Raw genomic sequence first — 72,089 nt, 5'->3', positions numbered from 1 at the left:
AACACTCCCTAATACCATACACAAAAATAAACTCAAAATGGATTAAGTATATAAATATAAGACTAGACACTATAAAACTCTTAGAGGAAAACATAGGCAGAACACTCACTGGCATAAATCACAGCAAGATCCTTTTTGACCCACCTCCTACATTAATGAAAATAAAAACAAAAATAAACAAATGGGACCTAATTAAACTTAATAGCTTTTGCACAACAAAGGAAACCATAAACAAACAAAAAAGGCAACCCTAAGAATGGGAGAAAATATTTGCAAATGAAGCAACTGACAAAGGATTAATCTCCAAAATTTACAAGCAGCTCAATAACAAAAAAACACATAACCCAATCCAAAAATGGACAGAAGACCTAAATAGACGTTTCTCCAAAGAAGACATACAGATGGTCAAGAGGCACATGAAAAGATGCTCAACATCACTAATTATTAGAGGAATGCAAATCAAAACTACAATGAGGTATCACCTCACACCAGTCAGAATGGCCATCATCAAAAAATCTACAAACAATAAATTCTGGTGAGGGTGTGGAGAAGAGGAAACCCTCCTACACTGTTGGTGGGAATGTAAATTGGTACAGCCACTATGGAGAACAGTATGGAGGTTCCTTAAAAAACTAAAAATACAGCTACCATATGTTCCAGCAATCCCACTCCTGGGCATATATCCAGAGAAAAACATGGTTCAAAAGGATACATGTACCCCAATGTTCATTGCAGTGCTGTTTACAATAGCCAAGACATGGAAGCAACCTAAATATCCATTGACAGATGAATGGATAAAGAAGGTGTGGTCCATATATACAATGGAATATTACTCAGCCATAAAGAAGAATGAAATAATGCCTTTTGCAGCATCATGGATGCAACTAGAGATTATCATACTAAGTGAAGTAAGTCAGAAAGAGAAATACAAATTCCATATATCACTTACATGTGGAATCTAAAAAATATGATATAAATCAACTTATTTACAAAAGAGAAACAGAGTCACAGACTTAGAGAACAAACTTATGGTTACCAGGGGGAAAGAATGTGAGGGAGAGATAGATTGGGAGTTTGGGATTGACATGTACACACTGCTATATTTAAAATAGATAACCAGCAAGGACCTACTGTATAGCACAGGGAACTCTGCTCAGTATTCTATAATAACCTAAATGGGAAAAGAATTTGAAAAAGAATAGACACATGTATATGTATAACTGAATGAAATTGGTGTACACCTGAAGCTAACACAACATTGTTAATCAACTATACTCTAATATAAAATAAAAATTTAAGAAAGTCTACAAATAATAAATGCTGGAGAGGGTGTGGAGGCAAGGGAACCCTCCTACACTGTTGGTGGGAATGTAAATTGGTACAGCCACTACAGAGAACAGTATGGAGGTTCCTCAAGAAAGTAAAAACAGAGCTACCATATGATCCTGCAATCCCACTCCTGTCATATATCCAGAAAAACAATAACCTGAAAAGATACAGGCACCCTAATGTTCACTGCAGCACTATTTACAATAGCCGAGACATGTAAACAACCTAAAAATGTCCATCAACAGATGAATGGATAAAGAAGACATGGTATATATATACAATGGAATATTACTCAGCCATAAAAAGGAATGAAATAATGTCATTTGCAGCAACATGGATGGACCTAGAGATTATCATACTGAGTGAAGTCAGACAGAGAAAGACAAATATCATATGATATTGCTTATATGTGGAATGTAAAAAAATGATACAAATGAACTTATTTACAAAACAGAAATAGACCCACAGACATAGAAAAGAAACTTATGGTTACCAAAGCAGGGGAGGAGAGATAAATTAGGAGTTTGGGATTAAAATATACACACTACTATATATATAAAATAGATTACCAATAAGGGCCTACTATATAGCACAGGAAACTACAATCAATAACTTTTAATAACCTATAATGGAAGAGAATATCAAACAAGAATACATATACAAATATATATGTATAACTGAATCACTTTGCTGTACATCTGAAACTAACACAACATTGTATGTCAGCTATATGTCAATAAAATTTTTTTAAAAGGCTTTCAGTAGAAAGGGGAGCTTATCATATTCATCTTAGTATTCCCAACCTAGCGTAGTTCATAGAAATTAGTAGGTTCTCAATAAATATTTATTTTAAAAAAGATTTGGAAATAATCAAAGACTATGAATGCACTCTGCAGGTGTTAGAAAATAAAGAAATACAAAATGGAGTATTTGGAAATCTTTTGTGTGCAAAAAAAATGACTGTTTATCTTTCTGTCTACCTTTTTTGTCCATCTGTATGTCTATCTATTTGTCTTGTTTTGCATGAATTTATACTCACAAAAGCTCCTTTTTGTTAAGCCAACATATTACAGGTATGAAATCAGCATAATATATACCAAGAAAAAACACTGGGTTAGAGAATTTTAAGAAAGTGTCTCAGTTTAGGGTTGGTAATTAGGGTGATTAGGGCGATACTGATTGAGTGGGCTGCTCCTTCTTAATTATTTTTGATGCAATTCTTCTCAGTTGAATTTCAGCCACAATAGCTTGGTTTTATTCTGTTGCACTTACTGGGTCAATCAGTGTCTGGTCCTGACACCCTCACTAGTGCCATTCCTTGGCACTGTTCCTTTGCATGCAGTGCTCCATCCATTTTTGAAAAAAATTCAATACAGTTTTCAGAAAGTGCCCTGCTATTTTGATCTTTGAAAAACTTCACACAGGTCATTTGCTCTCTCTGCCTGGAGCTTCCTTCCCCACCCACATTTTTGCATGACCAACTCTACTCATTTGACAAATATCCCACCCATTAGGACATTTCTGATTAACCTGTAGCTCCCACTGCATTTTGCTTATCTAGATCTTTGTCTTTTAATTCATTTTTTTTTTGCTTTTTAAGTTGTTTGCTGATATCAAGGAATATATATTCAGTTCTGTATCCACACTGCCTAACACAGAGCCTAATATATAGTTAATGTTCAAAAATGGTATTTAATATTATTGTTTTTGTTAGAGACAGAACACACATCTGAATCTTAATTAATCAAGTTCCCACCATTTTAAAAGCACAGATATAAAACACCTTTACTGCTCCATATGGATGTATAACCATACCTATCACATCAAAATATTATTTTCCCACACTGTCTGATGTTGACAAATTGTTAACAATACAATGGAAATCAATGTAAGTTTACTGCATGGGGAAACTGCAAATTATCTTGCAGACCATGCAGGATTTCATAGAGTTGGTGAAAGTGATTTTGGAGAACTACTAGATTCCATTCCAAGTCATTGAAAAACATGGCTGTCCAAATGAAGAGTAAAGAAGATAAGTTTGCAAAGATGGCTCTATTGGTACTTCAAACAAGAATAATTAGTATGATAAAGGATTAAGAGAAACCCTTGAAAATGAGTATGTATGTTTATAAAAATTATAGTAATATTGTAAAAGTAAGGTATGACGTTATAAACATTTTATCAATATTTCATATCTCGAAACATTTTTTTTACCTCTTGAGAAAAACTAATTCTAGCTTATAGATACAATTCTCAGCTAAATTTTATTAGAGGTATAAGATAAATACACTTTTTTCTATACTTTTAAGTTTCATTTTCAAAGTGCTAGCCCAATCAAAACACTTTTTTCACTTTTCACCATGAGATTTTGGTTTCCACTTTAAATGGATTTCCTCTAAGTGGTCTTCTTTCTTGGCAACTGATTATCCTCATATATGGAGAACCTCTTGTAGTTTCAGGGACAAAACTAGAACTAAAATATAGCAATTGTAGGTAGATGACCAGGAGACTTTTGAGAATGAAAGGGTACACACTTAATAGTCGTATTGGGATGGTAGGTATAACCTAGAATTGCTCTGGGCAAACCAAGGCACACAGCCACTTTTAAGGAGTTATATGTGTTGAACTATTTATGGAAGACGTATTTTCTGGTAGTATGAGCAATCTCCTACTGTACTGACTTCCCTGCCATTGGAAGTACTCGATCAGATTATCTGTCAGCAATGATAGTGATGACATCTGAGGACCCCCTTCTAATCTCTGAGAGCACGGCTCTTTGAAACATACCCAAAGCCATTACAGGGTTTTGCTTGGCCGTAGAGAAACTTTTCATCTAAAAAAAGGCATTCCATCTTTGTCTCCTGCCTGCCCTGTGAACCTACCTGAGGGATGAGGTTTTTGGTGCTTGATAACCTTGTTGCTGGCTTTTTTCAAGTTTCATTACATTCCTCACCTGAGTTCCCCTTCTACGTTGGCTGAAGCTTGGATTGCCCTAGCTGTCTATCCCAGGCAGTACCCAGCCTTATGGAACTAGATTCACAAAGGTGAGAATGGAAGGGGGGGTACTTCATGTCCGAGATTAAAGCTAAAGTTTTAAGTATCATGTTCTTTATAGATGAGGAAGTGGAAGAGTTTACCAATTGGTTCGTGTTTTCAAAATCAGAGGGATGTTTCTTATTCTTTCTATACAGAGAAAAACTGGATAAAAATTCTACCATTCTCTTCAACCACTGGGGTAGATTCATATTTCCTAAAATAAATTTTATAACATATTCTACTAGATTTTGATTCAGAATAACAACCTGAAAACATGAGTGTATAATCTAGGACAGGGGTCCCCAACCCCTGGGCCGTGGACCTGTACTGGTCTGCAACCTGTTGACAACTGGGCCGCATAACAGGAGGTAAGTGGCCACGGGCCTGCGAGCGAACGAAGCTTCATCTCCTGTTCCCCATCGCTCACGTTACCCCCTGAACCATCACTCCATCTGTGGAAAAACTGTCTTTCACAAAACCGGTCCCTGGTGCCTAAAAGGTTAGGGACCACTGATCTAGGAGACAATCATTTAATATCTCGATATCTACAAAATCTGTAATGAAGCAAGATTTTTTTTCTTGAGCCCTGGTCTAAGATAGTGGCCCTAACTTCTGCCAATCATATTTTCAACTTACTTAGAAAAGACCTTATCTGTCAATAAAACCAAAAACCCCAGAAGACAACAAGGAAAGAGGTAGAATAATTGGACAATTCCAAATATAGAACTTGAAATAATCCTGTGTGTTCATTACCACTTCTCACCTGTCCTTTCCATTTCACTTGTTGTAGCTTATACCTCTCAGGGTTTTTGCTGCTGCTATCATCTTCCTTCTAATCAGCAAGCAGATCTCCTTGTGTATAGTCTAGGGCGAGCATCTCTGCTCTGCTTTGAGTTTTTCAATAGCCTTCTGTCCTTGAGGAAGTTTTTAATAATATTTTGTGTAATGATGACTCTCTGCCTGTACATTCTAAAGTGAATTAGAGGAGCCCCACCTACTTACATGGAACTTCTTATTGGCTTCCTGATACCCATACTTTAATGAATGGAAAATTAAGAATTACTAGACATTTAAGAAAGCCTGAAGCATGGAAGAGGAAAGACAAAAATAAATAAGTAGTTATAAAACAGAAAATTTATAGGTAACAGAATAGAACTTAAAAAAATATATGATTGAAGACCGATATCTCTTCTGAACTGAGATGCAAATATCCTCAACAACTTATTAGCAAGTTGAATCTAACTATATGTAAAAAGAATTATGCACCATGACCAAGTTGGATATATTCCAGGTGTGCAAGTCTGATTCAACATTCAAAAATTAATCAATGTAATCTACCATATCAACAAGCTAAATAAGAAAATGCATATGATCATCTCAATTAAGGCAGAAAAAAACATTTAACAAAATTCAAAACATGTTAATGATATAAAAAATTTCAGCAAGTTAGGAATAGAGGGAAATTACCTCAGCTTGATAAAGAACATCTACCAAAAAACCTACAATTAATATCATGACGAGAGACAGAATGCTTGCCTTCTAAGATAAAGAATAAGGCAAGGATGCTCTTTCTTACCACTCTTATTCAACATAGTACTGGAAGTTCTAGCTACTGAAATGAAGCAAGAAAATAAAGTAAAAGGCATTTAGGTTGGAAAGGAAGAGATAAAATTGTCTTTTTGTAGATGACATGATAGTCTGTATGTAAAATTTCAAAGAATCTATAAAAGAACACCTAGAACTAATAAGTTTAGCAAGGTCACAGTATACAAGATCAACACGCACCAAGATCAATCCTATTTCTATATACTACAATGAGCATATAGAAACCTAAATGAAAAGGACAATACCATTTACAATCACTGCAAAGAAATTAAAATATTTAGGTATACATGTAACAATACACATATAGGATCTGTATGCTGAAAATTACAAAATCCTGGTAAAAGAAATCAGGGAAGACCTAAATAAATGAAGAGACATGCAGTGTTCATGAACTGGAAGACTTGACATAGTAAAGATGTCAATTCTCCCCAAATTAATATGTCAGCTTAATGCAATTTATATAAAAATCCCAGCTAGGGTTTCTATATACATAGACAAGCTTGTTCTAAAATTTATATGGAAAGGCACAAGCCCCAGGATAGCTAAAATGACCTTGACAAAGAAGGAAAAAGTGGGCGGAGTCACCTATCACATATTAAGGCTTGCTATATATAGCTACATAACCAAGATAGCATGGTATTGACAAAGGGATAGACACATAGATCAATGGAACAGGAAAGAGCACCACACAAATATGCCCAATTGATTTTGGCAAAGAACCAAAAGCAATTCACTAAAGGAAGGATGGCCTTTTCAACAAATGGTACTGGAGCAATTGGACATTCATAGACAACAAATTAAACCTCGACTAAAACCTCATATCTTTTACAAAAATTAACTCAAAATTAATCATAGACTGACATGTAAAATGTAAGTCTATATAACTTTTAGAAAATGAAAACATAGGTAATAATCTTTGGGATCTAGGGATAGGCAGAAATTTCTTACACTTGACACCAAAAGCATGAAAAAAGGGAGGGAAAAGGAAAACCATAAATTTGACTTCATTAAAACTTAAAACTTTTGCTCCGCAAAAGCCCATGTAAAGAGGCTGGAAAGGCAAACTACACGCTGGGGGAAATTTTTGCAAACCACATATACAATAAAGAACTAATATCTAGAATATATAAAGAACTCCCACCCCCCAAAACCCAAAGAATCCAGTGAGAAAATGGGCAAAAGATATGTAGAGACACTTCACTGACATGAATATATGGATAGTAAATAAGTACATGAAAAGATATTCATCATTAGCCATGAAGGAAATGCCAATTAAAAGTACAATGAGATATCACTACACACCTATCAGAGTGGCTAAAATAAGAAAGTAGTGATAACCTAGAATGCTGGTGAAGATGTGGAGAAAACCAGATCACTTGTACATTATTGGTGGTAATGTTCAATGGCACAGCTCCTTTGCAATAGTGGCAATAGTTCCTTATAAAACTAAATATGCATCTCCCATATGACCCAGAAATTGCACTCCTGGGTATTTATACATGTTCACACAAAACCTGTACATGAACGTTCATAGCAGTTTTACTCATAATAGCCAAAAGCTGGAAACATCACAGATGTCCTTTAGCTGGTAAGTGGTTAAACTGTGTTACATGCACATCATGGAATACTACTCAAAAATAAAAAAGAACAAAATATCAATACACATAACAACTTGGATGAGTTTCCAGGTAATTCATGGCTGAGTGAAAAATGCAAATCCCCCAAAGTTACATAATATATTATTTAATTTATATAGCATTTTAAAATGACAAAATTATTGAAATAGAGAACAGATGAATGGTTGACAAGTAGAGATGAAGGGAGCTGCGAGGGAGGTGGGAGGTTATAAAAAGGCAACATGAAGGATCCTTGTGGTAATAGAACTGCTTAGTACCTTGACTGTGGTAAAGAATACACAAACCTTCACAAATGATAGAACTAAATACACATACACACACATATGGGTTCAGTCAAAACCGGGGAAATCTGAATAAGATGAGTGTATTGTCAATATCCTGATTGTAATATATAGCAGTTTTGCAAATTTGGGGGGGGGGAGTGGAAAATGGGTAAAGTACGCTTGGGATTTCTTTGTATTTTATAACTGCATATGAATCCCAGTTATCTCAATAAACATTTCAATTAAAAAAAAAAACTTCTTGAAAAAAATGTGATTGGGCTTCTCAGAGAGTCAAAATGGGATGTCACCTATAAAACATGAACAGGTTGCTAAGAAATGAACAATAAGAGAAGACACAATACTCTTGGAAATTGAAACATGATTGCTATAATAACACATTTAACAGAAAAATTGGAAGATTCCAGAATGTAGAGTAAAAAGACAAAGAGAAAGGAAATACTATGGGAATAATAAAAGATGTGGAGGATCAGTCCAGGAGTTCAAGCCTCTAACAGGATATCCAGAGAGAAAGCAGAGAGAATATAGAGGAAAGTATTAAAGAAATAGAGGACAAAAAGTCCCAAAGCTATGGAGTCCAGTAACCAATAAGCAGCATGAATAGAAAAACCCCAAAACACAAATGAGTAAAATACCCCAACCCACAATGAGTCACATTCTGAGCAAAACCAGAGCGTTCCAAACATGCAAGAACTCAGGAAGTTTACTTCGTATTCACCATATCTAAGAAAATTACTTGAGGATGTACTCTAGCACCCCAAGGAAGGAACTTGTTGAAATCATGAATCCAATAAAAAGAAATACTAAGAGAGTAGCTAAAGTAGTTGGTATACAAAGCAGCAAGTCCAAATTAGAACATGGGGTTAGTGGGAGCCAAGTAAACTATCTTCAAAAGATAGGGATGTATATCAAGTAAAAGAATGAGAGCCTGCAAAACATTTGGCACATAATGAAGGGATATATTTCTTTCAACTATTAAAAAAAAGAAAGGCAATAAGAAATGACAGGAAAAAAGTCCACTCATCGCCCAAATATAAAACAACCCAAAATATGGCATGGTTTTGATTTACTGTTAGAGGGAAAGAAAGGAGATATTTCACCAGTGACTTTGGTACTAGGATCATTGTGATTCAAATGATGGAGGGAGGTGTGATGTTATAGGAAGTGCAGACGATGACATTTAACTCTAGCATGCTCTTTGACTTCACGATGAGCAATATTTGTATATTTACAAGTGGTTGTAAACTATTGAAATCAACTTGTCAAAATAAGAGCTGCAGTTAAATGTTTAAAAAAGATTGGGAGGTGGAAGGATGGGGTGAGGGAGTGGGAAGGATACATGCACTAAAAATTCTTATTTTACAATTTTGGGGATTCAATCTACATTTTCAAAAATGCACGGAACATGAAATCAGGGGCTATGAATTTCATTTGCAGTTTCAAAAGTAACTATTAGCAGCACTAAAAAATAGTGAGATAACCATTAAAACTTGAGAGAAGGGAAAGAGGGTGTGGAAGATCATATTAAAGAGTACCCTTTTCAATCATATCAGGAAGTTAAATGGATGTAAAGTTTGTACATCAAAAATTAGCCCTAAAAACAAATTATTCAGACCCATGTCTAATGCTCAAAAAACCTAGAAACAGAAATAAACATTACTGCCCTTGGAGAGAGCAGTGGGAAGCTGTGAGGTGATAGAAGAGACTGGCTTATAAAATACAGCAAGAGTCTATTTGATTTCCTACTATGTGCATACATTACATTGATCAAGGGAAAACAATTTATAACAGATTCACTAGCTGTTGCCTCATGAGAGGCCCTGACCCAGTATCATTCTGCAAAGGGATGTAAAGCAATACAAGGGGTGCACACTCAGGAAACATCTGCCACTGTGGTGAAATGTTGAGAAGGGAACAATAAAAGTCACAAATGAGAATCACAACCCAAACACCACATGTAGGAACACCTGTGTTAATTCTGACAAATTCTGCCGGTCTTGGTTTGACCTCTTGCATCACTGAAAAACACCTAACTCAAACAGGGTAAAAAGAGCCTTGCATTTGAGAGATTAATTCCATCTTATCAATATAGGTCCATGCGCATATTGACTATATAATGGAGATTAGGTATCGCTGGGGTAATTTCAGTGTGATTGCAGTGTGATTGCACTCTACATTTATAATGGCTAGTTATTCTATTCATGTACTATATCAACTCTCATGAGAGACTAGCTTAAATGATTTCTGCTCTGACACATATACATGGTAAATTAGATTTCTAGACCATATTCATCTGTTATTCGTCATCCTTTTAAATACATGCATCTAGGTACATTTGCAGATTCTACCTCTGTAATGATTCCCTTCGTCTCTCACTTCCTGTGAGAAGCTGTGGGAGAATGCAGCCTGTGTGATCTTGGCAGCCTCTCTGATAGCTGTTTGGGGAGTAGGGTCCTCAGAGCTGACTGCAGGCACCTGGGAGCTGAGCGGGTCTCAGTTCTGGGCCAGCTGGGCTCTGGCGTTTAGAGCAACCTCAAGAAGCACAATAGGTGGAGCTCAGGTGCCACGTTATACACTGACAGCCTGCCTTTGGAGGGAGGGACTTGCTGTTGCTTTTAACCAAACAGCGCCTCCATTGACCCTTTCTTTCCGTGCAGGGAACTTGTCTCTGAGCTGAAAGGCACACAGATGTGAATAATTATGAGAGCAATTCTTGGGGGAAGACTTTTGGCCCATCCTGTCCGAAGAAGATCCGCAAAGGTCCCTTTGGAAGCTGCTATTGGGAGGATCTGGGGGTCAGTTGGGGTAAGCTACACAATTGAAAATGGGTTTCTGACAGCATTTACCATACCCTCCTCTTTCTTAGGAATAGAAGTTTATACTGTATTTTAATTAATCTGCCAAGTTATAGATCTGCAAGCTTTGGGTCGTTAGGAGTGCTTTTTGTTTTAAGTGCCTGAGTTCTGGAGTGAAATTGCCCAGGCTTAACCTCTGGCTCAACCACTTACGAGCTGTCTAGCCTTGTTCAGGTGAGTTAACTTCTCTGTTAAATGGGATAATGATAATAATAACCTCCTTAGGGGATTGTTGCAAGTGCATGAGGTAACCTGTGTGCTGGATACTAGTACATACTCAATAATTAATAACGATTATTATTTTTTCCACGAAACTGACACCAGGCACAGAAGGTGTGACAAGAATATCTTGAGATTGCAAGTTGCAACTGGGGACTTGGAAGTGGGAGAATGGTGAGAAAATAACCTTTCATATAAACCCTTGGGGTTTCTTTTCTGGACCTTTCTGTATATGACACTTTCAGTCATCAGCCATTTACGTTGCCTCAAGGAGAATTAGAGTGGCAGGAAACAAAGCAGTTAATGTTCTACCTTGGACTTCAAAATAAGCTTGTGAAGCCAGCCCCAGAAACCTACTTGCACAGCCAAACTTTTTGTTTGCAAGAGCTGATTTTGTGGAGATAAAAAGAGGCTTTTAAGAACCCAAGCACAATGCCCTGAAGGAGGCAAGGAATCAAGTTTGTGCTGTAACACCAGATTGCAGGAGAAGACTGGGGGACTCAGACAATGACCTCCCGAGCAAGACTGGACGAGACTAGGGTGACCACATAACTTAATGTCCAAATGGGTCACTGTTGAGAATGAAAAGGGGCATTATTATTCATTACGCTTGCACCAAATGAGCAAGTCAGGACATGACCCAGGCAAATCAGGGAACGTGGCCTCCTTAGCCAAGGTGCGCTGGACTGAGAAAGGGGAAGAGGAGCTGGATGAGGGAGGGAAGTGGCACCTCAGCATCATACGGAGGAAAGCAGGATCAGCATAAAGAGCCCAACATCATCTCTTGCCAGCACCACAGAGCGGTAAGGAACCAGCTAGGACCAGCAGCCCATTCATCAACATGACAGTAAACCCCACTTGTCACCTGCCTGATGAGCCACATGGCCCTCTAGGGAGGGCCTTCTGCCTGTATCTGCCAGTATATTACCTGTGCATCATCCCGCAGAAGTGATGCCCATGCCTCCCATAGACTTTGCTGAGCCACATTCAAACGTCCCTACATGGACCCTCTCTTTTTCAATAGCCCAGGATATTCAGAAGCCTCAAGGAGCAGAGAGAGGTGGATGAGGGAGTCCCCAGCATCCGTAGTTGGGTGGAATTAGATAGTGTTGTAACCCACCTCCTGTTACAACAGATTCTAGCTGAATTTCTTCAGCAATGGCAAACAGCATCTGGGCAGATGAGGGTGGGAGATGAGAAGATACCAGTGTGAAGACCAGGAGGATTGAGATCTACCAGAAAAATCTTAATGCTAATTTTCCCAGCCCAAAGGAGAAATACAGTCATTTCCCAGAGGTGAACATAAAACTTGCATGTTGGTTGTTTTATTCTGGTATCAACATTGTAGGAGTCTTAATTTGACCTTAAGGGCATTTCTTACTAGACCAGTAAGAATATTGATGTTCACAATCACCTACTCTTGTCACTACCAGGAACCTTTTGGAAAGCATTTCTTAGGGTGAATTATGTATTTATATGTAAAATACCAGCAAACATCCTTATGGCCATAACTTTTGGATGTTTTCAAACCAGATTATAGTAAGACAATGTATTTTATTCAGCAGATTTGTTTTAATCTAATTATGTAGGTGAATAAAAATTACTGCATGCTGGTGCATCTAATGTAAGTTATCTATTATTCACACCACATTTACTTTTAATATTCATGCAGATTCCCTTTGACATAACCTACTGTGTCACAGTTAATCCAATAAAGATAAAATATAGCTCAGCAAAACACTAGTCGATTCCAGCTTTCTGGTAATTATTAAAGACTATTTCACACCGGTTCCTTCAATCAGTATATTTCCCCTTGGACATGATGGCTCTCCTCTTTGAAGCTTTCAATCCTCCCAGTGGATTCAGAGGAATACTCAAGCCCCTTTTCAGTCTCCGGTCTCAGAGGTAGTTCAAAGAGCACAACAAGGCTTCACAGGTTTATCCTCAAAGGCTGACACTGTCTGTTTGATGTATGGTGACTTAAAAAGTCATCTCTGGCAAAGCATGTGTTTGCTACCAGTCTATCGAATCAGCCATTTATCAACTTATCTGTATTCACCCAGTGCACCTGCTAACAGCTCAAATGAGAACACACACTGTCTCCTGCTGGACTGACTATTGATTTGATTCCCTCCTCTAATTTTATGTTGTTTTGCTGCCCCGTGGATGAAGCAACTCCTTTACTGGATAAAATGAACATGGAACCTATGAACCAATGGCCTTTGGTTGTTGTGTTCAAGAGCCCTGAGGGCAACAGACTCTTCACAGGTTGAGGACAGCTGGCCTGGGAGAGTGGCTTTCCTGTCCCAGCATGCCTTGGTTTTCACTATTACCCACATCTCAGGTATCTCATTGTCTGGGCCCTGCTAGGAACTTCAGAGAGATGACTAGGAACTCCCAACCTCAACATCAGAAGCTGGACATGTCCAATGTCTAACCAGTGCATGCAAATAGAACCCTGGATTGAAGATAGGGATACACCAAATTCCTCTCATTTCAATCACCTCACCTTAACCATCTCCATGCTCCAAGGAAAATTTCCTTTATTCTTTGTAATCCTAAGCACTTGATTCCAGCTGAGACTTTTTCCCTTCCACTTCTCTGTCATTACTTGTTTTTAATTAAAATGAGGCTACCTCGCTGCATCATGAAAATTATTATTTATGAATGACTTCCTCAGTTTAATCTCTGATATAGTCATATAACTTGATTAACATTATAGTTAATGCTTCAACTATAGAAAACACTATTTTGATGGATTCTTACAGAAAAGGACAAAGATAAGATCAATATTTTTCTGTGCAGTATATATATATATATTTTTTGGAATTTCATTTATTTTTTATATAGCAGGTTCTTATTAGTTATCTATTTTATACACATTAGTGTATATATGTCAATCCCAATCTCCCAGCTTATCCCACCACCACCACCCCTACCCCCCGCTTTCTCCCCTTGGTGTCCATAGGTTTGTTCTCTACATCTGTGTCTTTATTATTTTGAGATGGAAATAATTCTGTGATTGAAGAGTTAGTTGTAACATGAGGTATAGCTAAGATTATTATTTGTTCCTGATTCCCTTCCTATTTTTACAACAAATCATTCCCCCCTTCACTTTTTTAGTATGCCTTATAGATGGTGCAATCACCACGATTCTATCCATAATACTGTTTTATTCTTGTTTTGTACACATTCTCTGGATGGTCTGATTCCATCATGGCTCCAATTACCATCTAAATACAGAAAACTCCCCCAAATCTATTTCCAGCTTTGATTTCTCTGCCAAGCACCAGCCCCTATTTCTCTCTGATAAATGTTTCCATTTAGATAGGTTGCAGGCAACTTAATCTCAACGTGCTCAATACTCAACCCATTATCCTTACACATAATTTCTCCAGAATTATTTGTCAGTAGCATTGCTAGGTATTATGTCCCTTATCAATGGAGTCAACACCCTAGATGTAATTGATCTCCAAGTAGCATCCATTATATCTTTCTCACATCTACCACTTTCTCTATACAACCATTGTCACGGGCCTATCTCAGGGCCCTGTCTTCTCTAGCTCTGACCACTTCAATAAACTCCAGATTCACCGCCCATCTTCTTTATGATTGTTATTATATTTGTTGGAAACAAGATTTAACCATGAAACTCATGGTCTCATCTAACTTCTTTATTAAAAAGCAATAAAAACTCTAATTGCTTGCTTAAGTTGTTTTACTGCCTCCTTTTGCCTTTAGGATAAAGTACAAAATTACCTAGCAATGCATAGCAAACCAACCATAGCCAAGTAATTCATACAGTGAATACTAGTTCTTTACAGTAAGCACTGGTAGTTTCAGTGGTTAGAGGCAGATGGAGGGCACCCTTACAAACTTCCTACCAGGTTGCACATGCCAATCAAAATCAGTCTCAGATCAAACTCAGTCAGACTCATGATCTTGAAGAACAACATGCAAAGACTTACACTATCATATCACTTGTAATAAAGCTATGGTCATTAGCAGTGTAAGGATAGAGAACCAAGATCAATGGAACGAGTAGTCCAAACATAAACTCACGTATACATGGCCACTGATTGATGACAATTTGACACCATGGAGCAGTGGAGAAAGGGCAGTACTATCACTAAATAGTGCTGGGTCATTGGATAGCCACATGGAAAAAAGAATGATTCTTCAGCACTCCCTTACACCATATCCTAAATCAGTTGAGGAAAACTGTACATTTACATGTGGAATGTAAAACAATGCAGCTTGCAGAAGAGATATTCCAAGTGTGAGAAGGATTTGATGTGTTGTTGCTGGCTCTGAGATTGAGGGGGCCATGTGCAAGGACTAAAGAGTGACCTGGAAGAACTAAAGGAAGCTTCCAGTTGACAGCCAGCCAGGAAACAGGGACCTCAGTCCTACAATTACAAGGGACAATCTTCTATCAACCACCAGAATGAGTAGGAAGCAATTTCTTTCCCAGAGCCTCTGGATAAGATCCCAGGCCAGCCAACACTTTGATTTCAGCCTTATAGGACCTGGAAGAAAGGAACTAGTTGAGCCCACCTGGACTTCTGGCCTACAGAACTGGGAAATAATAAATTTGTATTGTTTTAAGCTGCTAAATTTGTGATAATTTATTATAGCAGCAATAGAAAACTAGTATACTTGTTAAGAAGAAAATGGAGAGATAAATTGTAATAAATACTTACAATGGACTGCAATAGAGCAGGGGTCAGTAAACCATGACCCACAGGCCAAATCTGACCTATGCTTGCTTTTGAAAATAAAGCTTAATTGGAATAGAGCCAGGTCTATTCATCTGTGTATCATCTGGGGCTGCTTTCATGCTACAGCAGCAGAGTTGAGTAGTTTTACCAGAGCCCATATGGCAGCCAAAGCTGAAAATATTTACTGTCTGGCTCTTTAAAGAAAAAGTTTGTTGACTCTGGTAGAGAGGAATGAGAAACAACTAACTACATATAATAATGTAGATGAATATCACAAAAATAATGGTGAATAAAGTTAGAAACAAAAGAGTACTTACTGCACGATTTTGTTTATGTAAAGTTTAAAGCAGATAAAACTATCTCGGCTTGTAAGAGTAAGGTTGGTTTGAGAAGGAGGACGGGGAAAATAGTGATTTAGACACGGGTGTGGGGAGGCTTCTGGGATGCTGGTAATATTCTCTTTCTTGGTCTGGATGGTGGTTAAATGGCTTTGTGAAAAACCCATGAAGCATAATCTACTCACTTATTATGTATGCTCGTTATTGGATTGGCCAAAAAGTTCGTTCAGGTTTTTCTGTAACATCGTACGGAAAAACCTGAACGAACTTTTTGGCCAGTCCAATACTTCCACAAAAAGGAAATTTAAAATAGTATGACTTTATTCAGACATTTAAAAGAATATATACTTATGAGGTCCTTAGTACCACTGAAATAAAATTCAAATCTTGTATTTAGAATGTCCTCTGGAGTTCATATGAGGACTTCACTGTCTCTAACATCTTTTTTTTTTTTTTAATTTTGGCTGCATTGGGTCTTTGTTGCTGTGCACGGGCTTTCTCTAGTTGTGCCGAGCTGGGGCTACTCTTCATTTCGGTACGTGGGCTTCTCATGGCAGTGGCTTCTCTTGCTGCAGAGCATGGGCTCTACGCACGTGGGCTTCAGTAGTTGTGGCACATGGTCTCAGTAGTTGTGGCTCACGGGCTCTAGAGCGCGGGCTCGGTAGTTGTGGTGCATGGGCTTAGCTACTCCGCGGCCTGTGGGATCTTCCCAGACCAGGGCTCGAACCCGTGTCCCCTGCACTGGCAGGCGGATTCCTAACCACTGTGCCACCAGGGAAGTCCCTCTAACATCTTGCTACTTGAACCAGTAGCATTGACATTGCCAGAGAGCTGGTTAGAAAGAATCTCAGCCCCACCCTAGACATGCTGAGTCAGAAACTGTATCTTAGTAAGAGCTCAGGTAATTTCTTTCCACATTAAAGTTTGAGAAGTACTGCTTGTATGGATTTGCTATTTCACTGCTGCTTATCCTTCACAAAACATATATTTCTACATGGACAACAGTGCAGTTCTTGGCAGCCCACATGCCCCAAACTTCTCGAAGGCACCTGGACAGGACTGCTCTGGAAGCAAACATACCTGCCCGTTCTACCTAAGTTCAAGCTCTCTGATCTCCACATACTCAGGCATCAGAAGACACTAGGGCCCACATTTCCCTAATTCGCATTTGAATAGGCAAATAGAGCCCAGATTTATCTTTTCATAACAATAAAGGGGACAAACACTAGAAGTTTATCCGGAATAAATACGTCAGCCTCTTTCTCTATCACCTTACAATTCAGACCTCAGGGGGAATATAAACATATCCGTGGATTATGTTTATAATCTCAAAGGGTCAGTTTTGCATCTTCAGAGAGTTTCATCTTCAGAGAGTCAAATAGAAAAGTTGTCTCTGGGAGAGTAAGATCTCGTTCATGTAGGAAATAAAACAATATTTCCTTCTGTAGAAAACTAAAGAAAGGTTATATATCATAAAACTAGATGTGGGAAACATAATAATGTATGGTTCCATGAGAAGAGAAGAATGGAGAAATGACCCTTGCTGGCTAACAGTTCTTGTGTTAATGATTCACAGAATGAAAGTTTGAAAAGTTGCATTAGAAATTTCTAGCCAAAAGAAAAAGAAGGTCTTCCCTGGTGGCACAGTGGTTAAGAATCCACCTGCCAATGCAGGGGACACGGGTTCGAGCCCTGGTCCGGGAAGATCCCACGTGCCACAGAGCAACTAAGCCCGTGCACCACAGCTACTGAAGCCCACCTGCCTGGAGCCCGTGCTCTGCAATGAGAAGCCACCGCAATGAGAAGCCCGCGCACCACAACGAAGAGTGGCCCCCTCGCCGCAACTAGAGAAAGCCCACGAGCAGCGACAAAGACCCAATGCGGCCAAAAAAGTAATAAAAAAAATTTCTAGATAATTGTCCTATGATCTGAGTGCTCCTGATATTTCTTTCTTACACATAATACGGCTTTAAAATGGCCATTATGGTGACTATAATGCCGTTTGTTGCTCCTCCCAATTCTGAAATGTGTTACTGGAAAAATCAAATCACCCAGTGGTGCAAAATTTGAAAGCACGGGGGGGGGGGTGAGGGAAGAGAGACATTGAAGGAAAGTAACTAACCCTGCTCTACCAAATAATGTAACTACTATGTCATGAAACCAGTAACGCCACTGTGGCAGGGATGGGTAAGCAACCAGATGTGGGACCTCAGTCTCTGTGGAAGAATAGCCCAAATAAGTAGTTTTCTGTTAAATTTAAAATTTCTGTATTTTGAGGTATAAAGCCCTCAACTTTGCCAAACCTTTAGTAAAGACTGAATAAGGGAGTGGATGAGGGACGGAGGGAGACAGTGCAGGTGTGCATACTCCGAAAATCAGTTGAAAAGAGCTGATTTCCGTATTAGGGTCAAGATGCTGAGAAAAATGTTTGAGACATATTGGGAGCTGAACTACACTGAGTCCAGGCATGGAGCTTCTTGTACCTGCCAGAGCCTGAGGGGACCTCAGACTGAACATCTCCTGTATTTACTGCAGTCTTACGTGGAACAACAGAGTTGCCTTTGGAATCTGGGTTTGAGCCAAACACCTAGAAACTAGGAAGCAGAGTGACTCCAGCTGATGTGTGCTTTCTCAGCTGAAAAGGCAAGCATAAAAGTTGCTGCTCAAAATAGGATATTGGTCATATTGCAGGGTATGAAATTATCTGGGAGTTGCTGGGTTTTCTTGTGTTTATATATATAATAGGCAATTTTGCTTTTATATTCTCTCATATTCAAGAAGAGAATCTTAAATATATTTAGGGTCTACATTGGAATGTACTTCATTTGCCAATTATTAAAATCATTTTTAAAGAGAAAATGAAAATATTTAAATATGGTTTATCATTTATGTTATGTTGCTTGTTATATAGTTTAAAATACTCAACACAATGCTAGTATAATATAAATGTATGTGCTGACTCTTCTACCCAAGGGGCAGTTGTTATAAATAGGAATCCACACTTCCTGGGTGGTTATCTAACATTAAATAACAAAGGCCACACTTCAGAGGTAACTATTCAAGGCATGTTTTTTATCCTTATCGCTTATCCACACCGGTAGTTTTGTTAACCAGCAGAGTGAATATTTGACATAGATTCTTACTGGAGAAACTGGCAACTGGATATTAGAAATGGGCTCTCATTGGTGAAATGAATGGTATTTAAGATATGTGGACTGGCTAAGATATTGAGGAGCACCTGAAAGGACAAAAGTTAGGACTTCTTTAAATTTACTGGGCGGCTTGCATGAACTTAGTGTCAGCTTGCCAATGGATGTTTGTTTACAAAGTCCTGGGCCACTTTGCTGAGGTATGTTTTTTAAATACTTGTCTATGTATATGGCAGCCTTTCGTCTGAGATTCAGTTTGAGAATGAAGAGGAGGAACTGTCCTTCACCTACCTTCAACATTTTAGCAGCTACCATTTTTAAAAAGCGAATAAATAAGAGTTGTTCGTGACCACCTTGCTAAAGTCAGTTTTCAAGAATTTGTTAAAACTTTATTTATATGCGCGTTTCATTTGTGTAAGTGTTCTTTCACCAGTCTGTTGATATCTATGGGGAATAAAAAATGTCCAGACATTGGAGCTGGGGGCCATGAGTGACATTCGCTTTAAGCAATTCCCTGGGTGACAATAGCTATCATTTCCCAATTTGGTTTCCTGATGCACTTCTGCCTACTTAGACCTATCCCATTAGTCTCCATCTGTGGGGATATGAAGATTAACCTTGCTCAGTGTTATGTTGGAGATTTGAATTGGAGATCAATTTCCTTTAGGGAAGAGACTATCAATCAATGTCAACCTTTTATTTATTCAACACCCACTGTATGCATAGTATTGTTCTAAGTCCTTGGAGCATTATCAAGATTGCATATGTATTGTAGACCATGATCTCCAGAACTCATGATCTCCAGGGGCACAGAAGATAAAAAGGTGTATTTAATTTCATTATCTAAAAATAACCTTCAGTGACAGCTATCTATAGATTCACTGCTGAGGGCTCTAATTTGTGGTAGATTCCAAGTCTTTTAAAAGTCTCTTTTTTCCTTTAATTCCTTCATTACTCTATCCTTTCTTTTCTCTCTCCCTCCATCTCTTCCTTTCTGCCTTCATTTCTCCCTTTCATTCTCCCTTTCACCTCCCTCACTTCCTTCTCTTCCGCTCCCTCCTTTCCTTCTTTCCTCTCTTCCTCCCTTTTCCCCTCTCTCCCTTCCTTTCTTCCTTCTTCCCTTTGCCTGAATAGTTTATTTGAGCATTTCCCCCAAGATAGTAAAGAATCTACTGCTTTGTTCTCCTGTCTTCACATCACGAGGTTTAAATGGCTTTATTTAAAAACAAGTGTTCTCTCCTCTCTCAGAATGTGTCTGTTGTGGGATGCTGTCTTTTGAGCACCTCCTCTGTAAGGCCATGCTGAGGGCAACTGGCCCTCTGCTTTCACTGAGTGTTGGTGAATTTCCTAATAGCCCAGATGAACCTGAACCCTACTGCTCCTGAAAGCTCCTTGCCCTCATCTTGCTACTTGAGGAGCCAGGCATTTTGGGGTTTGAATCTTGGTTCAGCCACATTCTGACTCTGGCACTGGACGAGGTATCTAAATTTTCTCAACTCCAATTTCTTCACCCACAAAGTAGGAGACACAATGTTTACAAAACAGTACAGAGATAATTCTCTCCAACTTTGGTTACTGTCATCGCTTTTGCTTTATTTTCACTCTAATTCTTGGTTTCTGATCTTACTGGACCCTGAACCCTCTACTCCACTGCACTGGGATGACTTGCCTGTGTCCATTCACCAGGTATCAGACCCAGATGTTTCTCCTAACCTCAGTATCCCTGTCTCTATCAGAGTACCAGGTCCTCCGTGCCCACACACAGGCTGAAATGATCACAGAGACTCCTGGTTCTTTCCCTAATCTATACCTGCATACTGGGAGCCATGTATGCCAACAGGATTCATTTTAATTGGGAAGATCAATAATTCTTCCTTTACTTTCCTCAATAGTTATAAATTTATGTAATCCCCTTCCCAGGATATATTTAAGCTCCAGATTGATACCGAACTACATGAGAAGATTTAGAAATCCTAGTCATCCAAGTGCTTAAGAATTTAGGACCTAGCGTCAGAAAGACTGGTTTCAAATCCTAGCTTTGCTATTTAGTAGCTGTGTGAATTTGGGGAAGTTTTCTTTTAACAGAGTTTTAGGCCTTAGTTCCAGTCCTACGTATTTATCTAAAGACAGCTGTTTCATGTAGGGGAAGAAGCATGGTCTGGGGCAGCAGAGACATAGTTTCAAATCTTGCACCTAATATTTATGGAATGAATCTCTCTTTCTGCTTCTGTTTTTCATATATAAAATGGGATAATGATGCACAGTAAACAATTGTGCTTGTCTGCCATTGAGTAAGGGTCATTCCTGTTACAGACCAAGGAGAACTGGAGAAAGGAGCACAAATCTGTTCAAGGTTGCATTGTAGACGCCAGTCTGAGTGTTCTCAACTTGGTTATTATTTTTTTAAAAAAGGGAGCAGGATATTCCTGGACTAATACTACTGCAGCTTGTCACCTGGGGCCCAAAAGAACTAGCAGAATTGCAAATTTTCAATCTCTCTGAAGATGATGCCTACTAGTGTATTGTAAGGAAGCCGCTGAACAAAGAAGGTAAGAAACCCAGGACCAAAGTGCTCATGATTCAGTGTCCTGTTACTCCACGTTTCCTGCGACACAAACATCAGTGTATTGCTCTGAAGAAACTGCATACTAAGCAAACTAAGGATGAGCCAGCAGAATATGATACACTTTTGGCCAAGGGAATGAAAGAGGCCAAAGGAAAATGCCAGGAACAGACTGCCAAGAGACAGAGGCTGTACCTGCTGTGAGCTTCTACCTCTAAGTCTGAGTCCAGTAAAAACATGATTTCCTAAGAGTAACAAATTAACAAGATCAGACATTACAAAAGATTAAATGAGATACAAATCTATGAATATATTTCACCACAAAATGATTTTGAAGCTGTTATTTCTAGCTCCTGGAAGGGTACCCTCACATATGGGTCATAGTCAGGGTTCAAATGGGTCAAAGAAAGAAAGAAAGAGGGATTCTTTCTTCAACCTGCTTTCCACGGTGCTTCTGGCTTTCCTGGGTCTCTCCCACTTTTCTCTGTTCTCATGCCTCCTCTTAGGTATTGCTCCTGGGACCCTCTTCCTTCTCTCTTTTCTGGGTCAGCTGCCCAGCCCAAACCAACACACAGCAATAACATCACTTGCCTCTAAATCTCACTTCTTGCTACAGGGTGCACTCTCCTGTCTGTGATTTTACTTCCAAGTTCCGATGTCTCTTCTCTGAGGGTCTCCTCTGTGAGAGACACACTGTGATGAAACGTGGGGTAGCAGAGTATGCCTGAAAGCCCACTCATCGCTGCAGCTCATCCAAAAGACAAACTGCTTTCAAAAGTAGGGAAGCTGGTTGAAGATGATTCTTTTGACAACACTGCTGATGGACTGGGGAAGCCGTGTGGGAAGGGAAGAGCCCTGAAAAGATCTCTCCCTGTGTTTCTCTTCAGGGTGAGCTCCTAACCATCCCCAGAACAAGTTAGCTTAAGCACCACATCACTTTCAAACCTTAAGAGAACATGGAAACCTGGAGCATTTGTGACCAGAAGGCACTCCCTTCTGATTGTGAATAAAGAGGGTGAAGAATAGATTCTTATGTGCAGGGCAAAAGTTCTGGTTAGAAATTGTCCCCAAACACTGACAAACACAGAGACTATATGAAGAGCAATATTGGGAATGAGTCCGTATTGGGAGTTATCCTTTCTAAATTTAGAATCTCAGAATGTTGTAGCTGGATACTCTAGAGTGAGGGGTCTACACTCATATACCAGTAGGAGACAAGCACATATTCTTAACGAGAGAAGTTGCCTGGTGGGGACTGTGGCATCAGGAGAGGGCTGACGTCTAAAGGGGGCAGATGCAACTCTACTTCTGGTGATTGTTGCTTTGACGTTCACTGTAGTCAGATTCTCCAATTTGTTAGGAGTAACTGGATTTTAACATAAAATCCTTTTAGATATGTGCAGCTAATTAAACAAACAAGTGGATGCTGTGTTGTAACTGCCAATCGAGTTAACGGACTCCTAATTTTTAAAGAAACTGAGGCTCAGCAATGAGAAGTGACTGCTTCACAGAAAACTGTCAGAGACAAGTATTCTAGATATGATTGATGGTTAAGACCCTAGTCTAAAGTTCATTTATTAAGACCAATTCCATGGCCACTCGAATGCTAAAAATGCACTGATGGAACCTAGTGTGGTAGATCAAAAAATTAATCGAATTCTTCACTTCCCTTTAAATAGCATGGTACATTCATGCTGTTACCATGGCTTTGCGGTGGGTAGAGTATATATACCCACCTGTGCCTTTGAGCTTGACCTTGTGGACTGCTTTGACCGATGGGATGTTAGTGGATGTGACTCAAGCAGAGGTTTAAAATGTGTTTTCATGTCTTTCTTCTGTGCCCGTACATTTCTTGTATTTCTTAGGGTGTCCAAATGTCCCCTCATATAGATACCAGTCAGACTGGATTAGGGCCACCCTAACAGCCTCATTTTAACTTCTTTAAGGGCCCTCTCTCCAATACAGTCACATTTGGGGGGTACTGGGGGTAAAGACTTCAACACATGAACTTTGGGGGACATGATTTAACCTATAACACACAGGTTACCACTTGATTAGAGTGGCCATTTCTTGTTCAAACCCAGACACACTGAGAGTGTTAAAATGCCAACCCACATCAGATTCTGGGACAACCTGCAGAAACTAATACTGGATATATGGCCATGCCATCCTGGTGGTGAGGAAGTGGGATATTTAGCCTTCCTCACTCTGGATGAGGGTCTGCTCCAACAGTTCTGACGGCTGTTACAGAAGCTTGTTTCTGCTCTCAGGCTGAACTGAGAAATGCCTCGGCTGACTGACATGAAAAGAGATTTAATTAACCTCTTTGAACACCATCCCCCAGAACTGGCCATGTCTGCCTTCTCACTTCTGCCTGCTGATCCCCTACCACCTGTCCTTAAAAATCTGTGATGCACATGTACCTGGTTCCTCGGGCAGCCTTTGTTTTGATGCTGCACAAACTCCGAAGTCAGACTCAGTAGCCACCACTGAAGATGATGCCCAGTGCAGCCCACTTGCCCACGTTGTTAGATTTGTGGAAACAAGACTGTTCCTGCCTTTTCTCAAGACTGTTCCTTTCACTTTTCTCAGCAGTGGTTCTCAACCTGGGCTGCACTTCAGAATCACATGCGAAGCTTTTAAAAGCCCTGATGCTGCCAGCACTCCTGACCAATTCAATCAGAAGCAGTGGAGGTAAAACCCAGGCATCGGTATTTTTTATATAGCTCTGCTGGTTACTCCATCGTGTATCCCCTTTGAGAATTAGCTCTCTAGATCCTGGCTGCTGAAGTGTGGTCAGTGGATCAAGAGCTTTACCGTCCCTTGGGAGCCTGTTAGAAAAGCAGAATCTCGAGCCCCACCCCAGACCTGTGGAATCGGAATCTGCATTTTAATGATTCCTAGATACGTTCATGTCTGAGGAGCGCTGAGCTATATCATCTGTTCTCACCTTTGGCTGTACACTAGAAATGCACGGGAAGCTTTTAAAATGCTGGTGCTCTGGCTGCACAGAAACCTGATTCAGTTACACCCACAGGAGTGAGGACCAGCAACCAGGATTTTTTCAGATCTTAGATCTTAGCAGATGATTCAAATTGAGCCACTGCTTTAGGCTCTAACATTTATCTGTTTGAAACAAAATTTTCCAAACACTCGAATGCCGAAGGCTTAATAGGTCTGTGAGCCGTATTGTCTCCCAATGTCACAGTGCCAGCCAGGAGTGATGCGTCATCAGAGGAGGGTGTAGAATAATTGCAATCTGGACTTCTCTTCTCCATTGGTGCTAGCTCATTTGTAGAATCACTATGGCTGTGGGGACCTGGAAGGCCTAGAAGTGAATTCTAACAGAGGATCAGAACAAGTGCCCAGATATTTTATTAGGAACTTCAGGAAAAGTCCTTCCAGAAAGAGATCCAGACCTGCTTCTGTCCTACAGTTTGCCTGGGATGGGCTGGACCAAGCTACATTTGTGGGCAGCCATTCCAAGCTGTGAAGGCCTAAGGCAACTGGAAATGACTTAGGGATCACTAAGTTTCACTTTCTTTGTTGCTGTTGAATTTTTGTAGCCACACTCGCTATATAAACAACAAAATGTTATTACTATATTAAATACATAATAATAAATATATCATGGGTTGATTGGGTCCCCCCAAAAGATGTGTTGAAGTCCTAAGCCTCTGTATCTCACAATGTGACCTTATTTGGAAGCAGGGTGTTTACCAAGGTAATCAAGTTAAAATGAAGTCATTAAGATGAATCTGACATGACCAGTGTCCTTAAAGAAGGGGAAATTTGGACACAGAGACAGATGTGCACAGAGGTAAGACCATGTAAAGAAACACAGGGAGAAAGACAGCCATGTGACTATAGTGATCTATCTATAAATCAAGAAACACCAAGGATTACTGGAAAATACTAGAAGCTGGAGGACACAAGGGAGGATTCTCCCCTACAACCACCAAAGAGAGTTTGGCTCTGTGGACCGTTTGATTTCAGATTTCTAGCCTCTAGGACTATGAGACTATAGATTTCTGTTGTTTTCAGTCACTTTGGTTTTGGTACTTTTTTATAGGAGCCCTAGGAAACTAATACAACAAGTAAGGCTAAAAATGCATTAAGATGAAATTTTCCAAAATTACCCTAAAGAACGAAAAAACTGGATAAGGAGATTCTAAAATTGAATAGCTCTTTTGAAAGATTCTTTTTATGGATAAATATAAGTATACAGATGCTTAAAATAAAAAGCTGAAGAGTTCTTTGCTAAAAGATGTCATATTTTCCAGCATTCAATGAATGGAACTTAACTTAGAGCCATTTGTGGAAATGTGTTTTCCCTTTCGAAATCATTAAAACGTACATTGTTTCTCTTTATGTTAGTTTTATGATGCATGTTGGAATTCCAAATAAAATATTGTTTAGATGCTTATGCACTAAGGATTGTTGCTTTGCAATGCGACACAAGACTGGGTGGAAGAATATCTTTCTATATCAAGGCAGTGAATCCTTAGTCAATGGTCAAAGTGTACTTTACAGTAGGATTTTATTATGATATCAAAATATTTTGATAGGCAAAAGACTATGAATACAGAAAGAACTCTGTGTTCTACAAATCCTAATATCAAGCACATTTGCCAAGAAGTCAGATACTGCCTTTTAAAACATGCTCTTATCTTTTGTTTTATTCTTTGCTTCTGTGTCACTACACCTGCAAGTGTTAAATCCAAGGGACCTGGAAACCTGTCCATATTTCTCCTCCCGATAGCCCCAGATGAAAGTACACATGCTAACTTGGCTGAGCTTTTTCATCAGTTCCTGAAGTTTCTACAAAAGCATGTTGCTGACCAGGAAACTGGGTCAGGCAATTGTTCTGCAATAAAGATGATCTTTTGAAGTGTCTCAGCAGCTGCCTACCTTGAACAGGAGTCCCGTGGATCATGCTCTTCACAAATTGAGCCTCAGGCCTCAGATATTATTTCTCTGCTTTAATAACAATGAAAAAAAACTTTGCCCTTTTGTTCTCCACCTTCCTTTGGGCTTTCTGATTGATGAACCTATTCACTTAAACAGAGTTTTTTAAATTGCTTGAAAAAATACAACCACTTCCTGAAATATATTTGTGAAGGAAAGCTATCTCTTGAAACTCCGTGAAGCTAGTACATAAGAAGTACTGCCATGTTGCCGTAGGACAACCACCATTGACTTGGGCAGAATCTCTAAGAGGCAGTTTGATTTCAACTTGAACAGGATTTGATCTTTCAGAGTCAGAGGTATTTTCCAGGCCTTGGGATTTCCTACATACCCACAACAGAGGCATTTTCTCCCTTAATTCCTCAGTAAAGAAAGAAATAAGTTGTGGTTTTTCTTTTGATATCAACTGACAACATTAGCATATTCAGAGTGAAATATGTATAACTCATTGGATCAGATACCGTTTAACAGGGACATGAATTATGAATCAATGAAAGAAGCTGTCACCAGCTATGTTACCTTGATATTAATAGCATGAACAATCAATGTTGGAAGTATCTGGGGCACATGTGCCATTAAACCCATGTTGTCTTTCAAAAATGAGATAGAGACAGAGGAGGGAGAGAGGGAAGCAGCGTGAGAGCGGGCTAGAGAGATCGAGGGGTAATAATATTTATGACGATTTCTTTTAACGTCCAGTGGAATTCAAATAACTCACCTATTAGAGTCCCAGGCTGATGCAGTTTCACTCGGATCATGCAACCTGAGAAAAGAGATATCATCACTAGATTAACCTTTGTTGTCTACAACAAGGGCCAGCAGCCTATGGCCACTGCTTATTTTTGTATGGTCTGAGAGCAAAAAATGTTTTTACATTTTTAAATAGTTGAAAAAAATCAAACAATTTTGTGACATGAAAATTACATAACACTCAAATTTCAGTGTTCATAAAGAAAATTTTATTAGAACACAGCCACAACCATTCCTTTATGTTATGTCTATAGATGCTTTCCTACTATGATGGCAGAGTTGAGTTATTGTGACAGAGACCATGTGGCCTTTAAAGCCTAAAATATTTACTGTTTACCCCTTTGCAGAAAAAAAGGTCACTGACTCCCTGTATATTCAAATACATGCATTTATATGTGCCCATATATGTGTATATATAAATGTAAATCATCTATCTACCTACCTAGCTACCTACTTATCTAATCTACGTAGCTAATATTTTCCTTCCATACCTAAGTAAATCTTTCCTGTAGCTTTTATTTCTTCTAATCAAAGTAATATAAGCCCTGAAGCATAGTAACTATACATCTCTAACCTCTTATTCCATTTTTGTAGTTAAAAACAAAACTGCTTCAATGCACAAGGCAATGTCTTATTCTACTGAGTGCACACCTTGATAAAACTCAACACGCTTGATATTTACTCTGGCTGGCAGGTAAGTATATTCACCTAGACTCTGGGCCATAAAAGTATCTGATATCCCCACAATAGCAACTTCAAAGGTGATATAAAAATGTTAATAGTTAATATACTAAAGCCCCAAATGCCCATCTGGAGTGGCGGAATTCATTTCCTATCATCTGTAGTTAAAAGAGATAAATTCAGGCTTTTAACTGGGGATTATTTAAGCTGTGTTTTAAATGAATAGTCAAGGAAGAGCTTAAAGATCATTACTTCCAGCGGGAGAATTTTGATCCTAGAATTGAAGACCCTGGCATTTAATTTTTACAAAGTGACTAACAGGAAGCTGGAGGTAGCCAACTGAACTCAGTTTGACAAATGTGTCTCAGATGGTGTGATATAATAAAGCATATATCCAGTCTTTGTCCCTGCTTCCTGGCACAGAGCTTCAAAAACTCTCGGCATTTTCCTGATAGGAGTGTCTGTTTTAATTCCTTACAAGCCCCTTCCCACCATACCTGAGTTTCTGCTAATAAGGTGATTCATGGTGGGGCCCTACATAGTTTCCAGGGAGGGGCTAACCATGCTAGAAAGACCAAGCTCATTATTACAGGATTGGAACTTTCAGCACCGCCCCCCCGCCAACCTCCATGGAGAGAAGGGGGACTGAAGATTGAATTAAAATATGTGACCAGTGATTTAATCACTCATGTCCACCTAGTGTAACCTCAATAAAAACTCTGAAAAATGAGGCTCAGAGAGCTTCCAAGCTTATGAACATATCGATCAATGTACCAGGAGGATGGCACACCCTTGAGTCCACAGGGATGGAAGCTCTGCATCTCTCTTCCCCAGACCTTGTCCTGTTCACCTCTTCCATTTAGTTATTCTTAAGTTATAACTTTTATAATAAAATGGTAGTTGTAAGTGTAGTGCTTTCAGTGAGTTCTGTAAGTCATTCTACTGAATTATGAATCTTAAAGGGTATTGTAACAACCCTCAAATTTGTAGCCATCTGGGAAGAAGTGCAAGTAGTTTGGGGACACCAAAGACTTGTGGGTGGCCTCTGAAGTGGGGACAGTCTTATGGGACTGAGCCCTTAACCTGTGAGGTCTGTAATAACTCTAGTAGTTAGTGTCAGAATATAATTGAGTTGTATCCACTATATTTCAAATAAAAAAGAATATAATTGAGTTGTAAGACATCCAGTTGATGTCACAGAATTGTTGCTAGAATGCACATGGTAACTTGGGCCAGGCCCAGTGCTAGGTGCTAAGGATGGGAAGATGGGTAAGGCAGTTCTTGATGTCAAAGTGCTCACAACCTGGTTGTGTAACTGTTTAATAAGATCAAAATGTGATTTCAGCATAAGAGGGTGAACCTCATCTTTTAAGAAGGGAGTGAGAGGAGTGGAACATAAGGAGGAAGCAAAAGGCCCTTGTTTTTAGTGTTTATGAGTAAACACATTGTAAACTGTGAAAGCTGAGGCTCTATTCCTATGTCCATCCTGCAGTTTTATGTGTGCTAATTCTCATTATCTATTTGTTACTGAGTTTGTGTTCTTGGGAAATTCTTCAGGTTTGTGTTCTTGGGGTATTCTTCTTTGAGGGATTTGTAGTTGGTGGAACTATTTGACACTGGGAAAAAGGGGGATGTTTTTCCCAAAGTGAGTAGATGCAAAAGCCCTCACTGGGCTAAGTTATTCACTGGGGCTCAGTGAGTGTCTGTAAATCATTCGTAAAGAACAGTGTCCTTCCTAATGAGAAATGGAATCTTTGGGCTGGAAAGCAAACTGAGTGGGGTGGTTTATAACCTTGAGGGAACTGAGAAGCAAGAGGTATGACCCTGGACTCTAACTCCCATATTGAGAAAGGCGACATTATTAAATCAGTTTCTAGTACAGGATGGGTAGGGTTGGAGGAAGAAGGATGGGGAGCCAGGAGAAGAGAAGATGTTGGCTAGAGAATAAAATGACCACAGCAACAACAAAGCTGCAAGAAAAGGATTCCAAGGGGATTGTGTATCAGTATTATTCTAGCTATTTTAAGCAGAAAAGAATTTAATACCAGGACTTAGGTTTTTACAAAATTGTGGTTGGGCTAGAGGGAGTAGGCTCCAGACTGGGCCTCCTAATAATGATTTTCAACACAATTTTGTAGAAATAACACACCCAAGTAGTAGCCGCCTTTGCTGCCATAAGACAGCCAGGGACCTAGATCGCCACTGGCCCCAGTGCTGGCTCTAGGACCACAGTACTCCAGCTGTGGTCTAGGGCTGAGGAGGGCCACATGTGCCTGAGAGACCTTTAGCCTTGCTGGCAAAATAGACACTGCCCAAACCATTCCCTCTCTCTCCACCTTCTCCCCACTAAATTCAGTGCTAGTGACTGGAGAACCTATTTCCCATTTGCAACCCAGCTGCAAAAGCATTTGGGAAATTTCATTTGTATCTTTCTAACTTCTGCAGTGTAGATGGAAATTAGGGCAGATATTGAACAAATGAACCAATTGACCATAGCTTCTATGGGGTGGTGAAAGGGTACCAGGACATTAGCACTTCTTATTCTTGCCATCATAAACCTGTACTTGAGAAACTTGGTTATTTTTACGTTCTTTGTAGTTTTGGACAACTATTGTGAGAGTGTGCCAAGAAGAAGATTTCAGTCCATATCTGAGGTAGGGTTTACAAGAGGCAGTAGAATATTTTTTGGAGGCCTTACATGCTGGTTGGTGACAGCATAAACAATCTCACATGGAGCAGAAAAGAGGGTAAAAGAATTGAGGACCAGGTTTACAGTGATTTCTCTTTACCTAGAAGCTCTAATCCTGAAGCTGTTCTCTTCAGCTTCAGATGAATTTATACTCTTTTAATAAAGAGGCCACTTTCTCATACTTCTGTATTATGGATATGATCTCTGCTCAGTGTAACAAGTCAAACTTGAAACAGATGAACCCTCCTTTGGAGAATTTTAAAGAACCCTAGACATATTTAACACAATAATTAAATAATTGGTATATTTAAGCATGAGCATCTTGTTCATTCATTGATCAGCTTTATGATCTTTAATTTTCACTCATTTAACAGACATTTATGAAGCACCTACTATGTGCAAAGCACAAGGGAACATAGAAACAAAAGATTGGTTCCTGACCTCAACTTGCTCACAGTTTAGTGAGAGGTATGACAGTAAATATGCCAAAACACTGGAGTGTTACTAATTGGTGATTGATTATTAGTTAACATCTATGGAGAACTTACAATGATTTGGGTGCTGTGCTAAGTTTTTTACTTATATTGTTCCACTTCATCTTTATAGTAATCTTTGAGTGTGGTACTATTAATGTCCATCTTATAGATGAGGAAACTGAGGTACAGGGAGGTCAACAAATACATTAAGTGGACTCAGCTATTAAGTGGCTAAAGGACCCTGCTGTGTGACTGCAGAATTGAGCTCTTGACCACCTGCTGGGCTGTAGTCAATGGTGAGAACACTAGCCCATATTTTTCATTCAGTCTGGGTAAGATGATTTGGAGAAGTGACCCAGAGAAAGGAGATGCAAATTGACATTTTAGGTTGAGTTGAATGGACCTGACCAGGTAAACAATTGAGGGACCACTTTGGGGGCAGAAGGATCAGTATGGAAGGCAACCCATAAGGGTTGAGAGAGTAAGTCATGTTTTGGAATTTGCAAGTAGTAATACATGATACACAGTATGGAATTGTGTACAGGACCGGTGAGAGGAAGGCTTTGTGAGCCTTGGCAAAGAGTTTTATCTAAAATCAGAAGGCATGGAGGAGGAGATTCAAGAAGGAGGAGGAAAAAGATGTGGAGATCACCTTCCTCCCACAAATACATCAAAAATACAGCTACATGTGGAACAATTCCTACAGAACACCTACTGAACGCTGGCAGAAGACCTCAGACTTCCCAAAAGGCAAGAAACTCCCCACGTACCTGGCTGTGTGGCTGACAAGGTATTGGTGCTCTGGCCAGGTGTCAGGCCTGAGCCTCTGAAGTGGGACAGCCAAGTTCAGGACATTGGACCACCAGAGAACTCCTGGCCCCATGTAATATTAATCAGCTAGAACTCTCCCAGAGATCTCTGTCTCAATGCTAAGACCCAGCTCCACTCAACAACCAGCAAGGTCCAGGACTGGACACCCCTTGACAAACAACTAGCAAGAGAGGAACACAACCCCACCCATTGGCAGAGAGGCTGCCTAAGATCATAAGTTCACAGACACCCCAAAACACACCACCAGATGTGGTCCTGCCCATCAGAAAGACAAGGGGAAGGGGGAAGGGTAAGCTGGGCAAAGTGAGAGAGTGGCATAAACATATATACACTACCAAACGTTAAATAGATAGCTAGTGGGAAGCAGCCACATAGCACAGGGAGATCAGCTCGGTGCTTTGTGACCACCTAGAGGGGTGAGATAGGGAGGGTGGGAGGGAGATGAAAGAGGGAGGGGATATGGGGATATATCTGTATGTATAGCTGATTCACTTGTTATACAGCAGAAACTAACACAATATTGTAAAGCAATTATACTCCAATAAAGGTGTTAAAAAAATTAAAATTATGAATAAATAAATAAATTTAAAGGATAATTTACATATAATAAAATGCTCATTTTAAATAAAAAATATCAGAAGGCATGAAAGGCTTTTAAGTAAATGAGAGCTAACATTCTTTAGAAAGGGTTCTCTGGTGATATATGCAGGGCAGTGATCTTGGAGCAAGAACTCCATAAACAAAAGTAAAATTATTACCTGCTATTTTTTGGCAAGGATTCAATATCATATAGGTTGAATGTTAATATAAAACCCCATAATTTTAAAATCTCATTAAATAACTCAATCTCCCATTTACTTGGGTTTTTGTTTTGAATGCACATCATCCGAAAATCTACAAATAATAAATGTTTCAGAGGGTGTGGAGAAATGGGAACCCTCTTGCACTGTTGGTGGGAATGTAAATTGATACAACCACTATGGAGAACAGTATGGAGGTTCCTTAAAAAACTAAAAGTAGAATTACTATATGACCCAGCCATCCCATTCCTGGGCATGTACCCAGAGAAAACCATGATTCAAAAAGACATATGCACCCCAATATTCACTGCAGCACTATTTACAATAGCCAGGTCATGGAAACAACCTAAATGTCCATCGACAGGTGAATGGATAAAGAAGATGTGGTACATATATACAATGGGACATTACTCAGACATAAAAAGGAACAAAATTGGGTCATTTGTAGAGATGTGGATGGACCTGGAGTCTGTTATTCAGAGTGAAGTAAGTCAGAAAGAGAAAAACAAATATCGTATATTAATGTATATATTTGGAATCTAGAAAAATGGTACATATTAACCGGTTTGCAAGGCAGAAATATAGAGACACAGATGTGGAGAACAAACGTATGGACACCAAGGGGGGAAAGTTGGGGGATGGAATGAATTGGGAGATTGGGATCGACATATATACACTAATATGTATAAAATAGATAACTAATAACAACGTGCTGTATAGCACAGGGAACTCTACTTCATTTTGCTGTACAGTAGAAAGTAACACAACGTTGAAAAACAACTATACCCCAATAAAAAAAACAAAACAAACAAAAAAAAACTTTCCAAGTTCATCCAAGTTGCCAACAGTTCAGAGATACTTAAAAAAAAACACCCCACAATTTATAGGTGCTCCTTATTTTTTTATATTCATTTTTTTATTGGAGTATATAGTTGATTTACAATGTTGTGTTGTTGACTATTTTCTAGGACTAATCAAAAACTATCCAGGGATAGCTGATCTAGACCCAGGCAAAGCTGAGAAGGATAATATAACAAGCATGCCTTTTCGGTCTCCAATCTCTACCTACCCCTTATCTAGTTAAATGGACTGGCTGTTAATGATTTCTCTCTCATGTGTAGAAACTGAGGTGCATTGATGAGACCTGGGATGGGCTATACTCTACTCCCATTCTCAAAGTCTGTTGTGTCCAAGACTGCTACTAGACTAGCCCCTCCCCTCTAAGATCTATAGATTGAGAGATACCCTCCTGCAGGACATATTGATTCCACATGGCTGCTAAGGCAACTTCAGAAATGAACAGCCCATTCTAGCTCTCTCTGTTCCATTTCTGCAGATGAACCAAATAAAGCACATGAGACCTAGAATTTAAAAAATGGAGGAGGAGGGTCTATTGAAAAGTGGTGCTGTGCAGGGATTAAGCATGCAATCTCTGGATTCAGCAGTACATGAATTCATATCTTAGCCTCAGCATTTAGCAGCTATGTTACCATGTGTAAGATACTTAACCTCCCTTTAAGACTCAGTTTCTTTGACTGCATGGGGTAACAATAGTAACTCCTTTACAACATGTGGGAGAGTAAAAGAGATATTTCACATAAATGTTATCACAATCCCTATCACAAAGTATCTATTCAATAAAACATTTGTTTATTACTGTTATTGTTGTTGTGGACAAAGAAGGACATGGCACAACTGGCCAAATTTCTCTTCTCTCACATTCTAACCCAGGAAGAATTTTAAGCAGATGAGATAATCTCAGGATCCTGGCATTTTCTTCCCTAGAACAAATGTGGATAGCAGTGGAACTACTTTGGGAGACGTCTCTCTAGCCATTTCTTGACTAGCTTTATCCAATTCCACTCCTCTGTTTCTTGACTAGCTTTATTCAATCCCAAAGAAAAGTGGGCTACAAAATGATCTACAGATTAATGCAACCCTTATCAAAATTATAATGGCATTTTTCACAGAAATAGGAAAAACAATCCTAAAATTTGTACAGAGCCACAAAAAACCCCGAAAAGCCAAAGCAATCTTGAGAAAGAAGAACAAAGCTAGAGACAGCACATATCCTGGTTTCAAACTATATTACAAAGCTATAATAATCAGAACAGTGTGGTACTAGCATAAAAAAAGACACATCCATCAATTAAACAGAATAGAGAGCTCAGAAATAAACCCAAGAATATATGGTCAACTAATCTGTAACAAGAGAGCCAAGGGCTTCCCTGGTGGCTCAGTGGTTGGGAGTCGCCTGCCGATGCAGGGAACAGGGGTTCATGCCCCGGTCCGGGAAGATCCCACATGCCGCGGAGCGGCTGGGCCCTTGAGCCATGGCTGCTGAGCCTGCGTGTCTGGAGCCTGTGCTCTGCAACGGGAGAGGCCACAACAGTGAGAGGCCCGCATACCGTCAAAAAAAAAAAGATCCAAGAACACACAATGGGGAAAGGATAGTCTCTTCAATAAATGGTGCCAGTAAAACTGCATATCCACATGCAAAAGAATGAAATTGGACCCCTATAATATACCATAAACAAAAATAAACTCAAAATGGATTAAAGACTTAAATGTTAGACCTGAAACGATAAAATTCCTAGAATAAAACATAGGGAAAAGCTCTTTGATGTTGGTCTTGGCAATGATTTTTTGGATGCGACACCCAAAGGATAGGCAGCAAAAGCAAAAATATACAAGTGGGACTGCATCAAACTAAAAAGCTTCTGCACAAGAAAAGAAACCATCAATGAAATGAAAAGGCAACCTATGGAATGGGAGAAAATATTTGCAAACTACATATTCAATAAGGGGTTAATATCCAGAATATGCAAGGAACTCATATAACTCAATAGCATAAAAACAAAATAATGGGCAAAGAACCTGAATAAACATTTTTCTAAAGAAGACATACAATAGTCAACAGGTACATGAAAAGGTGCCCAATATCACTAATCATCAGAGAAATGCAAATCAAAACCACAGTGACATATTACCTCATATCTGTTTGGATATCTATGATCAAAAATACAAGAGATAATAAATGCTGGTGAGGATATGGAGAAAAAGGAACTTCTGTACACTGTTGGTGGGAATGTAAACTGGCATAGCCACTAGGAAAACAGTATGGCGTTTCCTCAAGAAATCAAAAATAGAACCTAGTGTATGATTTAGCAATGCCACTTCTGGATATATATGCAAAAAAAAAACCCAAAATCATTATCTCAAAGAGGTATCTGCACTACCATGTTCATTACAGCGTTATTCACAGTAGCCAAGGTATGCAAACAACCTAAGTTTCGATCAAGGGATGAATGGATAAAGAAAATGTGATAGGTAGATAGATAGATAGATAAATAATTATTCAACTTTAAAAAAGAAGGAAATGCTGCCATTTGTGACACCATGGATAAACCTGTAGTTTATAAGGTAAAACTTATAAGTAAATAATGCTAAGTAAATTAAGTCAGACAGATAAAAACAAAAACTGCATTGCTTATATATGGAATCTAAAAAAAAGAAAATCAATTCATAGAAACAGACAGTAGAATGGTGGTTACCAGGGGATGGGGAGGTGGGAGAAATGGGGAGAGGTTGTTAAAAGGTTACAAACTTTCAGTTATAAAATGAATAAGGTCTGAGGATCTAATGTATCACATGGTGACTCTAGTTGATAAGCTGTATTGTATAACTGAAAACTGCTGAGAGAGTAAATCATAACTGCTCTCATCACACCAAAAAAAGGTAACTGTGAGGTGATGCATGTATTAAGTTGATTATAATCATTTCACAATGTATATGTCTATCAAACCATCACGCTGCACACCTTAAATATATACAATTTTTGTCAATTATATCTCAATAATCCTGGAAAAAAATAAAAGTAACTTAGCATTAAAGAAAAATAAACTATTACAATGCTTGCAAAAAAACAAAACAAACAACCAAACAAAAATACAAAGACAAATGGGTTAGTGGGGTCTTAGCACATCCTCTGAAAGGGACTTGCTGGCTGTAGCAGTTCCTTCCATCCCCTGATCTAAGGTGTAGTCCTTACTTAATGTTAAATAATGTCCTACTCTTCTCTCTCCTTCTGCACCCACATCTCACTCCTCCAGTCAAAACACAATCAGCTGCCTATTGGTACACTGAAAATGATGCTTCCTTTTTATTGGTTTATTTACTCCTAAAGCCCCTGTAAAGTGTTGGCACCTCATTAATGGACCAGCTGCTTTAAATTGATTGAATCATAGTAGATTGACTATTAAAAGATTAAGTAGTAAAGATTAAATAATATTAGATTTTTTTTAAAAAAGCCAAATTGTGGTGTACTGGTCAGGACAAAATTATTTTTGCCTCTATTAAGTACCATACACACTAAATCAAAAACACTCAATATGTAAGCCTAAGCTTATTGGGAATGATTTTTATTTTTTTTAAGGTGAGATGATCATAAATAATATTTTCAGAGCTCTCTCCTCCCTACCACCACTGTCACAAACACACAGAGGCTGATATCTGCTCTTCTTTCCTTACCTCCTGGATAAGATGGTCAGAAACAAAACTTTAGGAAATCTAAACTCACCCACATAGAATACAAGGAGGATATGTCAAGACAATAATCAACACATCAGTAGGCAGTAAGCTGAGGTCAAAGGTAACTGAGCAGAAGAAGCCAAGGTAAGAAGAGCCAGCCTTTGGCAAACACATTAAATAACTCAGTTTGCTTCTTGGTGCTCTCTGCACCAAGTATTTTTCGACAAATACAAAGACCAATGATACGCTAGATGTGTTGAGAATTTCAAAGATAAGTGTTCACTTCTTTAAAGAGTTTATAAACCATGTCTGGCTTTGGTACCCTATTAAAATTGACCAATCCTCTGCCTCACTTCTTCTGGCTCAAGGTGACAACAAGCTAATCAGTTAACCTGCTAACCTAATGGGTGAACTTTCTGCCATCTCCTCTCTTTATTTGCAGTGTAAAAGGAACCTGAATAAATTGTGATAGTGTCTTAATTCCAAGGAATGCCTCTAAAGGGGTGTCAGGCTTGTGAGCAGATATTTTTGTGCAAATTCTGACTTCACTGCTTATATGCAGGGCAGACTAAGTTGCAGGGTAGGATGACTGGGGCTTGAGGAAGTGGTGAGGTTTAGTTCTTTTTCATCAGTCTGCAGAAGCACAATTTCAGACACTGTACAGATCTACAGATGTTAAGTTCTTCTGGGTATTTTATGACTTCTTGGGAACTCAAATGCTGAATTGTGCTAACTTAGAAACCGACAGACGTGACTTAAGCAGTAGTGTTGAATCACAAGTCAGAATTACAATGCTGATATTGAAGATCATTCAGAAGTTTCTATTTTATGGGAGCTTTATTACTTTAATCAACAATTGTTCTTTTTATTTTCAAGGAACAGAAAGAAGCAAACGACAATAAGAAGCAATGAAAAGGGACTGGATTGCAGATTGCAAAGTAGGTAGAAGACACTTGAACATGAAGAAGATGAGAGTAGGAAGGAATACATTATAGACTTTGTGATGCTTATCTAGGTCAGGAATTTACAGTATGTGATTTCATCAGCATGAAATGAAACACCCTTTCTAAAACCTAGGGCATGTGCCTTTTGATAGATTGCATTCTGAGATCTCTTAAAGGAAGCTACTGACATCTGCATTGTTATCTGCATAGCAACCTGTGTGGGGACTTTGAAACATGTGTATGTGAGGGGAGTGGGGATAAATCATTTCCTGAAATGTTGAAAATAAAATATAAAGAAGGAAAGATTTAGTAGACGATTAAGTCTATAAAGGGACTTGTAAGACTGGGATTTCATGGTGAAATTTTGCATGATGTCAGCCATTTGAAGATTTTGGGTTTTTTTTTTTTTAATCTGAATGGACTTAGGTATTTGCATTTTATAACAAGCTTCCCCAGTGAATGGGTGCAGAGTTTTAGGGGCACATTCTGAGACGCAGACCTAACATCTGTGATGACTTTCTTGATGGTTAGCACTGTTTGCTGTCACAATACTAAGCAGGGCAGTAGTATAGGAGTGTTTCTAAACCCTCCACATTTTTCTCCTTGTCACAGGCAAAGATAGCTCTGCCTTTCCCAAGTACCTGCTCTTAGGTTGAAATCTGATATAACTCCCCTGCAGCTTAAAAATTAAGCCAAATTGAAATTTGACAATTACCTAGAATGTGGCTGTAATACAATGGATGTGAGCATAGATGATGACTTGGGAATAATAAAATTTTAGAGCTTAATTTAGTCATAGCAAGAAAGACATCAATGTCACTTTTCAATTTGACTCCCACTTTTGGTTTAGCCCAAGGTTTCCGTAAGTGCTCACATCTTCTTTCTTACCCATTTTAGCGACCTGTATGCTTTCAGTTCTGAGACCATAGCTGAGATGCTTCCAACAAAATAAGAAATGGAAGTCCAAGGCACAACTGAATTTTCCATATAATCCTTTGCATTCTCTAAATTCCCTAAATTTGAATCCCTTGCTTTAAAACCTCCTGAATGGAAGACCAAAATTTTGGAAGGCTAGAAGCTAGAAAAGCAAAGATTTTGACAGTTTTCATAATGATTACCTTCAGGGTAAGAATAATGATATGAGTTGAGTAAAAAAAAAATGTAATTGCATGGAACTCTTAAATTCAGTTTTCTATGAGCACTCAAAATATTGTTCTTATTTCAATGAGAAATCCCTTTGTCTTGAAGTGAAAAGAGTGGTTTAATGAAATTCAGCTATTAATGAAGTAATGGAAAGAAAATTTATTAATAAGACCCCTGGCCCAGTGCATTTGCAAAGGTGTCAGTTAGACAGGGGGCAAAGGTGATGTTTCTGACAAAGTCATTGGCTTTCAAAGTCTGGGGAACAGACATTGAAGGTCAATAATTTTATCCATGAAGAATTAAGAATTTTAAGAATTAACCTTAAAATTAAGTCTTGTAATAGGGGAAACAACAATTAAGCTATTAATACGGCAAAGACTAAAAAAAAAAAGAAAAGGTGTAAACAGAGACTGTTCATTCTGCCTTCTGCTGCTGTGGGTCCTGTATCCTTAGTTCTGGAGGGCAATTCAGAGCTGCTATGATGTTGGACTTAAAAATTAACTCCAACCTCCAGACAAACTAGTAGGTGGAAGAAGAGTAAATGTTTTCTTGGGTTTGTTCCAAACTCTTGACCTTGGAAATCATTGCCTCACATTGGGAATTCCTCCCAAGAACAAATGTTTAGATTTCTTTCTAATATACTTCCTGCTATTACCAGGATCTTAATGTTTTCCAGGTCTTTCCATGTTTCTCTCTAAAATTTAACCCAAAGTAACAGAGATTCCTGAAGACAGAAATGCAATGGTAATTTAGGGAATACAGACAGGTGGATGTGATTTCTAAGGGCAGGCTTCAGCAGTGGGTGGAGATTCATATTCCATTTAGTTGACAAGGAAAGAAGACTCAGAAGCACAAAAACTGTTCTTCAAATGTCTGAAAGAGTCTAACAGGAAATGAGTGTTGGATTCATTCTGGATGGCCTTAATGGGTCAATACCAACCCATTAAAGTTATACATAGAGTTTTTTTGTGTTTTTTTTGCCTCAGTATAAGGGAAAAATTTCCAAAAGTTAAAACAATTTAGAATCAACATTAGTCTCTCTGGGAGAGAATGTTTAGCCATGCAGGGTGACTATTTATTGGAATGTTGTAGCAAAAAGTTAAGATACACTGGATGAGAAATTGGAAAAATGACCATTTCTGGTCTCTTCAACCCCGGGATTTTATGATTGCATGATAACTACGATTCTAAAAGGCAACAAATAGCATGACTATAGACACATTTCTTTGTACTTATAGATGATTAAACCTTTATCACCTTCTCCCAGTCTTTTGCTGCTTTCACTAGATTTAAAAATGATAAGAGCCCTAGTCATTATTTTAACTTTGTACTCTTCTATAGTAAACCATTTCATGGATAATCATTGAGATATCCTCAAAAGTTCTATCTATAGCATTGTTATTATTATTATTATTGACATTGGGTTATCATGTAGGGTCATTAGATGTTCACCTGGAAATGTCATCATGTTGCTGGCCTGGAACACCAACATGTTTAGGTGTTCCTACATGGAAAGTCATATATTAACCCCTTTATCTTCATGATATGTTCTTACAATATTCATTTAATGGGAAAATAGGTATGACTATATCCAAAGTTGTGAGGTTATTTACAAAAATGAGCTTCCTTAGGGAGTGTGAAAATAAATGAAAATTAAATTAGAAACATGAATCACTTGAATTAAGAATGAAAACCTTCAATCTTCATTAGTCAGTCAACAGATATTAATATATACTATGTAGAACATGTTGCAGTATATATCATGAGGAGTATAAAGATGTGTATGACATGAATGTGGTGTCAATAACCTTGTAACTTAGTATGGAAAACATGAAATTTAGTACCATAAAGCAAAGGATACTAAGTGGGAAATGACTGACTGATTATTGAGGCTGAGTTATTAGAAAATGGATAAGGACTTTTGTTGTTTTCATCAAATAAATACAAAATATGGTTAAAAATAATAAAGAAGGACTTCCAAACAAAGGAAGTCACTCTGAAGTACCCTGAGATCCACTCCCCAGAGACAACTGCATTTAATCATTTCTCCTTTTTTACTTTTTTAAAACATCTTTATTGGAGTATAACTGGTTTACAATAGTGTGTTAGTTTCTGCTTTATAACAAAGGGAATCAGCTATACATATACATATATTCCCATATCCCCACCCTCTTGCCTCCCACCCTCCCTATCCCACCCCTCTAGGTGATTACAAAGCACCGAGCTGATCTCCCTGTGCTATGTGGCTGCTTCCCACTAGTTATCTATTTTACATTAGTGTATATATGTCCATGCCACTCTCTCACTTCATCCCAGCTTAACCTCCCCGCTCCTTGTGTCCTCAAGTTCATTCTCTATGTCTGCATCTTTATTCCTATCCTGCCCCTAGGTTCTTCAGAACCATTTTTTTTAGATTCCATAAATATGTGTTAGCATACAGTATTTGTTTTTCTCTTTCTGACTTACTTCAATCTGTATGACAGACTCTAGGACCATCCACCTCACTACAAATAACTCAATTTCATTTTTTATGGCTGAGTAATATTCCATTGTATATATGTGCCACATCTTCTTTATCCATTCATCTGTCGATGGATACATAGGTTGCTTCCATGTCCTAGCTATAGTAAATAGAGCTGCAATGAACATTGTGGTACATGACTCCTTTTGAATTACAGTTTTCTCAGGGTATATGCCCAGTAGTGGGATTGCTGGGTCCTATGGTAGTTCTATTTCTAGTTTTTTACCATACTGTTCTCTGTAGTGGCTCTATCAATTCACCTTCCCAACAACAGTGAAAGAGGGTTCCCTTTTCTCCATACCCTCTCCAGCATTTATTGTTTTTAGATTTTTTGACGATGGTCATTCTGACTGGTGTGAGGTGATACCTCATTGTAGTTTTGACTTGCATTACTCTAATGATTAGTAATGTTGAGCATCCGTTGATGTGTTTGTTGGCAATCTGTATATCTTCTTTGGAGAAATGTCTCTTTAGGTCTTCTGCCCATTTTTGGATTGGGTTGTTTGTTTTCTTGATATTGAGCTGCATGAGCTGCTTATATATTTTGGAGATTAATCCTTTGTCAGTTGCTTCATTTGCAAATATATTCTCCCATTCTGAGAGTTGTCTTTTCGTCTTGTTTATGGTTTCCTTTGCTGTGCAAAAGCTTTTAAGTTTCATTAGATCCCATTTGTTTATTATTGTTTTTATTTCCATTTCTCTAGGAGGTGGGTCAAAAAGGACCTTGCTGTGATTTATGTCACAGAGTGTTCTATGTTTTTCTCTAAGAGTTTGATGGTGTCTGGACTTACATTTAGGTCTTTAATCCATTTGGAGTTTATTTTTGTGTATGGTGTTAGGGAGTGTTCTAATTTCATTCTTTTACATGTAGCTGTCCAGTTTTCCAGCACCACTTATTGAAGCGGCTGTCTTTTCTCCACTGTGTATTCTTCTCTCCTTTATCAAAGATAAGGTGGCCATATCTGCGTGGGTTTATCTCTGGGCTTTCTCTCCTGTTCCATTGATCTAAATTTCTGTTTTTGTGCCAGTACCATACTGTCTTGATTATTGTAGCTTTGTAGTGTAGTCTGAAGTCTGAGAGCCTGATTCCTCTAGCTCTGTTTTTCTTTCTCAAGATTGCTTTGGCTATTCAGGGTCTTTTGTGTTTCCATACAAATTGTGAAATTTTTTGTTCTAGTTGTGTGAAAAATGCCACTTGCACTTTGATAGGGATTGCATTGAATCTGTAGAATGCTTTGGGTAGTATAGTCATTTTCACAATGTTGATTCTTCCAAACCAAGAATATGGTATACGTCTCGATCTGATTGTGTCATCTTTAATTTCCTTCATCAGTGTCTTATAGTGCATACAGGTCTTTTGTCTCCTTAAGTAGGTTTATTCCTAGGTATTTTATTCTTTTTGTAGCAATGGTAAATGGGAGTGTTTGCTTAATTTCTCTTTCAGATTTTTTGTCTTTAGTGTATAGGAATGCAAGAGATTTCTGTGCATTAATTTTGTACCCTGCTACTTTACCAAATTCATTGATTAGATCTCGTAGTTTTCTGGTAGCATGTTCAGGATTCTCTATATAGTATCATGTCATCTGAAAACAGTGACAGTTTTACTTCTTCTTTTCTTATTTGGACTCCTTTTATTTCTTTTTCTTTTTTGATTGTTGTCACTAAGACTTCCAAACTATGTTGAATAATAGGACGGGGTTAAAGCAGTGGCTGATTAGGGGGCTCTGACTCACTCAGGTAGTGGGGAGGGAGGCGTATGGTATGCGGGGTGAGCCTGCGGTGGCAGAGGCCGGTGTGACATTGCAACAGCCTGAGGCGCGCTGTGTATTCTCCCGGGAAGTTGTCCCTGGATCACGGGACCCTGGCAGTGGTGGGCTGCACAGGCTCCTGGGAAGGGAGGTGTGGATAGTGACCTGTGCTTGCATGCAGGCTTCTTGTTGGCTGCAGTAGCAGCCTTAGCATTTCGTGCCTGTCCCTGTTGTCTGCGCTGATAGCAATGGCTCGCACCCATCTCTGGAACTCGTTTAGGCGGTGCTCTGAATCCCCTCTCCTTGTGCACTCCAAAACAATGCTCTCTTGCCTCTTCGGCAGTTCCAGACTTTTTTCCGGACTCCCTCCTGTCTAGCTGTGGCACACTAGTCCTCTTCAGGCTGTGTTCATGCAGCCAACCCCAGTCCTCTCCCTGAGATTTGACCTCCAAAGCCGGAGCCTCAGCTCCCAGCCCTCACCCGCCCCGGCAGGTGAGCAGACAAGCCCCCTGGGCTGGTGAGTGCTGGTCGGCACCAATCCTCTGTGTGGGAATCTCTCCGCTTTGCCCTCTGCACCCCTGTTGCTGACCTCTCCTCCATGGCTCCGAAGCTTCCCCACCGCCATACCCGTCTCTGCCAGTGAAGGGGCTTCCTAGTGTGTGGAAACTTCTCCTCCTTCACAGCTCCCTCCCAGAGGTGCAGGTCCCGTCCCTATTCTTTTGACTTTGTTTTTTCTTTTTTCTTTTGCCCTACCCAGGTACGTGGGGAGTTTCTTGCCTTTTGGGAAGTCTGAGATCTTCTGCCAGCGTTCAGTAGGTGTTCTGTAGGAGTTGTTCCTCATGTAGATGTATTTCTGATGTATTTGTGGGGAGGAAGGTGATCTCCACGTCTTACTCCTCTGCCATCTTGAAGGTCTCTATCCTTCTTTTTTTCTTTTGATGTTAATAGTATATCCCCCCCACACTATTGATTTATTAACTTCAGAGTTTTGTTTATTACATCTTGCTATACCGATGATGACCTAGCTCATTTACAACAGCACATTTCAGCCGTTGGTTAAAGAACATGTACAGACTTTTGATACTGAAGTGCTTTATATTGAAAAGTGAAGGAAACATTCTATTCATTGATTTCAATCATTCCATATGTATGGGCTTGTGGTCTATTTCCCAAAATATCCTTTCTGGTAAAGCATTACTTATGAACATGAAGTGTAACCTCTTCATTCTTGCATTTATTTATTAATTCACTCAATAAATCTTTATTCAGTGCCTATTATATTCCAGGAACTAGGTTGGGTATTGGGAATAAAGTACAGAACAACATTTTCCCTCATGGAGCTTATTTTTATTCTGAGCTGACAGCCTCTTTACTTTTTTTTTTTTTTTTTTTTTTTGCTGTACGCGGGCCTCTCACTGCTGTGGCCTCTCCCGTTGCGGAGCACAGGCTCCGGACACACAGGGTCCACGGCCATGGCTCGCGGGCCCAGCCACTCCGCGGCATGTGGGATCTTCCGGGATCGGGGCACGAACCCGTGTCCCCTGCATCGGCAGGCGGACTCTCAACCACTGCGCCATCAGGGAAGCCCTGCCTCTTTACTTTTATCTGTAGTCTAGTCACTGAGACAGGTATTGAACAGTTAATTATAATTGTGCTGTGTGCTATGAAGAAGTGTAGGGTAATTTGCAAGTGTAATAAAGGGGTACCTCCAAGTTACCCTGAAGGTCATGGAATTTAGAGATGATTAAACTTTTATCACTTTCTCCCAGCATCTTACTGCTTTCACTGGTTTTAAGAAATAAGAATTCCAATCATTATTTTAATTTTGACTTTAAACTACACCCAGCCTCCATGAGATAATGGCATTTCATTTGAAATATGAAGGATGAAGAGGAGGTGGTTGACAAGTCATAGGCATGCAGTAGGAAGAGGATTCCAGACAGAAGGAACCATCATGAAGTGAGAATGAACATGGTATGTGGATAAACAGGAAGTGACTTCTAAATTTGATAGAACTTTAAAATCAGAGATGCATTTACTTCACTCTTCAAGTGCTCTTTACAATTCTTTATATCTTTAATTTCTTTAAAATAGAACTTATAAGTAAAGAATACTATGCCATCCTTCTACTCAGATAGGAAAGGAGGTAATAGATGTTAAATGATACTTGTCAGACATCCTTCTCAGCTCTTTTAAAAACTGTGAGGTATATGTCCTAGCTCTCCTTTTATGGACAGCCAAACCCTGGCACCCATTTACAAATGGGTTTGTTATTTTATTGTAGATGAACCCAAATAGCTAATGAAAATCATCTAACTTAGAGACCAAAACAAAGGTGCTCTAAGAATGTGTGCTGAAGTAGAAACAGTAAGGTGCCATTCAGAGTTCAGTCAAAGATTTTCATGCTCTCATGTCCTCCTTCATGTCACATGCAGGCAAGAACTGGGAGAGAGTTGAGTGAGCATGAAAAGAACACTTTTAAAGACTCCGTTCTTGCCTCTCCCTTCACCACTCCCCACCCCCAGCACTGTAGAAGCACAGATGAGAGGAGACTTACGGACTGAGCATGAGTACCAATATAGCAGTTTTAAGTGCTATTTCCCCCTTTAAGCATCAGTGAATTTAAGAGCTAAGAAAAGCTGAGAATACAGGTGTGCAACCTTCCACTTGTTCTCTCTCCAAAAACCCTTTGCAGTTCCAGTTTCTCCCTCCTTCCTTCTGATTTCATATTTAATGTATGATGAGGCAGAAAGAAGAGAGAAGGCTGTCAACTCATGATAAAAATAAACTAGTTCTACCTGGCTACTTCCATTTTCTTGGGGAAATTCTGGCATTTGTTATTAGATCAATACCCCACATGGAAGAGGTGTTCACTAAAAAGCTGAAGGAAATGTGAGGGGTGATGTTTATAGGCAAAATGGGGTCATGTGGTTATAAGACCCATGGATATCATATAAAAACAGGGACTCATGTTACATGTTTATGGTTAAAATGTTTAACTCCTTTATGTTGTTTCACTAAATCCACATATAAACCTATAATGATTTAATCTTAGTCTATAGGTGATCATATTTACTCAGGCAAATTTCTTAAATTTTTCTCTAATATTAACTTAATGAAATAGAGTGGAAGGCAGTTTACTCATAATGTCTGAGAAATGCTTGATCTCCCAGTTAATGATATTTCTGGAGTTCAGCTATCATAAGTCTAAAGGAACACTGTCCAGTAATATAATGTAAGCCACATATTGCTTTTAAAATGTTTGTAGCCACATTAAAAATGTAAGAATAAATAGACAAAATTAACTTTAAGGACATGTATTATTTCACTCAATATAGCCAAACTGTTATTACTTCAACATGTAATAAGTATGAAAAATTGAGACACTTTACATTGTTTTCCTACTAAGCCTTTAAAATCTGATCTGTATTTTACAGTTAAAACACATCTCAAATTGAATGCTAAATTTTCATTGAACTACTTGATCTGTAAACTCATAAAATTTAGAGTTGAAAAAGTAGATTCATGTGGAGAGAGTAAAAAGATAAGTGATTGCAAGGGGCTGAAGGGAAGGAGGGATGAATAGGCAGAGCACAAAGGAGATTTAGGGCAGTGAAGCTATTCCATATGAGAATATAATGATGGAGACATGCCATTACACATCTGTCAAAATGCATAGAATGTACATCATCCAGAGTGATCCCTAATGTAAATTATGAACTTTGGGTGATAATTAGTTGTCAATGTTGGTTCATCTGATTGGTACCAAATGTTCCACTCTGGTGCCAGATATTGATAGTGGGGGAGGTTTTATGTGTGGGGAGAGAACAGGGGGTCTATGAGAACTCTCTACTTTCTGTTCAATTCTTCTGTGAACCAAAGCTGCTCTAAAAAATAAAGTCTATCAAAAATCAAATTATGAACTGACTAGCGAATTTTCTGTTCAAACTTTCATCCTAACTTATATCTCTTCTGAGAAACTTAATATATGTTTACATAATACAGCATACAGTTTAGCACTTGTATAATATCTTGTAATTAAAAACAAATTTTCTCTTCCCTTTAGTTATGTCAAGTACTATATAATAGAACTTGGCAAAAGCTGGACCCTTGTTTCATATGCCTGTGTTCATATAGTGTGCTTATTACATTGAAATTTACCTTCCAGTCTACTAATAGTAGAATAGAGTGGATATACACGTATACCTTTAAAACCATCACCACAACAGGGTAATAAACCTTGCAGGCCCCAGTCACTGAACCTAAGAGAGTAGTGGGGAAAGTTTTTTTCCTCTCTTACACTTGCTTTTGTGATTATAAAGGCATGCACTTTAAAGTGGATCGATAAAAAAATTTGACTCTTAAAAGTTTATGGTATTGAGATTCCTGAGTAAAATCCTATTGCTGTAACATAAAATGGTATTGCTCCTTCATCTGAGCCCATCACCTCTCAGAGTCTGTGGAGAGTGGTAGAAGGAATAGATTTTCCAGCACATTCCTTTGAGAGTTAACGTTAGTGAATCTTCACAATTTTACTTGGGGAGGTAGGTGAGAAAAGGTAGATTTAAGCAAAGAAAATGTTTTCAAAATAAGTGTATTATACACTTGCTTCAGGGATTAGCAATACCCCACTACAGACAAATTGGATGCCTGGATCAATAGCATATACTGTGAAGCCAAGTGCTAAGTGAGGACTGCTTTCTGGATCCTTCTGTTCTGTTACAGTGATTTCAAATAACATGGCCTATTCTATCACGATTTTTCAGACATAGGTTGGGCAGAGCAATACGTATCAGGCCATTCAGTTCATTTCAGAGAGCACTGATTGGAAACATGAGACATTGATTTGTGTGCCAAACAGAATGAAAAGTGCGTAAGACAAAGTCCCTGACTTCAAAGCACATTGCTTGTCTGAAAGTTCAGTTCTCTATGGAACACAGGACATTGCCAGTATACTTTTATATTAATAGCTTCAAATTCTAGGCTCATGGGGAAACTCTTTTTTCTACTTTTCTTCCTTATAACAAAAAATGGAGATTAAAATGCTACCTGATGTTCTAGAACATTGTCTTCCATTTCTCATGTCCTAAAAATTCTGGGCAAAATTGAATTGGAAAGTTCCTTTCAGCACCCATTCTCTTGAGTTTAAATCCAAAATCTTTGTCAATGCTCCCAAGGGAACTAACTAGAAGATCTCTTGCCTGCGTATCTCTCTAACTTCATCTCTTCCTAGCTATATCTCTCTTCAGCCACACTGGTCTCTTGATCTACCTCAAGCATACCAAAGGGCTCATGACCTTTGAATTTGCTGTTCTTGCTGCCTGGAATTTTTCTTCATATAACTGACTTTTTCATCAGTCAGTTTTGTTCTAATATGACACTTCTTCAAGGAGCCTTTCTCTGACCACCTTTTCTAAAATAACCTTCCTCATGCTTGGTTTCTCTCTAATCTTTTTCCTTTTTAATTTTCTTCACGGGACTTATCACTATCTTTATTCATTTATTTCTTGTCTCCCCTATTGGTATCTAAGGTCTATGATGAAAAGGGCTTTGTCTTATCCAGGCCACAAAAGTGTAGTGGGTATCTCATATTAGGTGCTCAGTAAATGGTTGTTAAATTAATGAATGTTTCGTTCATCCATTCACTTCTTGAGGGGTGCTGGATAAGTCAGTTAACATCTTTTAATCATAGTTTCCTCATTCATGAGATTTTTACCTAGATTTAATAAGATAATGCCTATGAGAAAATAATGAAAGTTGTTAAATATCACAGGGATGTAATTAAGTATTGTTATTTTTCCTACTGAGGTTAGCTGGGCCTCCAAAGAGCTATCAAACTTCCTTAGATTCAGAACATAAAACACCAGTGTCTGCTTTGCACAGCAAAAATGAGTTTCTACACTTCAGCCAGCAAATGGAGGTATTGTGGGAGGCATGCCATGACGTCTTTCCACCTCCATACAACCATAGTTGTTAATGAGTCCTTTAAATGAAAAACAGACTAGAATGTTGTAAGATGGTGGCTCATCCCCAAGGATGCCATGGTCTTATGTTAGACTGTCTGTTGGGAAGGCAAAAACCCTTATGGCATTCCCATACACCAGTCTCAATTAGTTCTTGTCCACAAAAGTATTTTGTATTTAGCTACTATATTTTTGTCAGCTTAGGCATTATTCTGCTTCTGAAGCGTGCATGTAAGAAAACTGAAAATGAAAGGCAGCCAGCTACCACTTTTTAGATAATGACAATAATAATGTGGTAAATTGTTATATTCTTCAAGGAAATATGCAGGAAGACTCATTTCAAACAAGCTACCTTGTATTAAATAGGGTCTACTTAAAATAATCATGCAGTTCAGATGGCCATGATATGGGCATAGTAATAGTTACATGGAAACACTTCAAAATAAGGGTAGCTAAATTCTGCCTTCGAATCTCAACAATGTTCATATAATGTATAGGAAAGAAAATAAGGGAGTAAATTATTAGCTGACAGTGCATATTAATTGCAAAGTCACTAAAACCTTTTCATTCACTTCAACTGATGGTAGTACAAGCCAAGTGCTAATAAAGAGAGGAGAAGCAGCTTGCTGTGTACAGTCACTCCTTAGTAAGGTTAACAAACTACATTAACCATTCACTCATCTGTAACTTGTAATTAATCACTCCTTGAAAATTACATTGTATAATAAATGAGGACAGACATGATTCATTAAAACTTCTAATTAATTCTATTTAATACTATTTCATAGTTCATTGATAAGTGCTGAGAGAAAGATTACACTGTAGGATATTTGATGCATTACTGCTGAAGAAGTAAATAGGGGGAACATTATCTAAAATGAAACATGAATACTTGCAAATGAAAATGTCAGATGTTTATTACCACAGAGCCTAGTTCTGTACTCAAGGGTCTCCAGCATTACCAGTGGAAAACTCCATTTTCAGAGCTGTATCAATTGGTTGTAAAAGCTCTTCTGAGTTCAACCTTAATGCTCAGCATCTCAGGCTGGGACTGAGTGCTGAGTCCACTTTGTTTTTCTAATAAATGTCTATGCCTGTTTTGTGGGCTAATGGCAAGACTCTTGTTAAGCAGGTATTTCCACATTTGGAAAAAGATCCATTTACATAAGAAGACAAATACTTAACAGGAAATTATGGTTTGGGGTCATTTAATTGCATTGTGTGTGTGTTTGTGTTTATGTGTGTGCAGGTCTGTGTGTGTTAAACTAGACATTAAAATAGCAAGGATATTAGTGTCAAGGAAATCCCTGTACATTAACTATAATGTACTATTTTCAGAGAAGAAGAATCAGACCATGAAGGATATAGTTTATAGCCTAGGCTGAGAAGAAGATAATCACTGCTAATTGGTGAATAATGTATATTTTAAAATTATGTTATGGAATAATGCATTGTTAACTTTTTTCTTTTGCTTTGCCAGCCATATAATATGCCTCAAAAATGGGTTATAGGAACCATTAATGGTTCCATGGTGTCAATAGTGAGAACTCTTAACTGGGAGAAAATATTCACAAAGAAGATACCTAAAAAAAGAAGTTGTATCCTGAATTTACAAAGAACTTTTACAACTCATTAATAAGAAGATAATCAACTGAATAATTTGAACAGACACATAAAAATGGAGATGTACAAATGGCCAACAAATACATAAAAATATGCTCAACATTATTAATCATTGAGGAAATAAGACCATATAATACCAATATATACTCATTAAACTTCTTAAAATTTAAAGGACTGATAATACCAAGTGCTGGCAAAGATGTGGAGCAGCTGAAATGCTCATATACCACTGATGGAATATAAAATGGAAAACCACTTTGGAAAAAATTTTGACATGTCTTAAAAAAATAAGTATACATCTACCATACAACCCAGGCATTCTGCTCCTAGGTGTTTACAGAAGAGTAATATAATTTTGTTTACACAAATACTTGTATGTTGAGTATTCATGGAAGCTTTATTAATAATGGCCCCAATTATAAACAAACCAAATTCCCATCAACAATCAAATGGATAAACCAAATGTAGTATATTCATACAATGGAATACTACTCAGTAGGAAAAAAACCTGTCCTTATGGATGGAAGAAGTCAGAAACAAAAGTCTTCAGAGTATATGAAAGTCTAGAAAATGCAAATTAATCTAGAAAATGCAAATTAATCTCGAGTAACAAAGAGTAGACCAAGTATTTCCTGGAGCTGTGAGCTAAGGGAAAGATGAATTATAAGTGAGCCTGAGGAATCTTTTGGAGGTGATAGAAAGGTTTTGTATCATGATAATGGTGGTGGTTCACTGGTGTAACTGTCAAAAGTCATCAAATTTTATTCTTTAAATGGATGCAGTTTATTGTAAATTATTTTTAATAAAGTAGAATTTTAAAATGAGTTATAAATTTGGTTGATACATCTCCCACTCAAAATAATAGGACTCTTTAGTAAAACAACTACTTTGAAGCTTCAACTAAATTATATCTACATATGTGGCAAGTAGGATGGAGAAGGGTAGTGCTATAGGAGAGGGAGCAAGTTTTGAAGAATACATAGCTGCTTTCTGGTCCTGAACAGGTGGACCTCTAGTCAACATGTTTCATTCTGCAGGAAAGGTGATTCTGCAACTTTTCCTATTGTTAGAAAAACATTTTTTTAAAGTTGTAAATTACAGGACTTGATTCCTCCTAGCCCAACGTTGCACAGCTCAAAAAGGGGGCAAACTCACAAAAATATCTATTTCATTAACACTTTTTATTGTTGGAATTATGCTTGACATGCACTGTTTCAGCAAATATTTTAAATAATACTATCAAATCTAATTAACACTTTCCTAGAAGAAAAGCAGATAGCCTCAGAGTCCTTCAGTGGTTTACTTTACAGAACACTTTAAAGGCAAGATCTTTGCAATTCTCAAAACCAGAGCTAGTGCTTATGAAAGACTAGTATACATGTGTAGAAAATTAAAAGGCAGTAAATCCTATATGATGTTAAATTATTAAGTTGCCCTATTTTCTCTCCTTATAGCATTGACCTTTTAGTGGTCTGGATTATCCATTCATTTTCAATTAAGTTTCCATATGGCAAATTGAAGCTGACCCTGTTACAATTAGAAAACTACACGGAAGGAAGGAGCCCATAAATAACGTGAGAGAAATTATATTTTGTTCATTATGTACTTAGACTTTCTGAGCCAGTAACAAAAAAAGGAAGAAAGAAAAGGAAAAAGGAAGAAAGAAATGGAAGGTTGTTACAGCACACTGAATAAAATAGGTAATAAGTTAGTTGCTCATATAATTATATACTCCTCTCATACCAAAATATTATTTGTTCCAGTTGCATGGGCATTTGATGTAATTTCCCTATATAGCCTGTGATGACATTTCATTTAGGTGTTAAGTAAGTATTTTAACAAGTTTTAATTGTTATTAAGAGGCAACAAAGTAAAAAAAAATACATGCATCAAAGGAGATAAATTGGCTTTTCAACTGGGTTCTGTGACTTACTAACCTGGGCAAGTTATTTATCCTTCCTGTATCTCAGTTTTCTTATCTCTAAAATGGGAGTGATAATACTTATGTTTCTGGGGAGTCATCAGGATTAAAGGACACAATACAATTGATAGCCCTTACAACTAATATGTTGATATTAATTTTTGCATTTGATGAAATCATTTCTCACATATTGCTTCTTAGGTTTCTAGTCCTTTAAAGTGTTTGAGGTAACCTGGGGGATCCAGACAAGATAGTGACATAGGAGGCTGCTGAATTTCCCTCCTCCCATGGATGCACTAAGTACAGCCACATGAAGCAATTCCCTCTGAGAGAAATCCGGAGTTGAGTGACTCTTACACATCAGGCGATAGAAAATCCCCATATCAAAAAAGGTAAAAAGGTAGGAAATGCTGAGACACACTCTCACCATAAAAGCCACCCCTGGCACACTGCCGTATAATCAGGAGGGAACCCCCACTCCCAGCTTCTTCCTGAAGAGTGAAGGATTTGCACCACAATTTCCTCTGTGTACCAACTTTTAAGGCTACCACCCAAGGGACAAGCACCCAAATCACCTAGCTCTGAAAGTGAATGGGGCTTGCATTTACAAGTCCCACAGGACTACAACAAACAAAGAAGCAGTTGTTAAAGGGCACATAAGTGCTTGGCACAGCTATGGTCCCAGGGTTCAGTAGTGTGAGAGCAGGCAAAAACACTTATCTCCCAGTCTTTCCCTGGTAGGGATGTGACTGCATGCTTCACAAGTGGCTGGCTAAGGGTACCACGTGGACCTAACAGATATATATATTACAATATATTATAATTATATTATATATTATAATTATATATTATAGTTATATATAATTCTATACCATATATATATACATATAAAATCCTATACAATAGCAGCACAATACACATTCTTCTAAGAATACACATGGAACAGCTTCCAGGATAGATCATATGTTAAGCCACAAAACAAGTCTTAAAAACTTAATAAGATTGAAATCATATCAAGCATCTTTTCTGCCAGAAAACTAGAAGTCAATTACAAGGAGAAAACTGGGAAATTCACACATATGTGGGGGTTAAACAACATATTCTTGATCAACCAAATGGGTCAAGGAAGAAATCAAAAATGAAATAAAATATCTTGAGACAAAGAAAAATGGATACACAAAATACCAAAACTTATAAGATGCAGCAAAAGCCATTCTAAGAGGAAATGTTACAGTGATGAACTCCTACATTAAGAAAAAAGATGGATTTCAAATAAACAACCTAACTCTACAGCTCAAAGAATTAGAAAAAGAAGAACAAACTAAGCCCAAAGTTATTGGAAGAAAGTAAATAAAATGAAATAAATGAGTAGAGACTACAAAGATGCTGGGAAATATCAATAAAAGAGATTTTATTGGAAAGATAGATAAAATTGACAATCTTTTAGCTAGACTAATAAAGGAAAACGAAAGAAGACTCAAAAAAATAAAATCAGAAATGAAAGAGGAAACATTACAACTGATACCACAGAAATACTAAGGATCATAAGAAACTACTATGAAAATTATATGCTAACAAAGTAGATAAACTTTAAGAAATTGATAAATTCCTAGAAACATACAACCTACAAAGACTAAGTCATGAAGAAATAGAAAATCTGAATAGAGCAATTACTAGTAAGGAGATTATATTAGTAATCAAAAACATCCAAACAAAGAAAAGTCCAGGACCATATGGGTTCACTGGTAAATTCAACTAAACATTTAATTAAGAATTAAAACTAATCTTCTCAAACTCTTCCAAAAAACAGAACAGGAGGGAACACTTCCAAACTCATTTTACAAGGTCAGCATTACTCTGATGCAAGCCAGACAAAGGATACTAGAAGAAAACTACAGGCCAATATTCCTGAAGAATATAGATGCAAAAATTCTCAACAAAGTATTAGCAAACCAAATTCAACAATTCATTCAAAGGAAAATATACCATGATTAAGTGAGATTTATTACTCAGACACAAGAATGGTTCAATATATGCAAATCAATAATTGTGATACACCATATGAACAAAATGAAGACTGTAAAAAACCACATGATCATCTAAATAGATGCAGAAAAGCATTTGACAAAATTCAATGCCCATTTATAATAAAAACTCTCAACAAATTGCATATAGAAGAAATGTTATATAATAAAGGCCATATGTGACAAACCCACAGCTGACATCATAATGATGAAAAGCTGAAAGCTTTTCCTTTATGATCAGAAACAAGATAAAGACACCCACTCTCATCACTTTTATTCAATATAATGATGGAAGTCTTAGCCAGAGCAATCAGACAGGAAAAAGAAATAAAAGAAGTTTGAAACAGAGAGGAAGAACCAAAATTATCTCCGTTTGTTGATGACATGATATTATGTATAGAAAACCCTAAGGACTCCACCAAAATTTGTTAGGAATGATAAATGAATTCAGTAAAGTTTACAGGATACAAAATCAATATACAAAAATCAGTTGCATTTCTACACATTAATGACAAATTATCAGAAAGAGAAATTAAGAAAATTATACCATTTACAATAGCTTCAAAAAGAATAAAATACTTAGAAGTAAATTTAACTAAGAAGGTGAAAGATCTGTACACTGAAATTAGAAAACATTTGTAAAAGAAATTGAAGAAGACAAATAAATGGAATGCTATTCACATTCATACATTAGAAAATTAATAGTGTTAAAATGTCCATACTACCAAATGTAATCTACAGATTCAATAAATTCCTTATCAAAATTCCAAAGGAGTATTTCACAGATAGGAAAAATAATCCTAAAATTGGTATAAAATCACACAAAAATCCCCAAGTAGCCAAAGCAATCCTGAGAAAGAACAAAGCTATAGACATCATAGGTCAATGAAACAGAATAGAGAGCCCAGAAATAAACCCATACATATATGGTCAATTAATTTTTAACAAAGACACCAAGAATATACAATTGGGGAAAGGATAGTTTCTTCAATAAATGACACTAGGAAAATTGGATATGCATATGCAAAAGAATGAAACTGCACCCTTATACCATAAACAAAAATCAATTCAAAATGGATTAAACATAGACCTGAAATCATAAAAGTCCTAGAAGAAAACCTAAGAAGTAAACTCCTTGACATTGGTCTTGGCAATAACTGATTGGATTTGACACCAAAAGCAAAGGCAGCAAAAGCAAAAACAGACAAGTGGGACTACATAAAACTAAAAAGCTGCAGTACAGCAAAGAAAACCATTAATGAAATGAAAAGGCAATCTATAGAATGAGTGAAAATGTTTGCAAACCAAATATCCAATAAGGGATTAATATACAAAATATATAAGGAACTCATACAACTCAAAAGCAAAAAAGGAAATAACCCAATTAAAAAATGGACAAAGGACCTGAATAGATGTTTTTCCAAAGAAGACATAAAAATCGCCAACCAAAAATGTGCTCAACATCAGTAATCACCAGGGAAATATGATTCAAAACCACAAGAAGATATCACCTTAACACCTGTTAGGATGTCTATTATCAAAAATACAACAGATAATAAACGTTGGCACGAATATGGAGAAAAGGGAACCCCTGTATATTGTTGCTGGGAATGTAAACTGATACAGCCACTATTGAAAACAGTATGGTGTATCCTCAAGAAACTAAAAATAGAACTACCATATGACCCAGCAATGCCACTTCTGAGCATACCTCCAAAGGAAACAAGATTCTTATCTCAAAGAGATATCTGTATTCCCATGTTCACTGCATATTTATTCACAATAACCAGGTATGGAAACAACCTAAGTGTTTGTCAATGGATGAATGGATAAAGAAAATGTGGTTGTGTAGTACAATGGAATTCAACCTTAAAAATAGAAGGAAAGCTTGCCATTTGCAATGATGTGAATGAACCTGGAGGGCATTATGCTAAATGAATTAAGCCAGAGAGAGGAAGACAAATACTGTATGCTACCACTTATATGTGAAATCTTAAAACAAAACAAAACAAAAAAAAGTTTGAACTTGGAAACAGAGAGTAGAATGGCGGTTGCCAGAGCTAGGGGGTGAGAGAAATGGGGAGAGGTTGTTAAAAGGGTACAAACTTTCTGTTATAAGATGAATAAGGTCTGAGTATCTAACGTATAACATGGTGAATATAGTTGATAACACTGTATTGTGTAATTGAAATTTGCTAAGAGAGTAGCAAAAAATCTCCTTCACCAGCTAGTCATAGAAATTTCACTTCCCATAATTTGTGAAATGCATTGTATACCACTATAAACATGAAGTTGAGAGGCAGGTGTCCTGGAGCGACAGGGTTTGGCAAGTGACCAGACCACATTGATAATTGGCCTGTAATCAAAGGCTTCATTGTCTATAATCAGGTCCTCTTGCTTTCTCTGTGTGAAATGAACAGATTTATACAATCATAAAAAAAAACTTCAGATTTTGCAATGTCACGACATGAGAATTAGGAGACTGTTGCAACTATTTTGAAACATAGACAATTTTCTCTTAAATAAAGAAAAAGGAAATTTATCCGGCTATTTCATCAGCTGAAATTTTACAATTAGAATTTTGCAACTTGTTAGGAAATTTGGGAGGATTTTGGGTTTAACTTCTCTCAGTTAGGTTTTAAGTATTTTCTTGAATTAAACAATTACGATTGTCATTCTTCTTTTCAGCAAATGGTATATAACTAGTTGGGCCACCTACTAATTTATTGTCTTTCAGCTTCAAAATCAGCCTTTGTTACCTGCTGTGTGATAATGGAGCTTTACCCCTTAAACATTCCTCCTTTGCAGTGGGCATGATGATAAGCTTTGTCAGTAGAGGGCAGTGGAGAGACAGTGAAGGAGGAAGGGACTCCTTAGTGCTCCTGCATGGTTTCCAGTGGCATGTTTGATGGAGACAGCCAGACATGCTCTACCCAACTGGGTACCTGAGATGAATCTGAGACACTATCCCTGGCCCAGTGATTTCCAGGCTGAGACTCTACCAAGGTGGATGCTGTGTGCCCCAGACTTCATGCCACCAAGACAATAAGCAGGCTCCTGATGCCTCAACCCCCTCTGTGGGCACACTCCGCAGCCTCAGCCAACCTGTACCCTAGAAGGTTGTTTCTCATGGCCCTTGTGACACAGACAATGTGTGCACAGTCTCACACCATCTTGCAGGTAAGGAAGATGCCAATGCCATAACTCCATCCACATATCCATCTACCAGTCTTGGTCCATCTGTACCCTGGACGAGTATTTCCTGCTTGCCCAGTGATCCTGAACCAGCTCTGGCCTGTGCATGCCAGAGAAATTCTTCATTACCTGCAACAATTCCTACTCAACAAGGTCTGAATGCCAGACTTGAAGAGGATCAACCCCCTTCAGAGTTTCTTCTTTCCTTGGGTACTCTTGCTCAGACTAGGGCGTTTTTTAGTTTTCTTTACCCCTTTATAGTCACACCCCTGTTACAAGTAACAGTTATTTGTATTAAACTTTCCATGTTCAAGTTACTGTGTGATTTCTATCTTGTTTGGACTTTGAATGATACAGAATTGGTAAGGAGAGTGATCCCAGGATGCAGACTTGGAAAGATGTGATTTGGGGATTAGGCTTGTTTGTGCCCTTTGGCTTGAGTACAGTGCTGAGCTTTTTGCTAATAGGAAATGGGACACCAGTAACCCATGGCATGCAGGGATATCATAATAAATCAAACCATCAGCAGTGTTAGATTGTGATGAAGTATGCACTGCAGCAAATGCCTTGAAAGCCCAAGAGGTTGGTCCACATAACAATTACGACAGTAATGACAACTGCAAGGACTGCGGTGTGGGGTGGATATTTTTAAGTGCACTTGAATACACCAGAAAGAACATGAGAATCTCAGGTCCCTTAACATTCAGCTCAAGTCACAGTTTGAGAACCAGAGAGTTTCTACGATAGCCCTAAACATTCTCTAATTTCTTGTAGACTCAGAGTTAATATTGCTGAAAATCAAACACATGATTTAGTTGCACAGGTTGTTGAATTACAACAACAGTTTTATTCAGAATCTTGTAAGGTTTCTTATATGAAAGTTAGAATATGGATTGGAAAAGAATGAGATCCTGAATCTTGGAATGAGGCTATATTGTTGGGTTCAGAAAAAACTGGTTATTTTGACCCCCAAGTTTATTCTGAGCTTTTCTTACCAGCTTTCCAACGTCTGAGGAAACTAGCCTTCCTTTGCATGAAAAGCCTCTGGCAATCTCACTGGGGAAAGATGTCTTGTTCTCCTCAAGACACACCACAACCACTTCCTGTTGCTATCAGACTTAAGGCCAGAGTCAAATATCACCACGCTATAGGAGGCAGGAACACACTATGGCCCAGTAGGAGACAGTTTACATATCAAAAGAATTGAAAGACTTTCTTAATATGTATCAGCAGAAGCCCGTAGAAAATGTGCAGAAATGGAGTGTAAGGGTCTTAGACCAAGAATGACAGAATACAACACTAGGTAGCTCTAATAGCTAATTGGTTGGTAGACAGAAAGTTGGATTTCATGATAAACCTATGGTTAAAGAAATTGAGATTCCAGAGCTTCCCTGTCATGTTATAGAAGAGAAAATCCAAAGGCTTTGGAGAGAATCCAAACAGTAGTCTGACTCTGTCACGTGTGACCTGCACCCTACCCCCTCCCAAGTATGATCCCTGAGAAAGTCCAGAAGGCACTCCCTTCACTAAAGCATTTAGAAATGCATTAGTGGAAGGAGCAGCTGGATCCTTGAAAGGTTCTATGTCTGCTCTCTTTTGCAGGCTAGGTATACCCCTCTATGTAGGCTCCTTGATTTCAATGGGGATGAGGAGAACCCAGAGTAGCAGAGGCCAACAGCAGTACCTAATCACCAAAGAGAAGGTGGCACATATACCACGAGGGGCAGCAAACACATGTGAGTAATCAGAATTTTTTTAGCCTACAGAGATATTTGGCAGAGGATAACTGATAACAGTGTTTCCAGAAACAACTAGATGAGCAGCCTATTAGAGTATTGCTGGATGCATATAAGAGGAAAATGCTAGCTCTCAAAGCCAAAAACCTGATCTGTGGACAGTCATGATCTTATAAAATTGGCACAGATTGTGAAGGTATTTGTGCTCCATATGCATGTCCACCAAGAGGCAATCACTGTAGAGAGGATTATAACCAGGTAGATAATATGATATTCTCAGTGGATATCAGTCAACCTTTTGTCATAGTCACCCAGTGCTTGCTCGATGGATGAAAGTGGCCATGGTGGCAGGGATGTAAGCTATGCACAGGCTCACAAACATGGCTTTACTTTCACCAAGGTACGTCGTTGCATGACTTGGCTCATGCAGTGCTGAGTGCCTAATTTACCAAAAGCAGTTCACATCCCATTCAAACAAAGACAAGAATGGAGGTCCCACCTAAGCTTAGTCCCTCAGCTTAGATGTTAAGCTGAGTCAGTTATGAGAAATGCTACACACACACATGTACACACACACACACACAAACATGCACACACACAGAGTCTGAAGCAGTAGAAATTTTTAAGCTTCTCCAAGTGATTCTACTGGGAAGCCAAGGTCAAGAATCACTATGTTAGTAAACTCCAGTACAAGCATATGATCCAGTCAATTTTTTTTCTTCTAGAAAAATAAGACTCTTTGAAAATGACTGACAATCTCTAATTATTGTTGTAGAACAAATTTGTCAATATAGGGCAAGATTTAAATTAATAAAAAGTTTAAATAAATGTTGAACAGATTTTTACCACTAATTCTGCTTTATCAGTTGCTGCTTAACTTTGACTTCCTACTCTTAAGCAAACTTTTACTATTTAGGATCTTTTCAGCTTCGGGGGATTCATAAGACCAACCAACTAACCTGAGAACCCCCCTGTCTGTGTTTGCTTTGTAATAAACAGGTAGAGCAAAGATTTAAAGTCTAGAGTGGGATGCAATGCAGCTGCTGGTGCTGTGAATTTTGGATGACTTCCTCAAGCCAGTGCAAGGTGATAAAGCCACAGAGGCTGCCTGCCTGGGTTTGAATCAAAATTTTGGCCCATTTATATAGGGTCATCTCATAGCCTTGTGACCCTATAGAAAACTGATTAACCTCTCAGCCCTTCAATTTCCTTATCAGTGAAATTGGAAAATAATAGTAATCATCTCAAAGACTTTGGGGGAATAATAAATGGAATATTATAGGTAAAAAGTTAAAGAAGTACCTAGCACATATTAAGCACTCAGTAAATGATAGTTATTACCTCATTAATTCTTAGTGGATTTTTTTTAACACCTGGCAAACCTTTAAATCACTCCACCCCCCCCACCCCCTATTACTCTTTGTTAAAAACTGAGTTTTGCACCATGCTTGAGTCAAGCCTCCAACCACTACTTAGACACATAAATACATTAAGATCAATTTCACTATAAAGAGGATATGCACCATAAAATCTAAGTTATATGGTAGCTGCCTCATGGAGTATCAGCTACTGCTTGAGGAGGAAATAGTGGAGCGGAGCACAGTCTAGAGGAAGGGGCATGTAAGGAGAGATTTGGATAAGGGGAGAACCGAGAAAGGGTGCTGAGAGGCGAAATATTTTGTCTACTTCTTAATCTCTGTCCAGTCATCCATGGAAGCTTTCCCTTGAAGAAGTAAGTACAAAAGAAAGAAATATTAACCAAAGCTGAAAAACCTGTGTCTCATTGATGCTACAAACTTTTGGGAGGAAACAAACACTGTAGTCATGGCTAAAGCATATCTAAGGAGGATACTCCATAGAAAATATGCATCCTCAAGTCACACCACTTCATGTTCCAACCTGTCCACTAGAACTTCGTGTGCTGATGGAAATGTCTAAAATCTGTATTGTCCTATATGGTAGCTTTAGTTAAGCTTTGCTCTTTAGCACTTGAAATATGGCTAATGCAGCTGAGAAACCAGTTTTAATTGCATTTAATTTCAATTAATTAAAATGTAAATGTGAATAGCCACACATGGATGGTGGCTGCTGTGTTGCACAGTGCAGTTCTAAACCCTAAAGGTAAATTGAAGGAAAAGGCAAATTTCTACAAAGCTTTAAAAAGCTATGAAAGTAATAGGGTTTGTTGCATGTTGTGTTTGCCTCCTCCAAACCCATCCTGCCCCTCCCTCATTGGCACAGCGGCCTGTTGTTCGGGTAGACTTGTCCTCACTCAAGTAACTTCTGTTCTATTCAGACAATTCATACCAAAACCAATCAACACATGGCATCTGGTCATGAGGACTGGTTCAGAGATGGTCCAGTGAGCACAAAGCTCATTGATTGTAGGAAGCCCCTCTTGCCCTCCCGCAATTAGGAACAAAAAGCATGAGGCTCCATTGATACAGGCAAACATCTTGCAGTTGAGGAAACCAGCATTAAAGTTCAGCTGACAGAGAAAGGAAAAGCAGCAAGAATTACAGAAAAGTGGAGGCATGTCCTGATCATACTTGAAGCTCACCCCCTCTGCTTTTTGTATTTTCTAATGGTGTGCTATTATCAAATTTTCTTTTCTAATGGTTCCAGTGCCACACCATCCCTCACCTCATGCCAATCAACCAAGAATGTTCCTTATGTGCAGATCAAATGGATTTTCTTTTCCTTTTTTTTCTAACTTTATACATTGTTTAAAGCCATGTTGAATTTCAGATTCATATTGGCTCTATAGTTTTTTTGTATGGCATTTTCCTCCCATGGAGTTTCTGATTACTTTGGTTTTTTTCTTGGAAGATGATACATACACCTTTCTCATCATATCCCTAAATAACCTCATTTCTTACTCATTCTGTATTTTCCTAAAATCCTTTTCTTTTTCTTAAAGATATTTTAGTTGGAGCCTACTGACTTACTGATCTAATGTGATGATCAACTTGCCAAATACTTAAATCATTAAATAGTTGATTTTCAGGGAATTTTTGTTCCCCTTATGAAAGCTTAATATTTGCTCTCTTTTTTTTTTTTTTTGCCCCTATCCTGCCCCTGCTTTCACTCTTAGCATTTTATAAAGGAACAAATAAATGGGCTTCCCATTAACACTGTTTACTGGCTTTTCTATTTGTTCCAACTCATGTCCTGTCCTTGCCCCTGCTATGGCAAAACTGCTATGGCAAAGTATTTCAGACCAAGACAGTAGAAGGGAAGAGCTTCAGTCAGCAAAACACCCCAGGGGATTGCATTTAAAGGAAAGCTCGCCAAATCAAATAAAGGGTGAGTAGTTAGAGCAAAATAAAGGCTTCAAAAGAGCAAATCCTACCATTTGCAACATCATGAATAGGCCAGGAAGATATTATGCTAAGTTAGTCACAGAAGGACAAATAACTGCCTGATATCACTTATATGAGAAATATAAAATTAGAGAAGCAGGAAACAGCATGGTGGTTTCCAGGGGATGAGGAGTGGGGAAAACAGGGCTTAAAGTTACAGTTATAAAAGATGAATGAGTTCTAGAGATCTGCTGTACAACATGGTGCCTATAGTTGACAACATGGTGTTGTGCACCTAAAAACTTGTTAAGAGGGTAGATGTCATGCTAAGTGTTCTTTCCCCTCCCCCCCTTATTACCTTGTTTGTGGTGATGATATATGCATATGTCCAAACTCATCAAAATGTAAACATTAAATATATGCAAATTTTTATGTTAAGTATACCTCAGAAAAGTTGAAAAAACATTAAAAAAAAGAGCTTCAAAAAAGTTCCTAAATGTTCAGCAAATTAACCCTTTGGTGATTTTGTCTGCTTCTACTTTGTTTTGGACTGACTGTTGAAACTCCCCTGGCCGGAGTACCAAGACCCTGCCAGCCACATGCCCTGAAAGGAAAGGAAGAAGGAAAAGGAAAAAATGCAACAAAAACCAACCAACCAAACAAACAAAGAAAAAAAGAACATATAGAACCCCAAACCAAATGGTAAAACTAAGCAGACAAAATCAGACAAAGAAGCATACACATACACACTCACAAAAAGAGGGAAAAGGAAAAAAATAATAAAGTAAAAAAAATAAAAGATTAAAAAAAAAGAAGAGAGCAACCAAACGATAAATCCACCAATGTTAATAAGGACTAAAAACTAAACTAGATTAACATAAAAACGAAAAACAAATCAGATGCAGAAAGCTAACCCCAAGTGTACAGATGCTCCCAAAGTCTCCACCACCTGAATTTTGGGAGCCTTCGTTATCTGTTCAGGCATTCTACAGATGCAGGGTTCATCAAGTTGATTGTGGAGATTTAATCTGCTGCTCCTGAGGCTGCACGGAGAAATTTCCTTTTCTATTCTTTGTTTGCAGAGTTCTTGGGGTTCAACTTTGGTTTTGGCTCTGCCTCTGTATGCCAGCTGCCATCAGGCATCTATTCCCTGCCCAGACAGGAGAGGGTTAAAGCAGTGGCTGATTAGGGCTCCTTTGCTCACTCAGGCCGGGGAGAGGGAGGGGTACGGTAGTCATAATTGGAATGCAGGGAGAGCCTGCAGTGGCAAAGGCTGGTGTGACATTGCAACAGCCTGAGGCTCGCCGTGTGTTCTCCTGGGGAAGTTGTCTCTGGATCGTGGGACTCTGGCAGTGGTGTGCTGCACAGGCTCCTGGGGGTGGTGGTGGTGGTGTGTGTGGGTAGTGACTTGTGCTTGCACACAGGATTCTTGGTGCCAGCAGTGACAGCGTTAGTATTTCATGCCCATCTCTGTGGTCCAAGCTGATAGCCGTGGCTCACGCCCATCTCTGGAGCTCGCTTAGGCGGTGCTCTACCTTCTGTGGGCACACAGGGAAGGAATCCCCTCTCCTTGTGCACCCCGATACAATGGTTTCTTGCCTCTCCAGCAGGTCCAGACATTTTCCTGGACTCTCTCCCAGCTAGCTGTGGTGAACTAGCCCCCTTCAAGCTGTCTTCATGCAGCTGGGATCCGACCTCCAAAGCCCGAGCCTCAGCTCCCAGCCCCCACCTGCCCCAGTGCGTGAGCAGGCAAGCCTCTCAGGCTGGTGAGTGCCGGTTGGCACTGATCCTCTGTGTGGGAATCTCTCCGCTTTGCCCTCTGCACCCCTGTTGCTGCGCTTTCCTCTGTGGCTCTGAAGCTTCCCCCCACCCACCCCCCCGTCCCTAACAGTGAAGGGGCTTCCTAGTGTGTGGAAACTTTTCCTCCTTCACAGCTCCCTCCCAGAGGTGCAGGTTCCGTCCCTATTCTTTTGTCTCTGTTTATTCTTTTTTCTTTTGCCCTACCCAGGTACGTGGGGAGTTTTTTGCCTTTTGGGAGGTCTGAGGTCTTCTGCCAGCGTTCAGTAGGTGTTCTGTAGGAGTTGTTCCACATATAGTTGTATTTTTGATGTATTTGTGGGGAGGAAGGTGATCTCCACGTCTTACTCCTCCGCCATCTTGAAGGTCTCCCAATATGCTTCTAAAACTTACATAATAAGCATACAGAGATATTAAAGGTGGTGGCTGAGCCTAGGCAGGGCTGAGGCCGGGCAGAGCAGCACAGTAGGCAGCGTGTGAGTGGGCGCCTGTCGGGGCAGAGGTGAGTGAGCCAGAGAAGTAACATTTGAAGATGATGTCTTATTGAAAAGAACTCCATTTTGCCCTCAGAATCCATCTAAAAATTGGCTAGGTTTAGAATTACAGGTTCTAAATCATTTTACTTTCAAAGTTTGAAGGACAGAATTGCTGCCTTTAGCTTGTATTTATTCTGATGAAAAATCTGATGCCAATCTATTTCACATTTCTAGAGGTCCCACATGCCAAGAATTTCTTTAATCTCTCGTCAGCAGACGTCTCCATGCTGGCTTCTGTCACTCTTAGGAGTTGCCATTACAGATTTAGAGAAAAGAGAGAAGACAAATGCATGTGTTCAGCCCACATTTTGAAAAATTAGCTCCTCCTGATTTTCCTTAATTAAATCAGCTCCTTTGGTTTACATAGTGTATAACAGTGTATAAATGTCTACTTTCAACAATAGATTTTGTGACGCTGGAGGGAAAATTATGTGGCTTTGGATCAATCCAATTGGGTCAATTGTAAATTAGATTGTCCTGAGAGAAAAACTGAAGCAAAAAGGAACTTAGAAATGAGAGAAAAGTTAACCTTTGCATGAGGAAAGGCAGTAAGGAGATGTTAGTTGAACTGAAGCCGCACCAAGCAGTAATCTGGTAGTGTTGCTGTTTAGATCAATATTTATGTTAGTCCCTGGCTGAGCAATAATTGCATCAGTCCATGAGGGAAAGATAAACAGAAATAAGGAAGAAGTGGAGTTTGACTGTAAGTTATTTCTTGTTTCATAAATTGCTTCACCCAGATAATTTGCTTGATTGGAGCTCCCACCAGATTGAATGCAAGTGAATTGTAGCAGAAGTGAACTGGGAAACAAAAGTCCTGAGTTTACAAAAAAGCACCTGTTCTGCAATAAATTTGTGAACTCTCTCTCAGCCAGTCCAGACCTAGTGTCTCTGCATTTTAAAAAAAATTCCACCTTAAAATAAAAAGAGGGCATGGTATTCCCCGGTGTAACATTATATCCTGAGTTCTAGAAACACTTCCCTTCTATTTTCCAGTAAAAGCCCATTTACATTGATTAATTAAAAGAGAGACATTTTCTTTTGGCAATGGTAACACCAGATTACCCCATATTTAGTGCCTTATTAATAAGAAATACTGAGCATGAGGTACACATTAGCAGAGCAACATTTCAGCGCTAGGGCAAGGCTTCTGGCCTCATGCCTTTGAACTGCTGGCCTTCTAACTGTCTGTGTCCCCTTCTGAGACTCAGGGAGACTTCTGAGATTCTGGTGGATTCAGCAGCAAGGCAAAGACCTTCCTTCATAGTTAATCCATTAAAAAATTAACAAAAGGATCTGAGAAGAAGAAAGCACAATGCCAGAAACTGTGTTGGGAGGGTTGGATGAGAAATGAACAATCAACCAGAAAAAATAAGTAAAGTTAGAATGGAAAAATGACACCTGAAAAAAGATTTTGTAGTCTATGAGAAAAACAAAATAATTACCGACTCCCACAGGCTCTGAAGTATAACAGCTATGCGAGTCACTGATAGGTTGGAGAAGACGGTTGAAGTCTCTTCTCAAAGAAATCAAAGAAGTGGCAGTGACCTTTCCACAAGAACTAGGCAGGCCAAAAGAAACACAAATATCTGGGCCACAGCCATAACTGTACTAGAATCTAGTTGGAAACAGTAACGTGTAGAACGGACACAACAGAAAAAGAGACTATTTATGAGCTCAGAGGCTGGGAACAGCAGTGTGCTGTTGGAGCTGGGGCCTCTTCACCCCCTGGCTCATCTCTATTGTTTATGGGAGAAGGAACACATTTTTGTTTGTTTTGCTTGTTCTGACCAGGGTCATATTCGAAGCACAGACATACATATTCAAAAGGTATGACTGCTATGCCTCAAAAGGAACACCATGCCTGCCTGCTTTCCTCCCAATATTTTTGAGGAAAGAGCACTATAACTACATTAAGTTTTACTGCCATGGTAAAAAGAAACATTATACACCTGATACTTAAGTGTCACCCCATGTGATCAGTTTTACTTAGTAAAAAATAATTAAAATAGCTTAAATACTCAGTGTAGGCCATCCACATAAAACATGGCTTACTTACACAATAAGGAATTTATTTTGTCACTTAAAATTACCTTTAGGGAGAGCTTACAACATGATTCTTTTAAATGATATGTTAAAAAAAGGTATACTTAATTGTATATTAAGCATGATTTCAAATATGTGACAAACATATATAAAAATGTACCAAAATATTATTGTAAAAAGAGATAGCTTTACAAAATTTTTTTTCTCAAATTTTCTGTGGTAAGCTTCTAATACTTTTAAGGTTTGAAAAAAATAATTTCATCTATAACCCTAGGATTCTAACATAAATGAAACTGGTTTCATTTTGCCTATTTCTTTCATAAGAGTATGTAGTTTTATTCATCAGCTCTGCCTCATCAGATGTTCTTAGGCCTTAGAAAGCAGATAATTCAGTAGATAAGAATCATTAATGCTAAGTGCCAGCTTTGAGCTCATAATGGTCTGGTTAGTTTTATTCCACGCCAAGGACACAGAATTCATCCTGAATTCTGACTAGATATTCCAAACAAAGCGAACAAGCAAAAATGTATGAGGGCCAAGATAAACCTCTTCCCATTTTGTCAGCATCTTCATCCCTGTACATGGTGAAGAGTTTTAGAAGCACAAAAACTTCAATGCTAGAATTGATACTATGCAGAATCACCTTGAGGAACTAATTGAAAGGTTTGCTTTGATCCTCCATATGAAATATAATACATTTAAAGGCACCAGGATGACATTTAGTACTGACATCGTGGGAGGGAAAATTTATCTAATTGGATCATGAATCCTCTGAAACTGTTAATTTACTTTTTTTTTTAACTTTGTACAAAGCAGAATAAGTAAAAAAAAGAATACTAAAGAAATCTGAGGGGAAGTTTTTCTTTGAGTATTGCTTTTGTCTTATAATCAACCAAAAGGTACCCATCCCTCCCCGTCTCCAGATATTCCTCAAGGTGATTCTGCATAGTATCAGATGTATCATAGTATCATAGTGCAGATACTCTGCACCCAGTTACCACACATGGAATTGTGCTGCTCAGGTTAGAGAGTCACAGGAATGAGAAACACCTTAAAAATGATCGTCTGGGGCTTCCCTGGTGGCGCAGTGGTTGAGAGTCCGCCTGCCGATGCAGGGGACACGGGTTCGTGCCCTGGTCCGGGAGGATCCCACATGCCGCGGAGCGGCTGGGCCCGTGAGCCATGGCCGCTGAGCCTGCGCGTCTGGAGCCTGTGCTCTGCAACGGGAGAGGCCACAGCAGTGAGAGGCCCGCATACCGCAAAAAAAAAAAAAAAAAAGGTCATCTGAAATTCTACTCTCTAATTCCCATTGGGAAATATGGAGCATCCTCTCTTGCTTCTATTAACCTCCCTCAATTTGGGAAGTCAATGTGGGCACCATCTTTATGTCACCTCTCTCCCAAACAATAATCCTAGATGTCATTAACCCAAGACTGTGGCTTTTTGATTGACATGAAAAATAATCAAAAGCCCCCAAACCTCTTTGTTTTACTTCCTGAAACACAGTGTTATTCTCTTACTTGGACCACTGTGGAACAGAAAGATGTAAGATGGGGATGACAACATGTACTTTATTGGATTGCTGTAAGATTTGGGGATGAAGTATCTCCAGGTTGTTTGAGGTCTTCTTACACTTTTAGACTTAAAAACAAGTTGTATGTGAAGGGCAAAGCCTTCTTTAAGATTCTTGGGAACTCCATGGAGTGCTACTATCCTATGTTACTTCTGTGCCTGTGGTACAGTTTCTGCTGAATCCCACTAATTTCTCATGTCCAATATCTGTCCTCTACACTGACTCCATTCTGACTTGTTGAAGAACTTGAGCCCTTCAGCTCATAGGTTGGGCAGGTGAGGGGCTTTACATATCTTCATGGCTTGGAAAAATCTTTGGCTGTGTATGTCCCTTATAGTGCCCTCTCACTCCATTTTTCTGACTCCCTCAAAATCCCTCCCTCATGTTTTATAGATCAAGAAACCTGAAGACCAAAATACTTCCAACCTACCCAAATACACAAGTAGTTGGTAGCAACTTGAATGAGAGACTAGGGCTCTTAGCCCACCCTATTTGGATCTGCTGATCAAAGACTAAGACACAGAGGGTATTTTGAACCAAGACCCATGAGTTCTGTGGTTTCTTTTCCATTAATAAGATTATCATGTACCAAAGCCTATCCTGTTATCTAACCCACCTGCTGTTTAAAAATAAATTAGGTTGTTAAAATTTGGTAAAATCTATGAAAATCTCCCATTTTTCAGGACCATGTTGTTTTTGCACATGAATTAATTATATAGGAAAGCTTTACAATTTGATGTCTGCAAGATTCCAGTCAACTTTGTCTGTATGTGGGAAGGGAAATACTGAAATTTAAAAAAAAAAACAGCTTATGTAGAGGACAAGGTAGCTTGTGTAAGACAGTTTAATGTGAGAGCAGGTCAGCTGGTTTGTGACTTCAGCAGGTCAAAGACTTTAAGAAGAAGTCTGTCTAAGGTGTTGGTTATAACATCTTCCTTCACTGTAAGCAAGCATTCACAGGTTGGAAAAACTGCCTGGAATTTCTCCATCTTGGATAGGGAGCATGCATGCACACTCATAGCCACTTCTTGTGCATTAGAAAGTCCCTGGGGCCAACTCTCCTTCTTATTTCTCAGGTTGTTTCCTGCCAAACGGTGTTCCCAAGTCTGCTTGCCTAGCCACACAGCTCAGTCGGTTTATGTTCTATTCCTTGACTACTGTAAATAGAGGCTCATGGGATCCAATTATTCCTGTTTCTTCCTCCCTGATAAGAGTTATTAGACCTGTGAGCTGTGGGCAGCCTCTAAAGGATTCTTGGGGGATATGTGAATTCAAAGACTAGAATTCAGCTTCCTATCCAGGGATAAGGTAAAAGGACGTTACCAGAAGAGAAAGGCTTGAACTGCCTATTAAAGTGTCAGAACCCCTAGTATTGGTGAAGTAAGATATTACACTACAGATTTTTGCCCTAGCAATATCCACTTAGACCAATCATTTTACCTTCTCATTTACTCTTAGGGCTTAATCCCTTTTCAAATAGTTTAGATTATTTTTTTTTAACTTTGAGACTAGGATGTTACATTCTTTTTCCTTTTTGATACATATGAAAAAAATGGACATATCACTGAATTGTAGCTTATTAGTCCCTGCATGAAAAGAACAGTTGGTGTTTGTCCAGTTAAAACATATTATGTAATCTCTGAAGCTCCTTCTCTCCCTAAGAATGACTTGGAGCTTACTAACTGGGCATTCTTAAGTTATTAGGCTACACTCGTTCTAGGATTTAGACTTGTGGATGTAAGGCATTGGCCACACTTAGAGCAAGCATCATACCAAAGCATGAATTCCTCTATGTAAAGTAGGACCTGAGATATTGATTCACTTTATTATTTTTAGTTAAGTTGTCTTCAATTTAAGTTGACCAGCTGGTTATGTGAGCTTTGTGCAGTAACCTGGAACTTGAATTAGCTCCGAGGGGTTGCAAGTGGGAATTTAATGATAGCCAGTAAAACAATGATAACATGGTCCAATCAAGTACTTCTTGAGGCTTCTGAATATGATTGTAATGCTTTTTCAGTATGAAAGGCCCTGTCAGTTAGCCACCTAATTAAGCAAAATGACTTTGATAAATTCAATCCTCTTAATGATGACCAGATGCCCACCAAAGCCACTTGAGGTTTTATGAGTAATGATTATTAAAAACTGTTATTATCTATTTCACACTGGATCTTTCTATTCCCTCAGATAACTTGGATTACATTTTAAAATAAAAAGAGCAAGTAAAAAATGATTTTTAAAAATATGGGTTTGTATGATGTAGGAGATAAAAATCCCCAAACCAAAAACCTGATGAGCACTGTAGGGGATGTGGCTGCTTAGATGCAACACAAGGTAACATCTCAAACTGTTCGTATTCAAAGCTAGTCTCCATGTAATGAGGTACTATTTCAAAGCATGAGGTGGTACAGCTCCTCTAATGGACTTGCCACTTAACCAGTGTCCCAGTTTCCTAGTGGATACAATGGAGTAATAATTCCTACATTATTTGTGGACATTTTGCAGAGGGGAAAGCATTTTGAGTTCTGTAGCACATTAGGCTTTCATGGAAATAATGCAGGA

At 38.5% G+C, this 72,089-nt stretch overlaps 1 pseudogene; it reads left to right on the top strand.

Annotated features, from left to right (window-relative positions):
* Positions 1–12,784: 12,784 nt before the first annotated feature.
* LOC132491658 (small ribosomal subunit protein eS6-like) lies at positions 12,785–21,982 on the top strand (annotated as a pseudogene).
* The last annotated feature ends 50,107 nt before the right edge of the window (positions 21,983–72,089 follow it).

Source organism: Mesoplodon densirostris, chromosome 6, assembly GCF_025265405.1.
Source record: "Mesoplodon densirostris isolate mMesDen1 chromosome 6, mMesDen1 primary haplotype, whole genome shotgun sequence".
Taxonomy (NCBI): domain Eukaryota; kingdom Metazoa; phylum Chordata; class Mammalia; order Artiodactyla; family Ziphiidae; genus Mesoplodon; species Mesoplodon densirostris.
This window is presented reverse-complemented; position numbering and strand designations above follow the sequence as displayed.